The 72,089-nt window shown below is 38.3% G+C and overlaps 1 long non-coding RNA gene across 1 annotated transcript; it reads right to left on the bottom strand.

Annotated features, from left to right (window-relative positions):
* Nucleotides 1–13,436: 13,436 nt before the first annotated feature.
* On the bottom strand, nt 13,437–23,401 carry LOC138830100 (uncharacterized). The gene is made up of 3 exons (XR_011372871.1): nt 23,132–23,401; nt 21,387–21,459; nt 13,437–14,032 (listed from the first exon to the last, which is right to left on the bottom strand). It is a non-coding gene; the product is annotated as an uncharacterized lncRNA (long non-coding RNA).
* Nucleotides 23,402–72,089: the final 48,688 nt, after the last annotated feature.

Raw genomic sequence — 72,089 nt, 5'->3', positions numbered from 1 at the left:
TGTTTGTTCTAGCCTTGGGAAATTAGGAGAAAGCCTTTTACCACCCACATAACCAGTAGCTTAGTTATATATCCCTAGAAGGTAACAACACATGTCTCAAACATGCTTCACTCATTAGGCAGAAAACACTATGGGGAAAAACATACTTTGTAAAAAGTTGTTTAAGACTAGGTGACCAGTGATGAGTACATGAAACAGACTTGTGTCAAGGGCATAAAAAGGAGTACATAGAAATCATATTAGTGCTGGGCGCCAGTGGCTCATACCTGTAATCCTATCTACTCGGGAGGCTGGGATCTGAGGATCACGCTTCAAAGCCCCTCCCCCCAGGCAGGGCTCTATCTCAGGTCCCGGGATGGACCTAACTCTCTATTGGCTCACAGGCTGATGTACTCACCATGACCCATTCATCACTTTGGTTTGCTAGGCCTTGAGTTCAAATCCCAGCACTGTCAAAAGATGAACACTGATGTGAGAAGCCAAGTGAACCTCCTCTTTTCCTGTGCTGTGAAAGTCCTGATTCTCAGCTAGGAATGGAAGATGCTATATAGGCAACTCTATAGCCATGGAAACAGCTTGACATCCATGTCAGCACAGTTATACCTGCCACCATACTCAGTAAAATACACAATACCTCCATGAATTAGACACAAATTACGGAGAAGTGCACCGAACGCAAGATGCTATTCACACATGTATATCAATAGAGGTCCTATGTTTAAATTATGAATTTATGCCCATCCTGGCCCTCTCTGGTGCTCAATGTCAGGTCCTGGAAATGTTGTAGCTCCTCAGTTGCTCACAGGCCAGTGCCCTCACCTTTACCCTTTCACAAATTGGGCCTGCTAGGTTCTGAGTTCAAATCACAACACTGTCAAAACATGAATCCTGATGTGAGCAGTACATCAGTTCACCTGCTTTCCTGTCCTGTGAAAGTCCTGGGTCTCGTCTAGGATGGACAAGGCATAGGAAACTCTATAGACATGGGAATAGGTTGTCATGAATATCAGCACATTTATATCTGTCATCATACTCAATAAAATACAAAATGCATCTCTGACTAAGACACACAATAAAATAAATAACTAAACTGAAAGCATGATGCATTCCACACATGTATGTAAATAGAGATCCTATGTGTAAAATAGGTGGGCTTAGGATTTTTGCCGGTGTTGGGCTTCAATTCAGACACTGGGAGCAGGCCAATGTAGTCTTCAAGGATGATGATCTTCCCCTTCTCCCACAGTGCAACAGAGTTACCCAGACCTGAGTTCAAATCCCAGCTCTGGCAGTAAAATGGGGCAAATACGGAACTAGGGTGTTTCCTTCATAATTTTTTTTAACAGAGTCAGAAGTTGAACTCAAGTCGTGGCAACTCTGCTTCAGTTCCGATCATCTTAGGCTGAAGCCTCTGGACCTACAACACATCATTGGATCCTAGGACCCCAGGGCTTGCAGGAACAAAAAAAATAGCAGCGAAGGGAAAAGAAAAGTTGCAGGAAGTTCCACCTGGCACTTTTATGTTCATTTTCCTTTGCATGGTGATCATGCTGGGTCCGAACTCAGCGGCCTGCAGAGTGAAGGTGACCTGGAGTGGCTGAAGGTCTGCTGGCTCTCGCGGAAGCCCAAGGGTGTCAGGATATCGCAGACCTCAAGGTCAAATCCAGGTCAGCCCCCCTCCATTGAGGGAATGGCGGGAGATTCTGAGATACTCTTTTCCAGCACTTGGAAGGGTCGTGGAATTCGATCAATCTCATCTTTGAATGAGTACTTTCTGCAGGATGCACGTAGGAAATAATAGGCAAGACTCATTGTGTATCGATTATTTTCAATGAAGAGTTGATGAAGCTTGACCATAATCATCACAGTCATGAAATGGAAGCATCAGGAAAGATAAAAAAATCGGTAGTCATGGGGTATATTGGATTCCATCACAGGTCGCCATCTCTCCTACTGTATACAAATATGCATACTACCTTCAGCTTATGAAGGGATGAGTATTGTGCTCTCCCCCTCCCACTCCCGGGCTCAATCTCAGGTGCTGGGAACAGCTTAGTTCCTTATTAGCTCTCAGCATGGTATCCTCACCTTGACCCTTTCTACTGTTGGGTTTGCTAAGCTGTAAGTTCCAACCTCAACACTGCCAAAAGCGGAATGCAGATGTGAGAATCCAATACGTCCACTTGTTTTCCTGCCCTGTGAAAATTCTCGGTCTCAGCTAGGATGGAGAAGGCTTAAGCAATGTTATAGACATGGGAATTAGTTCTCATCCCTGCCAGCACACTTATGTCTCTCATCATAATCAATACAATACAAAATTCATCCCTGACTAAGACACACAATAAAAAGAATAACTACATTGAACACATGATACATTCCACACATGTATTTAAATAGAGATCCTAGGTGGGCATATGATTTTTGCCAGTGAGGGGGGCTTCAATTCAGGCCCTGGGAGCAGACCTGACCATGTAGTCTTCCAGGATGGTGATCTTCCCCTTCACCCACAGTGCTATAGTGTTACCCAGATCTGAGTTGGAATCCCAGCTGTGGCAGAAAAAATGGTGTGAATTCTGAGCAAAAGTGGTTTATTATTTTTTATTTTATTATATTTTTTTTCCAACCAAGCAATTTGAACTCAGTTCATGGCAACTCTGCCTCAGCTTCCATCACTTTAGGCTGATGGGCTGCCATGGACACATAGCCGATCCTGTGATCCTAGGTCCTGAAGCCTTGCAGGAGAAAAAAATACCCTCACTAAAAATAGCCGCAGGATGGATTTTTTTACATTTTATTCCTTTGCATGGTGACCAACCTGGGTCTGAATGACAAGGCTACAAGTTTACTTCACTTTGCATTGGCCAAGGCTAGCAGGCTATCGTGGAAGCCACAGGCCCATATGTCATCGAAGGCCCTGATATTGAATCCTGGTCCTGACACATATCAGTGGGGAGACTTCCCAAGAGACTTGTTCCTATGCACGGGAATAACGATGGAATGTTTGGAAACTCATGATTGAAAAAGTTTCCGCGGGCATCGGTCTAATCTAAAATGGGATGCAATGATCCTAGGACGTTGATTGATCTTAATGAATGGTTTATTAAGCATGAAAACAATACTATTCCTTCAATGGCAGCATAATAAATACCTAAGAGTTGGTAGAAATGTAGTTGATGTAATTGAATCCTAAGTAGATGTCTCTGGAATTCGATACAAATATATATTTATTGGTATACTGCCACCTGCCTATCCATGTATGGTTATTTTGTTCACCTCTGTGGCTCAATCTCAGGGTCTGGGAACTGCCTGGTACCTTTCTTGGCTAGAGGTTGCCGTGTTGACACATTCATTCATGAATTGTGTCTGCTAGGCCCTGAGTTCAGATCCCAGCACTGCAAACAATTGGATTTTGGAATAAGAAGCCAACTGTGACACCTGTTTTCCTTTTCTCTGAGTGTCCTGGCTGTCAGACATGATGGACAACATGTCTACAAATTTAGATACTATGTGATGGGATGTCATCAGTATAATAAATTTAATGCATATCATCACAGTCAATTAACGGTAAATAATTGAATAAAACAAAAATACAATCAATAACCACAACAAACAGGATATGGACTGAACATCTATAGGTAAATAAAAATTCTATCTTTACAATGAATATAAATAGTATGTTTTCCAGGGCTGGGCTGGAATTCAGGCGTAAGGACCAGGCGGGACTTTCTTGTCTTCAAGCATGGTGAGCTTCCCCTTCGTCCACAGTGCTACAGAGTTACCCAGACCCTGATTTCAAATCCAATGCCTGGTAATAAAAAACAGCGTGAATTGCAAGCCAGGGATCTATTTTTTTTTTTTTTTTGCAAAGCAAGGTCTTGAACTCAGGTCATGGCAACTCTGCCTCAGCTTCCATCATCCTAGGCTGGGGTGCAGCCACTGGAGCCACAGACGATCCTGGGATCCTAGATATCCAAACCTTGCAAATGGGAAAAATATGCACATAAAAAAAGTGTCAGAGCCGGGTGCCGGTGGCTCACAACTGTAATCCAAGCTACACTGGAGGCTGAGATCTGAAGATCGCAGTTGAAAGCCAGCCCGGGCAGGAAAGTCCATGAGAATCTTATCTCCAATAAACCACTAGAAACCCGGAAGTACTGCTGTGACTCTAGCAGTAGAGTGCTCGCCTTGAGCTGAAGAGAACAGGGACAGTACCCAGGCCCAGAGTTCAAGCCCTATGACCGACAAAAAAAAAAAGTTGCATTATTGCATTTCTTCCTTTGTACCATGACCATCTGGGTCTGAATGACAGGGCTCTAAAGGGTACTTCATCTTGCATTGCTGAAGGCTGGCGGGCTATTGGGGAAGACATAGTCCTGCACAGGAACATAGGTCTAGAGTTCAAATCCAAATCATGACACTTCCAGATAGTGGAAGATCCTAAGAGACTCGTTCCCATCCATAGGAATAACGATGGAATGTTATCAATGTCACAGTTGAATGAGCTAATCATGAATGCTACTCGTATAAAATTAGTTATCATAATTTCAGTAGACAGATTTTATTTAATATGAATCATTAAATGAATACTCTGTCTTACAGGGATACAATAATTTCAGGACCTTGATTTACTTTATAGTTTATTAAGGATTAAAACAATAACATTAATTACATAGAGGCATAATAAATACCCAAGAATTGGTAGAAATGTACTCTATATAACTGAATAATGTGTAGACATCTCTGGCACTCTATAAAGATATATATTTATTAGCATAATGTCATCTACATGTCAATCTGTTCTTATTTTGTCAACCCTAGAGACTTGATCTCAGATCCTGGAAACTGCCTGTCAGCTCAATTTGCCCCTGGATGGGTGCTGACACTTACCCATTCATGAATTTGGCCTTGTAGGCTTTGAGTTCAGACACCAGCACTCCCAAACAATGAATAATGGAGTAAGAAGCTGATGGTGACAGGTTTTCTTTTTCTGTGAAATCCTGGGTAGAATACATATGCAGTGGAATACATATGCAGACCTATATCCTATGTAATCAATGTAATAAATGTTCTATGTGCCATAATAGTCAATAAAATAAATGGCTAATACTTGAATAAAACAAAAAATAAAATGAATAACTACACTAAATGCAATAGTCAATATATGTGTCTAAATATAAATAATTTATATAAAATATACATTACAAAGATGTTTTCTAGTGCTGGGGATCGATTTCAGGCCTAAGGAACAGACTTGAATTTCTTAACTTCACGGAGGTGAGCTTCCCCTTCCCACACAGTGCAACAGAGTTACCCAGACCATGAGTTCCAATCCCAGTCCTGGCAGAAAAAATGGCACCTTCATACTATGTGACACCAAATTCGTAGATATTTCATTATGCCTCCATTTAATTAATATAATTGTTTAAATGATTCATAAAGTGTTAGTTAAAATCAATCAGATTCCTAGGATATAATTGTGTATAATTTTATGCTAGAATCGTTCAAGAAGTCCCCATTCAATCATGACATACATCACATTCCATTGGAATTCATATGGATAAGAATGAATTTCTTAGGATCTCCTGCCATTTGGAAGTGGCAGGAACAGGATTCAAACTGTGGGCTCCAGCTTCAATCAATTAATCCCCAGAATAGGGAACACAAAGGTCTGTCCAAGAACATCAGCAAGACCAATGATTAGGCAGGCACCCGTGGCTCTCAGCAGTCCTCCTTAATGCTTACAAGTCTGTGATAGGAGGATCATGGTCAAAGTCACCCTAGACAGGAAAGTCCTTGAGACCCCAATCCAACTTCAGTGCCAACAAAGCCAGAAGTAGAGCCGTGTGACTCCAGAGGGTGAGGGCTAGCCTTGATCAAAAGCAACTCATGGACTGTGCCCAGATCCTGAGTTAAAGGTCCGGGACTGGCAACAAACAGACTTACAGAACAACCTGTGCAGCCATCCAGCTAAAGCAGGTCACCTTCTTGTCCCCACTGGATTGGACAGAGTTTCCTGGGAGAGCGGCTGCTCTCATCTTGACTCTGCCCATTCTGCCTGCATCACAGTATTCTGGTCACACCCCCATTATTTCATGATTTTTTCTGACCAATGGGATACAAGAATGGCGGCCACAGCCACATTCCACGCTGCCCTGAAGAACCGGGATTCCCTCTGATGGTTGACACCACTACCAGCAGTTGAGGAAGGTAGAGGTGGCTAAGTGGTGAGCAAGAGACTCCAGGCGACTTTGGAGTAGAATACGAAATTGACCTCCTAATCAGTGAGTGGGAGAAGAGAGGATTTCCCAGAGCCTAGGAACGTGGCCAGCCTATCTTTCCCAACTCAGTGCTCAGATGTCTGAAACAACAAGACTCCATGAGAAAACTATGGGGGGCATGAAACTGTGGCCAGAACACCAGTAGAAGAATCCTCCTGACAGACCTGCAACATTCAAGAAAACAAAGAACATGAAAAAGGGAAGGATCCCCAAGGCAAACACCACTGGAGAGCATGATTCAATGGAGGGTCCAGGCCAAAGGTGATGCCCACCACGGGCTTCCCCTGTTTTTGGACACAGTCACAGCCACGAGGTTCCAGAGTGTTAATCCTCCTGATACCACCAAGGATCTGCAGAGGTGCTACCGACATCTGGTGCCCACCCTGGACCCCAGCAAAAGAAGAAACCAGGCACTCTATGCCGAGATCCAATCACTGAAGCAGGAAAAGACAGACCTTCAGGATCAATGGGAAAAAGAGAGGGAGAAGATAGCCCAGGTGCCTGCAGCACCTAAAATAGAGCTATAGATCCACAAGGCACCCATACAGAGTTTGGTTTCGGCAGAAAGCAATTTACAATCCCGCGTGTGTGCAGCAGGCTACTGATGAACAGAAAGGGAGCACGAAGCTCTCACCAGCTGCCTGCAGGCTGCAGAGCAGTGCATGGCCGAGCTGGAGATGTTGGCTTCTGTGGTCAATGATCACAGAATGAGACTGAAATGTTCTACAGCTGCATGATGTGACCCTTCTGCTCAAGGAAAAGGCCAGAAGCTTCAATGACTTGAAGCAAGTGAACTCAAAGTTATAGGAGAAGCTGGAAGTGCTCTGGACAACAGGAAGAAAGGAATCCGCAAGTTCCAACAAGCACTGGTGGAGCATGAGGTACTGAAGAGACTACTGGACAATGTGAGCTGACTAGTGAGCACAGCGAATCTAGAGAGAGACACCTTCACAGAAGACCTGAGCATTGAGAGGTCCACGTGGAAGGAGGAGGCCCGGCAGCTGACCCATCAGGTGAACCAACTGACAGAGGAGAAGGAGCGAGGGGCGAGGCAGGTGTTCTTCTTAGAGAACAGGCTGGAGGAACCATGGCCCATCTCAGGCCGAGTGGCAGTAGCAAGCCCACGCCTACTGCACGCAGATGGAGTTGAAAAACCGGGAGGAATAACTTCACATCCAGGTCCAGGAAAACCAGAGGCTCCATCTCCAGAACCCGGAGCAGCAGGAGCAATGGTGGAGACTGGAGGAGAAGGCCAAGGATTGGCAGGAGATCCCTGAGACCCCATGACGCGCAAATGTGTGTGACGGACAGCTGGAGGAGCAGCTGGCCCTGCTGTGGGACGCTCTCCACAGGGTGAGCGGTGAGAAGGAGCTCGACAGCATCCTGGAAACAGAGCAGGTGGTGAAGAAACACCTGGGGGAACACCTGGTTCACACAGAGGAGAAGATAGAGGAATGGAAAGAAGTGGCTGAGAGAGAAAGAAAGCCAAGCATCTCATGACCAGCAGGAGCAGTCCCTGGCCCAGCTGCAGGAGCTCAGAACCACCTGTGAGCAGCACACACCTCCAATTAGCAGCTGAGCTCCAAGAAGGATGCCCTGCTGCAGCACCTTAAAGAGGCAGACCCAACTCCTGTAGCAGCTGAAGAAAGTGCATGGCACGAACAACTGGGGAGACCATGTGGTTCCCCCAAAGTGACAGGACACTCTGAAGTGCCTGAAAGCAATCAGACCACAGGAAGAGCGACTGCAGGCCCAGCTGAGCTTCTTCCCTTCCCTGGGGAAGGGGAATTCAAAAACCCTGGAGAAGCAATAGGTGAGGAGTCGAATCCCCCCATAAACATGACCATTGCAGAGGATGGAGACAATCCCCAAACCGAGTGGGATGTGAATTTGTGAGTACTCTTAGTGGCTGAAATCCACAGGGGGAAACTCCTGTAGCAGGAGTGGCAGGCCTGCTGCGGTCACCCGGTTCACCTGGCAGCTCAGTTGCAGAGAAAGCTTGAGCCACAGACCCTCCATCCCATGAGCTGGCACCACAGCCTGTGTGGGGATGGGGAGCGGGACACATGGTCGTCCAAGAAGAAAATCTACTTTGTCCACGACCTTTCTGATGAAATGGACTTCCAGAGTCCAGCGGGTGATCTTCAACATAGATGCAGCCAACTGTCGGCACACATCGCACTGTTGAGGAGTCCCTCATGGCATGTAAAGAGCAGATGTTCATTCGGGCTGAGCTGTGTCAGAAGAAACCTGAGCATGTGTACCAGCTGTCCTAGGAGAAGATGGATAAAAGGAGAGAGCTGCGGGAGCCGCTGTCACTCCTCACAGGGGAAGACATGGATAATGGGCTCCAGATGCCAGCACAGGCTGAGCCTCCTCTCACTGCCACTGCATTGGATGCCTCCAGGCTCCAGGGTGGGCGAAATGAAGGAGGAGCAGAAAGGTTTTGAAGAATTGCCACTTCAACGCAGTGTGGAAACTGCCAGAGGAGAGATCGAGGTTCCCAACCCCATAGAGGACTCCCCCACAAAGCACATCCTGATGCAGCTGCCCCACATCCAGAGCCACCCACAGCTCACAGACTCAGGTGAGGAGCGCTCCCTCCCTTTCTTCGGTAGACTGATGCAGATGATGACTATGTGACATAATGACTCTCCAAAGCCTCAGCAGCCACTATAAGTAGGTGCCAGGTAGCCTTCTCTCAGGCCTCCATCTGCTGGGTCATGGGAAGGGTAAACTGCGGGTCGGGTAGGGCAAAGGCTGCCGGGAGGTTGCCCATATTCAAGGGACATCTTATGGCCTATTGGTGGCCAGGGAAGAGGGCCATGTTATGCTTATCACAAAGAATAAATTGTTTTCAAAGGGAAAACAAGCCTCCAATGAAGATTTGTTGTTCCAGTCCTGGGGATTGAACTCAGGTCTTGGTCACTGTCCCTGAGCTCTTTCTCTCATGGCTAGCACTCTACCACTTGAGCCACAGGGCCGCTTCTTGTTTTCTGATGGTTCATCGATGATAAGAGTCTCACACACATTCCTGCCCAGGCTAGCTTTGAACCGTGATCTTCTAGATCTCAGCTTCCAGAGTAGCTAGGATGACAAGAATGAGCCACCAGTGCCCAGCATTTGAAACCTTTTAAAGGTGTCTTGGCGAGTCTGTAAAAGGATACACAAAGGGCATGGATAGACTTTGACACAATCAAGGAGTTGGGATGGGGAAGGCTGACCTTCTAGCCATTCTGTTCCTCCCCAAAATTAAAGATTCCAGGTGGTGTTGGATGCATCAAACACCTAGGCCAACAGCCACCAGACTCAGTGGGGAAAAGGTAGAGAATACTCAAAGATTGCAGTGTAGAAATCTTTGATTTTCCATGCATGTCCTGTGTGTGTATGTGTGTGTGTGTGTGTGTGTGTGTGTGTGTGTGTGTGTGTGTGTGTGTGTGTGAATTCAGGGCCTAGGCTCTATCCCTGAGTTTTCTTGCTCAAGGCTAGTGCTCTGCCACTTGAGCCACAGCCCCACTTGCATTTCGATGGTTAATTTTAGGTAAGTCTCAAGGACTTTCCTGTCCAGGGTGGCTTCAAAGCATGATGGGGGCCCAGGGAAACAGGAGTAAACACAATCCCTATGGTGGGCAACTCCTGCCTACTCGTGGCCACACGTGGAACATGCATCCTGTGCTATCGTGGGGGACTATCCTCCGCTAGAGTTCAAATTGGGGAAGTGACCAGGGCCAACCTGACTTTCAATCACCCTGAGTGCTGATTCCAGAGCAGATCTGTTCCACCCTAGGCCAAGAGAGCTCCAGGAGGCCCTGCTCCCAGGGGCACAAGAAAGTGAGAAGTCAGCTCCAGGCCCAGCTAAGAGCCTTTGCCCATGGGCACCCCAACTTGGCCTTCCTGATTACCATAAGGCCTGTCAAAGAACAACCTAAAAAAAACAAACCAAAATTGGAGCTGTGAATCAAAGTGGTAGAGCTCTAGCATTGAACCAAAGAGCTCAGGGACAGGGACCCAAGCTTTGAGTTCAAGACCCCCAGCTCACCTTCCTCCATAAAACACACATTAGCTAAATGAGAACTAGTAGAATTTGTGAAGTGTTTCTGAAGAATGGTGATACTGAAGAAAGCACCCTAATTCTAATGACAGCTGAACTTGTGACATACAGGTATGTGCTGAATCATTCACAGGTTACTGTTTTCTGGGTCCTTCCCACATAGCATGTTTTTTCTGAGTCTTCAAACACCATGCTGTGTACTGAGTCATCCCAAAGGGTGCTATGTTCTGAGTCCTTGAGAAGAGTGGGCTGTGCTGGGTTTTTCAAAGGGTGCTGTGTGCTTAGTCCATTACACAATGTACTTTATGCTGAGTCCTTCAAAAGTGCTGTGTGCTAATTCATCCCAAATGGTGCTATGTGCTGACCCCATGAGAAGGGAGGGACTGGTGAGTTTTTCAATGGGTGCTGTGGCCCAGTCCTTTACACAGGGTACTTTTGCTGAGGGCTTCAAAGAAGGCTGTGTGCTGAGTTGTCCCAATGGGTGCAATATGCTGCATCCTTGAGAAGAGAAGAATGAGGAGAGTGCTGTCTGCCGAGTCCTGTAGACTGTTTGCTCTGTACTGTCTTTCAAATGGTGCTGTGCTGAGTTCTTCCACAAGGTGTTATGTGCTGAGTCCTTCAAAATTGTGCTATGTGCTGAATTTTTCAAAGGGTGCTGTGCACTGAGTGTTTTACACAGGGTGCTACATACTCAGCCCTTCAAAGTGTGGTGTGTATGGAGTCTTAACCCAGGGTGCTATGTGCTGAGTCCTGGGAAAGAGTGCTACGTGTTGAGTTTTTCAAAGCGTGCCATGCACTGAGAACTATACACTGCGTGCTATGGACTCCTTCCTTCAAAGGGTTCTGTGTGCTCAGTCATCCCAAAGGCTATTATATGCTAAGTCCTTCAAAGGGCACATTGTGCTGAGTCTTTTACTCAGGGTGCTTTGTGCTGTTTTTTGAAGTATGCTGTGTGTTGAGTCATCCCAAAGGGTGCTATGTTCTGAGTCCTTTAGAGGTAGTTTTCCCCAATAATCTCTCTCAGTCTTTCAGTCTCTGTCTCTGTCTCTGTCTCTGTCTCTCTGTCTCTCTCTCTCTCACTCACTGGGTCACTGTGCATGTTCTTGATATGTGTAGTGGAGAGGCTTGGAGGAGAGTCACCTCTAGTGGTGGGGCTGAGGGGAGATTCGATCCCCTGAGCAAGTGCTAGGGTTGGTGGGGAGTGCTGAGCTGATGTGAGGCTGTAATTCCCATGGCCTAGAAGCCTTAGGGCCCACTCAGGGCTGCTCTTGTGGGAAAGGGTAGGGGGCAGAGCCAAGGGGAAGAGCGTTCTGGGCAGAGGGGAGGAGGAAGCAGGGCCCAGGGGCCACACTGTGGAAGCAGCAGTGGCCAGGGTCTCGCAGGGGTAGGTGCACCTTCGCAGAGGGTGTGAGGCATCCTGCGAAAGGAGTGGAGGTAGAGAGAGAGAGAGCAGAGAGGAGCGAGTACAGGCACGAGGGGAAGTGGCTTCATATGCTCCGTTTGTGGATCAGTAGAAAAATAGCCAAAATGAGAATAAAGGCAACAAATGTACAGCCAAGAAAAATAGAGTTTGAATAAAGGTAGAGTCAATAAAGGTGCAGCCAAGTGTATAGGACGCCTTGAACCAACACCCCCTTCCTGCAGGCATGCTTCCATGAAGCTTATGCTTTGTCTGGCACGATCTCTCACGCAGATTCAGCAGGAGGTGTCATGGCATTTCTTCTTTTTTAAAAATTTTTTTAATTGAAGCTCATGAATGTCTCCATGCACAGAAGAGACAAATCTAAAGATCATCCGGAAAATGACTGGAAATGTAAGAATAAGAATTGGGAGAATTGATCTGACAATGGCAATTATAACTATTACACTAATCCAATCCAGAGGATTGAGGGCCTCCTCGTTATGCTTAAATAATGCTTCCAAAGATTGTAAAATTTTTACATCTAAATGAGCTTTACTACCTGCTATAATTTTGTCCTGTAAAGATTCCATAACATGAGAGATATCTTTATCTCTCCAAACTCCTAACAAATGCTTTTTGGTGGCATTCCAATTAAAAGAAAAGTTATATTTTAGAGCAGTAACACAGATATATTTAAAACTAGCATGACATTTAACTGAGAGTTGTGTTTTTAAATTTTGAACTTCCTGACCTATAACCAGAACCACTTCCTCCAGAGCATTTATTTACATTTCTAACTTTTTATCTATAATTTGTTGTTCTGCTAGGGCTAATGAAACATTTTTGCTTAAATCAGTAACAAAACGAGCAGTGTTTACTTCATTTACGAAGGCTGCTGTAGAAATCGCTAGAGCTAATTATTGTTATTAGAGCACTAATTCCTAAAATCAAGGCCTCAACAAAGCGTTTTGGCTGCAACATAATATCCAGAATTTTCAGCATTTGTAAAGCAGAATTTTTAAACCAATTGTCATTTTATAGATCTACAGGTAACATTACATATGAAGGTCTTTTTAAAATAAAAATTACAGAATAAGTTTTATCTAGAGAAGAAGTAAGACAATTAGTAAAAATACAATCCTTACAGCTAATATAATAAGATTTTCGTGATTAATAATGATTAAATTATCTAGTTTTCCAGCTAAAATTCCCATAGGATATCCCACACATGCTCTTACCCCAATTGCAGTACTCTTAGTTTCTTTGTGCTTTTTCAGTAAAATCATGTTTGTTGCTGCAAAAAGTCTGAACAAATCCAGATGAATGCCCATTTTATTGTGAAAGGGAGAGTGACTCACCAAAATGGAAGCCACCCACCCTGGAGTGAGCCATCTTTTCAGGGGTTCCCCATGAGTATCAGGAGCATAGCCATTAAACTTTCCTGAATTATGTTTTAAGTAGGCAGCATAATCATAATCAGGGTTACCAATGGAAAAATCAAAAATACTATCTGGTGCCCCATAGGTTGTAAAAAACAGGCCTTTTGAAATCCACATTCCCACAATTATGGTGAGGTAATTAATACATCCCCAAACTGATCTTTGTCATGATATTTTTGTAGGCAGTTACCTAAATTTTTATTCCTCTTGGGAATGAAAAAGGATTCATTATAAGTATGAAAACCTAATATGTCAATTTCCCACATCAATCTTTTTTTGAACTTTTTATCATTGGATTGATCATCAGTCAAAAAAGTTCTATAGTTTATAGGCAAACACCCGGGGATATTTTCTCCTGATTGCGTTATGCAAATTGGAGTGGTATCTGTCATTCCTTCATAATTAATAGTTTGAGAAGTCATATGAGAATTAGAATAGTCCTCCAAACTCCCTAGCAGATCACTATTATTTTTCATTACTTGTATTATATCCTCATCTCCCCCATCCCACGGGATGTAGAAGAGGAGGATTAGGAACATATGCCCAGTATTGTTCTCCTGAAACAGACACTGCCTGCACAGCAATAATGGCAAGTATAGCAAGAAACTTAATTTAAACAGTGATAGTCTTTCCTGTAGAAACAACAATCTCCTCCGCAGAATGAGTGAGCTTCTTAATTTGTTCCCAGGTTGGTGGTTGGGCTTCTTTTGTTGCCATGGCCTGTTGAGGAGAAAGGTGAAGACTTTTGAGCTTGTGCATCGCCTTCTTCATTTCTTGCTTCTGGGTTTTTATTCGCCTGGGTTTCTCTTATTTTTCTAGGGCACACGAGTCGGGTGAGATTCCAGATGGGTGACTCGGCATCCTGTGGAAACACACATGTATACCCTCTTCCCGAGGTGATTAATACATCTGGCCCTTTCCTGGTGCCTGTGAGCAAATCTTTCCTTTTAACTTTTGGCTGAACTTTAAATCCAATTTCGCTCCAATGTTTTTGCATAAGTGTAAGGTTTTGTTCATTAGTATTAAGGTGATTATTTACAAATATGGTTAAAGCTAAAATTACAGCAATAATTTCCGTCTGTTGCTCTGAAATGTCAGATGCCCTTTTAATAATAGGGAAGTGGTCTGGAATGTATACCACTGAAGTTCCATTTGATGACCCATCAGTAAAAACTGTTAGAGCTCCTTCTAAAGGTGTTGTTACCACTAATGGAAAAATGGTTTTTACCTCTTCCACAAAATTTAATAAAGGATATTGAGGAACATGAAATTTTATTTGTCCTGTATAATTTAATAATGCTAATCCCCAATTCTCATCATTCTGTAATAATATTTTAATTGTTTTTTATTATAAGGCATAATTATATTATTCATTTCTTTCTCAAATAACTCTCGGGACCTACTCCTTGCCTTGACAATGAGTTGGCTGCACAAATATACATAAGAAGCTATCATTCTTGTCTGACTGTGAGGCAAGTGAAGCCATTCCAGGACTCCATCTTGCCATAAACATCTTTTATGTGTATAAGATGTCTTTAACATTATAAAATCCCAGTCTTTATTATAGTCCAATTGGACCACTTTTGCTTGTAACTTTTCTTCCACCAATGAAATTTTTTCTAACATTATTGGAGTGAATTGTCTCTTAGATTTAGGATTAGAATCCCCTTTTAGGGCTTCAAACAATGGGTGTAATTCTCCTGTTGTAATTTTCAAGTAGGGTCTAACCCAATTTATGTTTCCTAGTAATTTTTAAAAATCATTTAATATTTTTAATTTATCTAGCTTGAAACTCATTTTTGTGACATGATGTATTATATTTCCTAAATAATTTAAAGGTGTATTATGTTGAATTTTATCTGGAACAATAAGCAAACCAAAGTTGGTTAATTGCTCAATGGTTAATTGTTAAAATTTGTTCTGTTAAATGTTTACTTTCAGCAGCTATTAAAATATCATCCATATAATGAATAATATAAGCATTAGAAAATTCTTCCCCAGTTTTTTGTAAAGATTTATCCACAAATTTTTGACACAATATAGGAGAATTTTTCATGCCTTGTGGCAAGACCTTCCACTGATATCTCTGCCAGGGCCTTTTCAAATTACATGAGGGCACATGAAATGCAAATCTTTGAAAATCATTAGGATCCAATTTTATTGAAAAAAATTCCTGAAAATCAATGATTATTGTATAATGTCCTTTAGGAATAGCAACAGGAGATGGAAGTCTTGGTTGAAGAGCCTCCATATCATGCATGGTGTTATTAATGGCTCTGAGGTCTTGTAACAACCTCCATTACCCAGATTTCTTTTTAATTACAAAAACTGGAATATTCCAAGGGCTATTGGATTCCTCTAAATGTCCTTTCTGTAATTGCTCATTTACCAATTGATCTACAGCCTGTATCTTCTCTTGAGTTAGGGACTACTGATCAACCCACACAGGCTGATGATTTTTCCATGATATTGCATCAGCAAACTTCTCATCAGCGGCCTCTTTGAAAAAATTTGTACACTAAAGGAATCTGCAGTAACTAATTTTAGTTCCATGTTTTGCATAATGTCTCTGCCCCATAATGTAAGGGCAAAGCAGATACAATATAATGTTGAAAGTTTCCAAATCTATTTTCACACTCCCACTTTAAAATTTTTGAACTTTGAGCAACATTGTTAGCCATACCCAATCACATTAATATAGATTCTGTCTTCATAATTGGCCAGGATGAGGGCCCATCTTTTCCTACAATACATGTTGGGTCTGGCCCTGTGTCCAAGAGACCTTTTATTGGCTTTCTATCCACTTTTATATTTTTTATGGGTCGGTCCTTAGAAATAGATTGTACCCAGGCCACAGTTTCTGTGGAACTGAAACCTCCTGTACCTCGATCTTCTTTTAGGATTTGATTTGGAAGATGGACATAATTTAAAATTAAGATTTGAGCTTTTTTTTGATCCATATGTATTTGCATATTTTCTTTTAAAGACCTTACCATTACTTTAATTTCCCCTTGATAATCTGCATCATCTACTCCTGGTAATACCTCAAAATTTTCTTATAATTTGAGCTTCTACCAACTATCAAGTCCACAGTTCCTTCAATTACAGGACCATAAACTTGAGTGTTTATTAGCTGAACACCATACATGATAGAGATAATGTAATCTCTTTTTCCTGCCAGATCTAACCCTGCACTTCCTGGAGTAATTCTTGGCAAATCCCATACTGTAAATGGGGAGACAAGGGATTTAATGGATCTGATCCCTTTGGGGATTTTTGTGTAACAGTAGGTGTTTCCCCTCTTTCGTTTACGGGGCTGAGGGAGCACACCTATTCTTGTTTTTTGTCTCCTTTTCTTCTGCTGTTAGGAAAATTCTATCCTTATGATATTTTGATCTACACTCATTTTTCCAATGATTTCGTTTCTTTCATTATGGACAAAGTCCAGGCGCTTTACCCTTTTTATTGTTACTAGGTTTATTTTGCTTTTGTTGACAATCTTTACTCATGTGTCCTGACTGGCCACATGAAAAACAGACCCCATTTCTGGCCTGAGGTCATTTCTTATGTAATATTTGTTCATAAGCACTGAATGGTTCTCCTTTCATTGCTGCAGCATATGCCATTCCTTGAATGACTGCTGGTGAGGCATCTATGCATGCTTTAACATTATCTTGCATTGATCCCGTCAGTAAATGTAAAGTACTTAATACATAACTTTTCATACTGGTTACCTCCTCCCTCATTTTTCTCACAGTTTTCCTTCTCCTCAATACCTCTCAGAAGTTGTTATGTACATTTCTCATATATTGTCTTGTGAGCATTGCTATTGCATTGGTTTGCCCTTTGTCTTTTTTCTCACTATTTTGTTTTTCCTCTTCCATTCCCTAATTAAGGTAAATGTATACACAAAATACAGGGTATCAAAATCAAATACAATAGAGGATAAACCATACGGAGAAAACCCAAAAGAAAATAGAAATCACATACTACATTAAAAACAGCAACCGCAAGCAAAAAGCCTCTGTTTCCATATCTTGGAGTTCATTTTGCTCTGCATCAGCTTATATGGTAATATATATGCATAACAAAGCCACTGGAAAAGAATAGTTGTATGGATACTATATCATGAAAACAACGTTAACTGTTTCTGATGGTAAAGGTGGAATTAGGATTGGTGAAATTGCGATTCTGATAAACTAATCTCAAAAGAGTTTTACAATTATGACAGGTAAATTTTAATTCTTCAAGATTTTTAACAACTTAGCCTATTAAGAAAATTTAAAATTGCCTGGGAAAGAGGCTTTCATGCAAAGAAATCCATGGAGACTTAGTGGAGAGAGAGCAATGTGGGTGAAGATGGCTCATTAAACTAAACTAAACAAACAAACAAACCAATAAACCTCAGAAAACTTGCTGGGAATCCTGTAGGTTCCCTTGAAAATGTCCTTACCCAGGAAATATACTTTCAGTTTGTAAAACAAGGTTGTAGTGGAATTTAAATTCAAAGTTCTTTAAAGAAAAAGACATGAAAATTTGTGATTTGACCTTTAATTACCAAACTGTAATTCTCTGAAAAATATATTTTGAGTCAAAATATTTAGAGAGAAAGTGCCCTGCACAATGAATGAATGTATTAGGTTTATATTATTCTGTTTGTAATTCTTTCCACACTGTCTTTGCACATGAAGCACTGAAACGCAGAAAAAAAAATCTAATAGGATAATTCAAACCAATGATTTCAAATTTCTAAGAAGCTCACAAAAAATAATATCCTTATTAAGATGAGATAGTGAACACTTCTCTTATTACATAAGCCACAAATTTTGGGATCAGAAAAGAATTGAGGAAATGGAAAAGGTAACAAAACTCTTCTTAGAAGCTCTAGCTAAACATATTGGCTTCAACAGTGGAGAGAGGACAAAACTTTATGATATAGATTCTCTTAATATTTTAGCTACCTAAAGTGATTTTACAGAGCCTATTTGGCTCACTACGATGCAGAACAGTTTGAATGAAGACATGAAAATAAATTCCACATCCGAATGAGGCAACTTAAAAGAGTTTTAAACGAGAAAACATGAACATGGAGCAATGGGGGAGGCCTTATAGTCCTTCAGCTTCCCTAAACTTGAAGCCAAGAAGCCGTGATTAATTGGAAATCAGGAAAGAGCTAAGAGGAGGACATAGAAGTAGGACATAGAAGCATTGTGCTTTGTAACAGACACTCATCCAAGGTATGGGTGATTTAACTCTATTCTCCTCGATACATCTTGTTGAACAAATGCAAGACCAAGAGAAAAATAATCAATTGAAATAATTTTGCAAAGAATAACTTCACTTTTCCTGATATTTTATCTAAGGAGAGACTTAAGAGAAAAGATAAAAAGTGGAGTATACTTTGGTTTCGTCAAAGCATCTTGTTACCAAAATATATTTTTGAGGTTAGAAACGATTGCACCAAAAAGTGGACTACTTATTTTTGTGGGCAATTTAGACACAAAAAGACTTTCAAGGTAAAAAAAAAAAACAAAAAAGTAAAAAAGTATAGCCAAATATTTGTGATCACGGCTTCTTGGACTGGTTTTTTGGAGACAAAGTTTACATTAGAGTTTTTCCTCATTAACATAGAAGTTGGGTATTCATGACAACCAAATTCAAGGGGGAAGTTTAATGGACTCGCTAGGAAAGTACATAGAAAATCCTAAAGTGGTGCTGTAGCTCAATAGGTAGAGTGCTTGCCTTGAGCTGAAGAGCACAGGGACAGCAGACAGGCCCAGAGTTCCAGTCCCACGACCAACAAAATTAGTAACAGAAACTGAGAAAATCTTGATCGTTCATCTTATATAATGGGTGGGAGTAGAAGGGTAAGAAGAAATCTAAATGGTTCTACATCTATGGCCAGGCAAATGTGTTAGTGATATTCTTGGTGATAAGGATTACAAGTGAAAATGATGGATTTAGGGAAAAAAACTCTCTGATAGTTCTAAAGTTTATATTAAACAGAGGCAAAGATTGATCTCTTTAGATATCATCAAAATATCCATGACCATGAATATGAAAAAGAATGATAAAATTGGGGGCATTATTAAAGGGAAGAGGAAAAGAAAAGTTATGACATAAGTGTAGCAATGTGAGCACCAATGTTGACAAGATTGGAAGAAAGAGATAAGGAAACAAGAAAGTAATAAAAACAGATTTACAGAAGTAAAAAAGGAAAGAATTCGCAGGAAGAAATGGTCAAAACTGTTACAAAGACATTGAAGGAAATATGCTATTTGGATTTGAAAACTAAAAGGACATAGACAAATTCAATAAGAACAATGTTTTGGTGAACTGGTAGAGATGTAAGTAGTATTGATGAAATTTTGAGATATGAATGTGAAGCCATAAAATTCTAGATCCATGAATTCAACAGATCTTTTTTTATTTTAAATGTTGGGAACAAATGCTTTTATCCTGACCTTAGGAGTATTATACAGATGTAACTGTCTGTGAATATTTTTGAAGACTATTTAACCAGGAGATTATGGATTGAACTATAGCACAGACAAACCTAATTTGCTCTACAGTTCCAATGAGTGACCCATGTATCTACATCACTTTGCGATTTTACTGAAATATCGTTAGATAGGTTTGGTCATCTTATCAGGCTATTCATTATAAATGTAAGACAAGTAATACCAAGTATAGGTTGAACATACAGTTTTACTGATGTTACTGAAGACTCCGCAATTGATTCTTCTTTAGAATAGAAAATGCCTCAATAGCCATTGATACGTCATAACTGCCATACACTCTATTTAAATATAATTCTTTTTAGGGATATCTCCATGCTGAAATAACCTTCTCAATGAAACTGCCACACATTCTTATATGTAGGAAGTGCTCTTATAAACTTCAAGCTTTTATTGGATGGAAGAGTTCAGACATTACCATCACCACAAGGATTAAATGTCTAAAAAGAAAAGACATTTTTAATGCCTTTCTTTCATTTTCTGATACACATATGCATGTAGGGAAGGATTCTGATATAACAATAATACAATGGTGACTTGTAATAACACAACATCTAGGATCTAGTGTTAATTCAGTTACTTACTAATTAGCTCCAAACTGTGTGGATATTTATATTTCTCCTGGGTAAACTAATGAGCTCCAAGAAAATGTCCCTAAGAGCCTTTCAATTCAAATATCACTGTTTGTCTCAAAATGCCTTAAATTCTACATCTTCAAATGTTGGCATACAGTTATATTGTGGAACTTTTCTCCTCAGAGAGTAAGTACTACCCTATTGCTTAACATGGACAAAGTACCTTCATAAATAGACTGTGTGTTTGCAAACAAGAAGTGGTAGCTGAACAATATTTTTAGCAGTTTGTACAGATGAAATGGAAATAGAGCAATCAAAAGGAACATTCAAAAAAGACAAAGGCACAAAATAGAATATGCCAATTAAATGCTGACGTACAATTTCAAATAATGTGCTCAGGTGTGAGGGTGTGTTCAAAGTACACCGTCAGACAATATAGTTGGATATCTTGAGAAAAAACTACATTAAACTATCATGGAATTATCATACAAGTAGAAACCTGTTACGCTGACTCTCTAATCAGTTACAGCATCAGCAATTTAGGGAGTATTTTCCAAGAGCATACTGAGAAAAAGAGGGCTCATCACAACTAGTGTTCAGGTTGAACTAACAACAATCACATAACGTTTCTTATAAGTCTTCATTTATTTTAGAGCATTAAAGTGGGAAAAAGCCAAATAAATATTTTGCATGTATCTAAATTAAGTGGGACGTATTATATTGGTCTCTCTTTAACTTGGAAGTTATAGGTTATGTCTTTCTATACTCTAAGTTGGGACAATGATCTGCTTTCAGTTATTTTCTTCTCTTCCCCTTCTTTTGCCCTTCCACTTAAAGAGACATACTTGAGCTTGCATTTCTAATTTCAAAATTATCTGAATTTCTCCATACTTCTCGCAGCCTCCTATATCTTTCTCAAGGGAATATCTTCTTACTGCCATTTTTTATCCCATATGATAATGGATATGTTCTTGTCTAATTCAGTGCAAGATACACATTAGACTCATCCAGATATCTCAACACTTGTAGCACCATAAAATCTTATCTTACTTAGAAATCAAGATTTTAGTATGTCTGGGGAGCTGACATCTGTCATTTTTGAATGACCATAATTAATACTTACATGCAAGCAGGTTTTATACCAATATGCCTCTCAGTAGATCAATGAATCGGCATGTCCATTGAGGCGCTGTGGGCTGTGGCAGGGACAAGGAAGAAAAATGGTTGGCTACCCTCGGTTATTAATCCTTGGCCCCGGGGCTGGCAGGATAGAGAGTTTCCCTGCATAGGATAAGCATTTTTATAGGAATTCCTTTATTGTCTATTTTTAATCTACACACTCTTGCACAGTGCTTTCCTTTTTACATTTATGGCAAATTCCTGGTCCTCTCTTGTTAACATCAGTAGCCTTTTTACAATTCTTCTTTACATGTCCCGTTTGACCACATCCAAAACATTTTAGATTAGATGGTTTGTAATGCATGCCAGGTAGTGAGCACAGTTTCAGCAAACCACTGAATACGCCGGGATTCGGATGTAATTTCTTTACATGCCCTTATATGTAGTTACATCCCCAGATTCTTTAATAGGCAATAGGGCTCGTCTACAGTCCTCATTAGCATTCTCATAAGCCAACATGCCCAGTAGTTGTTGCAGTACAGCCTTGCCCACAACAGTATGTTCCAAGGTCAGTGTCAATCATGATAAAAATTTAACATAGGGTTTATTAGGTTTTTGAATTACTTTAGTCCAGGAGCCATAATGCTCTCCTGCCAGCTGAATCCTCCCCCATGCCTCAATACCAATGTCTCGTAACTGCTCATGGATCTCTTCAGGAGAGTTCACTTGCATATGAGCATCTGCATATTGTTCTGTCCCACTCAACATGGGACAGGTTATGACCTGCAGGTGTGGATTATTGCTCTGTGCATTTTGTCTAGTCCTTTCTGTATATAACTCAGTAAACCAGATTTGCCATTGTAGGTATTCAGGTTCCGTAAGCAAGGCTCTACAAAGCATCTTCCAATCCTCGGGAACAAAATTATTATAATGTCGCTGATGCGCATTAAGCAATTCCTTAACATAATGAGACTGAGGACCATACATCACTGCCTTCTTTAGTTTACCAATATCATCGACAGCAACACCGTCATATCTGGCTGGTTGAGCAATACCATTCATAGGAGGTGGTCAAATTACAGGATAAGAAAAAATAGGCATTTCATCATCAAATTCACTGTCTGAGCCTTCTGTTTTGTGAGGGAGTGACGCGGTAAAAATTACTTCAGCAAGCAGAGGAGCCGAAGGCTGTTTTACTTTCACTTTCTCAGATTCTCCTTTCACTCTGCTAATTTCTAACTCCATATGTTGTAATCTTGATAAAATCAACTCCATTTGCTCAGACATTCTATTTATGCTTTCAGTTTGTTCCTTTTCAGCTTTCTTTACCTCTGTTTTTTTCTCTGTTAATTGTGATGCAGCCTTATCTATTGTGTCCTTGACTTCAGAGTCCAATATAAAATCTACAATAGAAGGCGTGGCCTCTTTCTTTAAGTCCACTATTAATCTTTTCTCATTTAAAGCTTTAAAAATGCTATTTAAAATAGCCCAAATGGACAGAAATCTATCAGGAATCCTTTCCCCTTCTCGAACAGCTCTTTCTACATTATACTTTACTCATTTCTAATTATCAACATCTAACGTCCCTTTGTCGGGGAATCAAGGATTCCATTCCCTAACTACATTAATACACATTTCTATGTCAAAAGAAGAAATAGTTACACCATAAGCAGCAAGTAAATATTTTAGCATATGTAAGTATGGAGTAGACTTAACTTGTCCCATCACCATGTAATTAAAAGTACTTACCTGAATATCCCTTCCTGTATTCATCACTGCAGGGTTCCTGTTTGGGTGCCAATTGTCAACGTCTCAGGCATTGGGGTCCCTGGGTAAGGGTCGCAAAATCACCAGGACACAGGGGTTGCAGAGTGCAAATAGCAATTGCCACTGCATGCTGTGTTTTATTGCTAGTGGGTATTTAAGGACAAGCAAGTATTATCTTTGCCAAGATTTAGTCAGGAGACATTCACACAAAGAATTTCAACAGATACAATTTTGCTTAAACTATGTGATAAGTCTTTGTACATTTTTATCTAAACTATTTTAGAGAAAGCTCAAACCACTTCCCCATACTCAGGAAAATGCTTGACTAGCTGTTCGTCTATGCTTAAGTAAGCAGAAGAGCTACTTCCTCAGCTCCCAAGAGTCTGACAAGAGCTTTGAGATAGAGAGAACATGTTCCCTCTATCGCCTGGCATGCCAAGAGCTTTCCACATACACAAACACAGTCCTCAGATAATCCTGAGGCCGGAGCCTACATCATTCTGCCCCTCCAACACAGACCATGAGGCTTCACACAGATTGTCTCACCTACTCTTCTATTACTTTAAGCAAAAACAAAGCAAAGCAAAGCAAACAAAATAGACTTTATGGTTAATTATGCTGCTATTAAAGATTCCAGGCAGAATTATACTGTTAAATGATGATAGTAAATATGTTTTGTAGATACTCATCTCACATGTGTCACAAAAATATCCATGCATTCATAACTAGAAACTTTGAAGTTAAAGTTTATTAATGAGGTGAGTTTCATTAGGTAGCCAATAAAGATAACACCACACAGTATTCAGTCAGGTAAAGAAGTTTATTTACTGAACTGCTGCCCATGCCATACATGGTGGAAATGCATGTTAAAAAAATGGAGCGACCCAACCTCGGGCAAGGATGTATCTATGTGAAAGACCAGATGAGGTGTGGCAGTTTGGGGGAAACTCTGGCCACACTCGATCTGGATGTGACTTCAATTTCCGGGACTCAACTCTGGTCAGATGGAAAGTGCGACCAGAGGCTGACCAGGTTGTGACTTAACAGGATCTGGAGGTGGCTGCCTCCAGGTGTGCCAGACACTAGGCAACACATAAAGGTTTCAAACTTAGCCAAGAATTGGGAAGGTGATTGTATAGGGTCTGCATGACCTGAGGCAGACCTAACAACAAACAAAGGTAGTACCTCTGACATATGACTCCTGACTCCAAACAATTCGTTCTGTCATTTTCTTTCTTTCTTTTTCTTTCTTTCTTTCTTTCTTTCTTTCTTTCTTTCTTTCTTTCTTTCTTCCTTCCTTCCTTCCCTTCTTTTATCCCTCCCCCTCTCTCTCTTTTGTTTTTTTAGTTGGTCGTGGGGCTTGAACTCTGGGCTTGGGCACTTTCCCTCAGCTTTTGAGCTCAAATCGATCGTTCTACTGCTTGAGCCAGAGTGCCACTTCTGGTTTTTGAGTGGTTTATTGGAGATAAGGTTTTCACGGACTTTTCTGCCCAGGCTGGCTTTGAACTGCAATCCTCAGATCTCAGCCTCCTGAATAGCTAGGATTACAGGTGTGGTCCACCAGTGCACAGGTCTCTCTCTATCTCTCCTTTCTTTCACTCACCCTCCCACCCTCCCCTAAGTAGGTATTCTCAACTCTCAAATAATGAACACTTGCTGAGTTGAACACACAAGCTGGGAGAGCAGCTCAATTGGCACATGTGAAATTTATTTAATGCTTTCTTATACCTCTACCACAGGTCACTGGAATGAAATAATGAACACTAAGCAGCATGGCATCTCAAGCCATGTGTAGGAGGAAAGCAAGCACGCTCACTGCATTCTGTGAGGTCCACCCTGGGAAGGTGGGGAAGACTTCTCCCTCCTCTTACTAAATCTCAGCCCAGTTTCTGCATTAGTAGAGGTGACTGCCTCCAAGAGTCCTAGTTACTCAAGTGACACAGGTACTAGACAGAGACTTAGCCTCTTGTGGTGCTGAGATTAATGGCATGATTAACATGATCCACTAGTTTGTTGAGATTGGAACTTCTTACATTTTTGGTTAGGCTATGTTCAAATTGTGATCTATTCATTTCTGATTGCTAACCATGATTATAGATGTGAACCAGCACATCAGACCATTCAAAGTTCTTTATCCCACATGGAAGACATGAAGTTTATTTTTACCAAATGACATACAAGTTGACAGACAGAGAAAGTAAGTCCTTAATTCTGGTCAAGATGTGTTATTAATGAAAAACAAAATTACTTAGCAAAATATCTCACTACTGTGATTATACTTTCAAACTTAACCTACACTTTAATATCAAATCACCTATATTAGCCAATGATTCACTCAAATTACCTGTAATCATTTATGTCTGTCCTATCTTCTAGAAGTAGGGAGAACTGGAGCTCACACAATTAACTAAAGAGGTAGAATTTGAGGGGATCACAGTTCTGAATCAGTCTAGGAAGTAAAGTATCACCCACATCAACCTACTAGGTAGGGATATTGGAATGCAATCATGAACCCTGCTTTTTGGACTGGGTGCAAAAATTGCTACTCTATGATTAAAGTAACTTAAACAAGAAAGGATTGGTGGAGTTACTCCAGTGGTGGAATACTTGTCTGGCAAACACAACATCAAAACTCAAATCAACTTCCTAAAGTTAAAATAAGAGAAGGAAAGAAAGAACAACTCATACTGAGCATGTGATCAATGTAACGATTTACACTAAATTATTGTAGTTATAAATGCCATCATTCATTTCTAGGAGCACACACATTTTGTATTAAGACTAGATGAAAAAATAACAACATGTATATAAATCTTTGGTTAAACACAGGTCTAGTTTACACTTAAATTCGCATGTGCCGTGGTGCTGCAGGATTGTAAATGTTTATGGAAGTCCATCTTTTTTATTAACTTGACATGATGAAATTACCTAACCATACATCACCTAACAGTTAACTGGAGAGATACTGCTGATACATGCATACATATATATATATATATATATATATATATATATATATATATATATATATATATATATATATATATATATATATATATATATATATATATATATGTGTATATATATGTATATATACATCACATGTATGCATTTATATATTAAATAACATGTAAATAAAAATTAAAAAATTGTAATGAATAAATTAATTGCACAGATAAATTTCCTAAACTATTACTTTACATGAACCAGTTTATGTCTTAAAGTCCCTAATGCTATATCACATTTACATGGTTGCTGATCCCCTTCAGCTTTTTTATGATATTGTTTTTCAGGTGAGAAGCCTGCCAATATATATACTTTTATGACATTCCTTTCTTTAGAAAATGAATAGTACATTATGTGATCTGGCTCTTTATGTATCATCAAAATATTTTTTTTATAATTTCAAGTACATATTGTCTTAGATCTTACTCATTCTCTTCAAATAGTACCTATGGGAAGGAGAAAATGAAGGGTAATTCTGTTACTTTGAGAGTTTCTGTTATTAATAACTGCAAAGAATATGAAAATTAAACTTTGAAATTATTTAGAGAGGTAACTTGAATTTTACCCTTCTACACACTCATGTTACTCCCTCAACTAAATCACAGAACCTAAAATAAGTAACATTTTCAGCTGGAGGCCAGTGGCTCATGCCTGTAATCCTAGCTACTCAGGAGCTGAGATCTGAGGATAGTAGTTAAAAGTTAGTCCTGGAAGGAAATCCATGACACTCTTCCTTCCAATTAACCACCAGAAAACCAGAAGTGGCAATGTGTCTCAAGTGGTAATGTGCTAGCCTTGATCTGAAGAGCCTAGGGACAGCACCCAGACCGAAAATTGAAGCCCCTTGACCAAGAAAATCAAAAAGGAAAAAAAGGGGGGAAAAAGTAATATTTTAAAGCTAATTTGCATATATACACAAAATTTGTCTTGAAATAAAGCTATAACAGCCCCTGGACTGGCAAAGAAAGAGATTAACGTGAAATTGCCTTCAGTAATCATTTAGACGATCTATACTGAGGACAGACTACTAGAACTCACATTACTAATTGAAGAGGTAGAATTTGAGAGGATCAAAGATCAGAACCCGTTTTCAAGGAAAGTGATAAGAGTCTCATATCATCCTAAAGGTTCGCATGTTGGAATGCATTTGTGATCACCTCTGCTTGGCAGACACAGCTGAGGAACTTAGCCTGTGTTCAGCCCTCAGCAAAATGGATAACCTATGAACAAAGTAAATAAATCGAAAAAGGATTATTCTAATTGTAGAATACTTGTTCAGCAAACAAGATATGTAAATTTATACTTATTTCTTAAAAGAGGAAAAAAAGGAAGAAAGAAAGAAAGAAAGAAAGAAAGAAAGAAAGAAAGAAAGAAAGAAAGAAAGAAAGAAAGAAAGAAAGAAAGATAGAAAAGAAAGAGAGGACGGAGTTCCGGGAAGATGGCGGAGGAGAAGCTGGAATCTGAACAAGCTCTCGCATAGAAAGTAGTTTTAGAGTTCCAGTAAACAGTCCTAAGCCAGAGAATCACACCAAGTGTGCCATCACAGGACAGAGAGTTAGACAAGACAGGGGAAGCCAAGGAAACGCATCAGCTGCCGCTCCGGCGGCGGGGTCGCGGCGGCAACCACCGCCGCGGAGTCATACCTGAGACACAGAGAGCCGGGGACGAAGGAGCCAGAAGCAGTGGACGAGCGGATTCTACTCAACACCAACAAGAACCGACAAGGAGCGAACATCTTCATCCTGCAGTTTGCAGACCAGAGACGACCCAGGATCCAAGACTCGGCGTGAGTACAAGCCCGAAGTCCTCACTCCTCAGGGAGCAGAGGAGGGAAGGCCAACCCTCCCCCCCCAGCACCGGTGATCTCCATCTTGGATACCGACAAAGCTCGGAGGAGCTGCTAGCTCCAGCTCAGGCCTTGGAATAAAATGAGTCATTTAGCAGGTCACAAGAACTTAACGGCGAAGTGACCTGCCAGACTCAGCTCCATCCAGGGAAAAGTCACCCAGCTCAGGCGCCAGCCATCGGAGTGCCTTGCCTCACTGGGTAACCAGAGCCAGAGGCTGCCCCTCCCTCTAGCAGCCACCACAATCAATTGAAAAACAGAAACTCTGAGAATGGCTCCAGGCTGGGCGCTGTGAGCTTTATCACAAAATAGCCCCAGGGAAAAGCTACTGTTTGTTGAAAGGCCTCAACTCTACCCAGAACCTAGCCTCATCACCACATCCCCCTCTTTTGTGACTCTCAAAGCAAACCACCCTCCCAGAAAACTAACCTGGGAGGGGGATCTCAAAATCTTGGGTAAAGCAGAGCATTTTTCTGCCTCTTCCAACCAACCGACTTAAGAAACCAATCAAGCCACAGGACCTCAAGCTGACCAGAGACTCCAACAAGAGACTGGTTGCAGACAAAAGGGAGATACAGGATTCTTCCCACTCCTCCCCCCCCCCAAAAAAAGATCAAAAGACTTTTTTTTTTTCTTTTTTTTTTCTTCTTCTTCTTGTTTTCTTTTTTTTGCTTGTTTTTTGTTTTTTGTTACCTTATATATATATACATATATATATATATATATGTATATATATATATATATAAATTTTTTCCCTTCTAAAACTTTTATTAATCTTTAATTTTTGCCTCTTCTGAAAAAATAATTGTTTTCCAGTAACTTTTATTTTCTCATCTTATAATTTTTATTTTAGGAATACGTGAATGTGAGCTTTCATTTCTTTTCTTGTCTTCTTTCTCTTTTTCTTTCTTTCTTAATTATCTTTTTGTTTTTTATCTAGCTCTACTGAACTTTTGATCTTTTCTTCTCCCTTTCCCATCCTTAAAGCTTTTCACATCTCCTCTATGTCCCTCCCCTTCTCTGAACATATTCACATTCCTCTCTAAATAGACGGTCTTTTAACCTCTAAAATAACATTAATTTTTACGTTTCTATTCTTTTTCTGGTCTCTCTTTATTCCCCATTCCGTCTCTTCTTTTTCTCTCTCTCTCTACTTGCATCCTACCCAACCCATTTCTTGCACTGTGATTAGGACATAGTTAACTCTCCCTGTGCCTCCCCACACCAATCTATTCCTATTTTTTACCCACATCTCTCCCTAATCCTAATAATTTCTGGTTTGCCAAATTCTTTTCTGCGGTTCGAAGTCCTTTAACATATAGTCATTTGATCTTCAATAGATGTATCTGTTGAACTAGATTGTATCTGTAGACTATTGACTGTACAAATGCAAACTTTGGTTGATGGTTGCCTTAAGATAGTGTTCTAGCACAAAACTGGTGCAATCTTTATCTCAAATGGGCCGAGTAAGCCGGAAAAACACAAGAAAAATGGCAAATTCGGGTATCTCAATTTCCCAACCTGGATAATCAGGGATTAGAACAGATAAAGAATAATCCAGAGGAGAGTTCCCAAATAGCTCTACAAACACTAATAGCAAACATGATAAATGAGAAGTTTGACAATGTACAAAGGACTCTGTATGAGTGTGATAGGGAGAGAGAGGAGGCATCCCAGAAGTTTATACAGGAATATCATAAGCGTGAGGAAGCTTCTCAAAAACTGATACAGGATTTGCGTGAACAAATTGAGAATACTCAAAGAGAAAGGGAGGAATGGCGTGAGCAGGCAGAGAACACTCAAAGAGAACTGCAGGAATCCAACAGAAGGGAGGAAACTAATCAAAGAGTAATTCACGAATTAAGAGACCAGGTAGAGAATACACAAAGATCACTAAAGGCATTCATGGAATCCATTAACAAAGAGCTGAAGGAAGTCAGGGAGACCACAAAGGGAATGCTGAATGGAACCCAACAGAAGGAATGGCAGTCCAAAGAAACCATAACCAATCAACTAAGTGATTTGAGAACAAACACTGAACACCAAATTAAGGAAGTGAAGAAATTCATACAAGACCTAAAACAGAGCTTCAACAAAGAACTTGAAGCCATCAAAGCTGACCAATTAGAAGGAAAAGAGATAAAAAACAAAGTAGAGAGTCTTGATAGCAGGTTAGACCATGCAGAAGATCGAATCTCAGGGATTGAAGACAGCATAGATATTATAGAGAAAGAACATACAACCATCCAAGACAAGTCCAAGAAATATGATAGGTCTATCCAACACCTGGAAGACACCATCAGAAGGCCCAATCTAAGGATAATGGGTGTAGAGGAGCACCTAGAAACAGAAGTTAATGGTCTAGGAAATTTGTTTAACAGGATCCTAGCAGAGAACTGCCCAAACATACAAAAAGATAGGCCTATTCAGATACAAGAAGCTTTTAGAACTCCAAATAGACCAGACCAGAATAGGACATCCCACAGTCACATTATAATCCACACAGGATCAACCCAGACCAAGGAAAAGATCCTTAAAGCTGTCAAGGAGAAAAGGTTAATCACCTATAAAGGGAAACCAATTAGAATTACCTCAGTTTCTCACCAGAGACAATCAAAGCAATTAGAGCCTGGAATGACGTATGCCATGCCCTAAAAACAAACAACTATCAACCAAGAATACTGTACCCAGCTAAACTCTCCTCCATAACTGAAGGCCAAATAAAAACCTTCCATAGCAAAGAAAAATTGAAACAATACATCTCCACCAAACCAGCCCTACAAAAGATTCTTAAAGATGTCCTACACATAGAAAACCACAAGAACGCAACAAAGGCCAAGAAACTGCACCCAAACTGAGAATCCAAGAACCTTAGGAAGAACCCAGTTTTCACAGCCCCCAAGAAGGTGGATAACATGGCAGGAACTCCCAAATACCTCTCAGTCCTATCTCTTAAGGTTAACGGACTGAACTCTCCAAATAAGCGAAATAGACTGTCTAGTTGGATTAAAAAACAAGACCCTTCTATCTGCTGCCTGCAGGAGTCACATCTTGCCCCTAAAAACAAACATATTTTCAAGGTTAAAGGCTGGAACAAAATCTACCAAGAAAACGGCCCTCATAAACAGGTGGGAGTTGCAATCCTAATATCAGATAAAATAGACTTCAAATTAAAATTCGTGAGAAGAGATAAAGAAGGTCGCTACATACTAATTAAAGAATCTCTCCTTCAGGAGGATATTACAATTTTAAATATCTATTCGCCAAACAATGGAACACCCAAATTTATCAAAGAAACACTACTTTCCCTCAAATCCCATATAGATCCAAAGACATTAATTGTTGGGGATTTTAACACACCACTCTCCCCACTAGATAGATCAACTCGGCAAAAACTCAACAGAGAAACCGCAGATCTAAACAGCTGCATAGATTAACTAGACTTAACAGACATTTAACGAACATTTCACCCAGCAGCATCAGAATACACGTTCTTCTCTGCAACACATGGAACGTTTTCTAAAATAGACCACATTTTAGGCCACAAAGCAAACTTGTCTAAATTCAGAAACATTGAAGTTATACCTTGCATTCTCTCTGACCACAAGGGAATAAAATTAGAACTCAACACCAAAAGCTACCAAAGAAAGCCCGGTATAACATGGAGGCTAAACAACACACTGCTGAATAATGAGTGGGTCATGGAAGAGATTAGAAAGGAAATTCAAATGTTCATGCTATTCAACAAAAATGAACACACAAATTACCAGCTCCTCTGGGACACAGCAAAGGCAGTACTCAGAGGCAAGTTTATAGCTCTGAGCTCCTACATCAACAAATTGGAGAGATCTGAAACTAACAATTTAATGACACATGTAAACCTCCTTGAAAAAGAGCAGCAAGATAAACCCCAATCCAGTAGACGGAAAGAAATAATCAAAATTAAATCAGAATTAAATGAATTAGAATCCAAAAAAACTATAGAAAGAATCAACAAAACAAAGAGTTGGTTCTTCGAAAAACTTAACAAAATTGACAGACCCTTAGCAAACCTTATCAGAAAAAGGAGAGAACACACCCAAATTAATAAACTCAGAGATGAGAATGGAAACATCACCACGGAAAAAACCAAGATTCAGAACATTATAAGGGAATATTTCTCAAAACTTTATGCTAATAAGTTTGAGAACTTGACAGAAATGGACCTTTTCCTAGCAAATATTGACATGCCAAAACTAAACCAAGATGAGTTAAACCAGCTTAACAGGCCCATATCAAGCATTGAAATAGAAACAGCAATAAGAGACCTCCCAGCTAAGAAAAGTCCAGGACCAGAGTTTTACAGCAGAATTTTACAAGGCCTTCAAAGCAGAGTTCACACCAATACTCCTCCAACTCTTCAATGAAATTGAAAGAGAAAGTTCACTACCGAACACATTCTATGAAGCCATCATAACCCTCATCCCAAAACCAGGCAGGGACTCATCAAAGAAAGAGAACTATAGACCCATTTCTTTGATGAACATTGATGCAAAACTTCTCAACAAAATTTTGGCCAATTGACTTCAACAAATCATCCAAAAAATCATACACCATGATCAAACAGGATTCATTTCAGGGATGCAAAGGTGGTTCAATATACGCAAATCAATTAATATTATTCATCACATCAAACGGAGCAAGAATAAGAACCACATGGTTATCACAATAGATGCAGAAAAAGCATTTGACAAGATCCAACACCCCTTTATGATGAAGGTTCTGGAAAAATTAGGAATCCATGGAACATTCCTCAATACAATAAAGGCTGTATATGACAAACCTACAGCCAGCATTATACTCAATGGTGAAAAATTAAAGCCATTTCCTCTTAACTCAGGAACAAGACAAGGATGCCCACTCTCTCCACTTCTCTTCAATCTAGTATTAGAATGCCTAGCTACAGAAATAAAACAAGATGCAGACATAAAGGGGATCCAAATAGGGAAAGAAGAAATAAAACTCTCCCTCTTTGCAGATGACATGATCTTGTATTTAAAGAATCCCATAGACTCCACTCCCAAATTACTCAAGCTGATTCAAAACTTTGGCAAAGTAGCAGGTTATAAAATTAACCCCCCAAAATCAATGGCTTTTCTATATGCCAACAATGAGAAAAGTGTGGCTGAAATTAGGAAAGCAACTCCATTTGTAATAGCCCCACAAAAAATAAAATACCTAGGAATTAACTTAACCAAAGAAGTGAAGGACCTCTATGATGAAAACTTTAAAATCTTGAAAAAGGAAATCAACACAGAACTTAAAAAATGGCAAAACCTCCCATGCTCCTGGTTTGCAAGATTAACATCGTGAAAATGGCAATACTTCCCAAGGCTATCTACAAATTCAATGCGATACCTATCAAAATTCCACCCTCATTCTTCAAGGAAATAGAAGAGGCAATCCAAAAATTCATATGGAACAATAAAAGACCCCGAATAGCAAAAACGCTCCTCAACGGAAAGAACACTGCTGGAGGAATATCAATACCAAATTTCAAACTCTACTATAAAGCCATAGTAATCAAAACAGCTTGGTATTGGCGTAAGAACAGACCTCAGGACCAATGGAATAGAATTGAAAACCCAGAAATGAACCTACAGACCTATAGCCATCTAATCTTCGATAAGGAAGCTAAAACAATAGAATGGAAGAAAGACAGCCTCTTCAGTAAATGGTGCTGGCAAATTTGGTTAACTACATGTAGAAAACTAAAGCTACATCCTTATATATCACCCTGCACCAGAATCAACTCCAAATGGATCAAAGACCTTGAACTCAAAGCAGACACTCTGAAAACATTACAGGATGGAATAGGAGAAACCCAAGGCCTCCTTGGCTCAGGTCGAAATTTTCTGAATAGAGACCCGGAAGCACAACAAATCAAAGAAAGGTTGGACAAATGGGATTGCATAAGATTGCAGAGCTTCTGCAGGGCAAATGACATAGCTGGCAAGATCAATAGAAAGCCCACCGATTGGGAGAAGATCTTTACTAGCCCTACAACGGACAAGGGTCTCATATCTAAAATATACTTGGAACTCAAAAAATTAAACCACCCAACAACAAATCCTCAAAGAAACAACTGCCCAATAAATAAGTGGGCGAAAGACTTAAAGAGAAGCTTCTCTGAAGAAGAAAGAAGGATGGCCAATAGACACATGAAGAAATGTTCAACATCCCTAGCCATAAAAGAAATGCAAATCAAAACAACATTGAGATATCACCTCACTCCAGTTAGAACAGCAAAAATCAAGAACTCTAACAACAACAGATGCTGGAGGGGATGTGGACAGAAAGGAACCTTACTTCATTGTTGGTGGGAATGTAAACTTGTTCAACCACTTTGGAAAGCAGTATGGAGGTTCCTCAAAAGACTTCACATAGATCTCCCCTATGATCCAGCAATGCCACTTTTGGGCATTTACCCAAATGTTTACAAACAAGACCACACTAAAGCTACCAGCACAACTATGTTTATTGCAGCATTATTTACCATAGGTAAGATATGGAACCAACCCAGATGCCCCTCAGTAGATGAATGGATCAAGAAAATGTGGTATATATACACAATGGAATTCTATGCCTCCATCAGAAAGAATGACATTTCCCCATTTGTTAGGAAACGGAAAGGTTTGGAAAAAATTATATTAAGTGAAGTAAGCCAGGCCCAAAGAAGCATAGGTCCCATGGTTTCCCTTATTTGCAATATCTAGTATAGGTATGAGTCAAGCGGAAAAGGTCAGATAATGTGATGTTAGGAAAATGAACCCTTAAATATGTATTTTAATGTTTTCGTTTCTTTCATGCATGTGTTTCTAACGCATTTATAAGATTATTTCTTTGTTGCTTTGTATGTCCCTCCCCCACAGTGTAACCCCTGCTTTCACTATATTTGATGTCAGTATAACATGTGGAGGAGATGGGGACAAACAAGTCGTTTAAGGATTCAGGTGGACCTGTTGCAACAATGAGAAGTACAAAATGTCATGTCAAAACCAGCTTTACAATGTCGGTGTGGGGGGGGAGGGGGGTATAATTGGGTGGGGAGAGGGGGTAAAGTTGGGTGGGGGGAGGGGGGAGGCGGGGAAGGGAAGTGAAGGGTAAACAAAGGAGGAGGCTGCAATGCTTGGTAAGAAATGTATGCATTATCCTGCCCATGTAATTGTAGCCCCTCTGTTCAGTATGTTCTCAAATAAAATAAAATACAATTAAAAAAAAAACGAAAAGAAAGAGAAAGAAAGAAGAAAGAAAGGAAAAGTAAAGAAAGAAAGGGTGGAAGAAAGAAAGGGAAATGTATAGGTATAAATAAAAACCTCAGCATGCCTTAGATGTTAACAATGACACTAAATCATTTGAGCTATAAATGCCATCATTTAATTCTGGGCAGGGATATTTTGTATCAAGCCTGAAAAAACCATAGCATACCACATACAAACCTTGGGTTAAATACAGGTCTGCCTTACACAAGTGGACCAATAGGAATGAATGTCTAGTGCTGTTGCAGGTATGTTAAGGTGTGTGGGAGTTTATCCTCCTGATGATCTTGCAATGATTAAATTGTCTAACTACACAACTACTTTGGCAGATCCCTGCTGAAACCTTTATTAAGTCACAGGTTAACAAAGAACAATATATACAATGAAATATATTGAACAACCAGGCATTGTGACCAAAATTATTTTTACCTGATTCAGTGTATTTTTACATTCTATATCACATGTACAAGTTCATCATTCCCTTCTGTCTCATTATGTTGTCTTTCCTTGGTTTTGTTTTGTTTTCAGAACCATGGTATAAGAGAGTATTTCTTATATTTTTGTCTTCTAGTCTTCAGAAAATCTGCAGTTAAATATGCTTAAGTTCCTTTCATTAGAAAATTTAAACCACAGTGGGTAGGGTCTTCATCATGATTTTGTTATGATCTCAAATACGTTTATATTTCTGGCATTCTACCTGTATAATCTCACTTTAATCTGTTCCAATGGGCACTTTAATGGAAGGAGGAAATTCAAAGTGGATTGTGGTAGAGAATTTCTGTTACTAAAAACTCTGGTACATAGTAAAGTAAGCAAATCCAAAATTATTCATTAGAAAGATGTTTTGAAAGTCATTTTATTACATCTTAATACTCTTTCCTCAACCAAACCAAAGGATTTAAAATAACTAAAATTTTTAAGTTAATGGACACAAATGTGCACAAAAATTCTAGAAATATTAAAAATGATCACTCATGAAACCTTACGGATACTTCACAGAATGTTTTCCAGTTAGAGGAATCATCTTCACACATTTTCACACAATTTGCATCTGCCTGGTAACAGAACCCCAAACTAGACTAAGGCATCTAATAGCTATCTAATTTTTGTTGTCTATTGGCAATACTGCTTCTTATCATATTGATTAGTATGAATCCTGTGACCATTATAAAATCACATTCGTAATAAAAGTTCCTAGGTGGAACTTCAAGGATGAGGTGGTGTGGGGTTTCTGGTGGTGCCCTGTCTATTTCAATGGAGGAGTTGCTATTGGCACAGCCTCTGTGGTAGAGCTGGGTGGGGCTTTGTGTGTGAAAGCCAGTCTGTGTAGGGCTTTGAGACAGCAGGGAGGGGAGAGGAAAGACTTGGCTTGTTAGGAGCAGGGTCTCTTGTGGACTAGGTGGGACTTTAGGATGGAGACTGGCAGGTGGATGGGGTTTCAGTGGAAGAAGGCAGGGTCACTGGGGAGGAGCCTGTTTGGGGCAGAGCTTTGAAAAGGAAGTACAAGGCTACAAAGGAGGAGGTTACTTAGAGGAGGGTTGTGGTGTAGCACTCTGAAATCTGGTGGGATATGTAGGGTGAGGTTTCCCATAAGGCAGGGAAGAGAATGAAGGCAAGAGGCTGACAAAAGATGGGGATTCTGGTGCAGGAATGCAGAGCTATGAGGGAGAGGCTTTTCAGGGTCTGTGAGAGGGCATAGCGGTGCTGGGAAGAAGTGGGCAAGGAACGGGCGTGGTTTCTGGTGGAGAATGGCAGGCCTTTGGGAAGTGTGTTAGGGTGGAGGTGGGGTTTCTGGCAGAGCAGGATGTAATAACAATGTATGGAGGAATTTTTCAGGACCAGAGCTTTGTGAGAAAAGGGATAGGATCCAGTGGACTAGACTAGTTAGGACAGGGTTTCTGGTGTAGCCAGTCACCACTTCAAAAAGAGTAGTAAGGTTGGGTGGAGATTTCAGTGTTGCAAGGTAGGACATTAGACTTTGGACAGGGTTTCCAGTGGGGCAAGGCAACCTTCAAAAAGGGAGTATGAAGGGACAGGGATTTACAGTTGAGCCTGGTGAGGCTTCCAGAGGGAAGCCAACAGATGCAGTGGTTTGAAGTGGAACAATGTGGGTGTCGAGAGATGGGATAGTGTGGTTGGGGTTGTCTAGTGGGGGTTTTCTAGAGCAGGTCAGGGCTTGGAGCCATGGGGTTAATTGGAAGAGAGACTTTGAAAAGTAGTGGAAGGTCTACAAAGGTGTAGGGTAATTATGGACAGGGTAATTGGTTGAGTAGGATGTGGATCTGTGGGAGGATCCAATAAGGGGAGGATTCATCTCGGGAACAATGCAGCCACCATTGAGTGAGTCCATATGGGAGGTAGAGAAGCCTGTGGTGGAGCAGGGATGGCTTTCCAGGCAGGAGATGGGCTGTGTGAGAAGCTTCTGGTCAACTAAGACGGGCTACAAGGGCAGTTATAGAGAGGTGGAGTATTTTTAGTTTAGCATGAAGGGCTTTGTGGGAAGAGGTGTGTTCAGGGCTGGGTTTGAGACATTAGGCCACTAAGAAGTAGACTAATTATGGATGAAACAAGGAGGGGTCGAGGGAGAAGTCTGGTTGGGAGTGGGGTATGAAAGGGACAAGAGGAGATTGGAAGTAATAGAATATGTGAGCAATGGGACTATGAGTGAATAGAATAGTTAGGGACGGGGTATCTGGTGGATGAAGTTAAGATTAGAGGGAGGAGCCCCATGTAAGCGGGATTCTTGGTGCAGCAAGGCAGATCATAGGAGGAGATATGGATGTGGCCTGGTTTCTGGTGGTGCAGAGCAGGGATTCCAGGAAGGGGTGGAGTGGAAGAAGGCTTTCCCTATAGCAGGAGTAGGACTTCCAGGAAGGATTCTGGTTGCAGTCAGTCCTTTGAAAGTTTATAGCAGGACTACCAGGGGGTAGGTTAGTTAAGGTTGGGTTCTTTATGAACGAGGCTGACTGGAAGTGCGTTTCCAGTGGATCCAGTCAAGTTTTATGGGAAGGGGAGATAAGAAAGGGACAAGACTTAGTGAAGAGTGGGGCTACAAAAAATAAGCAATTACTCTAATAGGAACACCATCTTCAGTCAGTGTAGAATTATATTACTTTCATGTTTGTGAGAGATATTGGTGAAAGTAAGCAATTAATAATTCCTTTCTAGTGAAATATTTCTTTATTCCAGTTGAGTGAAAATAAAACCACAGGTCACATCAGGCTCATAGGCTGCCAGTAGACTAAGATACATGAAACACAGCACTTGATTCCCCAGCACAACCTTTAAGGACTACACATAAAATTTTTAAAATATCTCACTTGGTCATAATGGACCCTCTATTATCTTAAAATTGTGAATGAATAGAATTTTTACTCTGACTGTTTTAGAAATCCTAAAACTAAGTAAGTGATAATGTTTTAACTTTATATGATATTGGGAAATATACTAAAATAATTAGGAAAATATAAAATTATACACAGAATGTTTGTTGTCCAGCATCAATTTTAATCTAAAGAATTCAAAACCAGAAAATTGCCATATAGTGAGATTGCAGCATGGTTTCTTTTCAGTCAACAAAATGGTGACTTAAGGAATGTGCCTTCATCATTGATGCATCGATGTTAAAACATATCTAAAAATGTGAAGCACTACACAGACACTGAAGAAGATCAGAAGGATCTGTGAAATGAAGTTAGAATAAAATTAATGACTAATTGAAGTAGGAATTGATCTTCACTAGGCCCATAAATATTTTCCAGAAGAAAGGACTACATTGAAAAATAAACAAAACAGTGAAAAGTAAGCAGGCAGGCAGACCTTGAAGTAAACATTATCCAATGAACAACATCTATTGAAGCATGATTGCAATAATCTTTTACCTAAGTTACAGTACTGATCTATGTTCTTCCCTTATGCCACATAACAAAGCCATGAAGATGCAGTAATAATTTTCAAAACACTAGACTTTACAGAAGGAATTCAATGAATGTATTTCTAGGAAGTAAAGATAGATGTCTGAGATAAAGAGTAAAGCAAATATCCCCAATTTTTAGCCCTTCGAGGTGAGAGGGGTACAAGCCGAAGCACAAGGAGAATGAACAGAAGTACAGTAATGCATACCAGGAGTTCCCAAGATGCAATGATGAATGTAACAGGGGAGGAAATCAACATGAGCGTCACAGGACTTAGCACTGGAGAGTAGAGAGAAGAACAGTGAAAATCCATGAAAAATTACAAAGGATGCCCTTGCATATTTGGCAGAAGTGTGCATTGCATGGCATTGAGGTCTAAAATATGAGGAGGTATTATAGGAAAATATTTGTGCCCATATGGTGCCTCAAGAAATGGTAAACTTATGATTTACAGGACATTGAATAATTATAAAGGTCCTGCTTCAGTATTGCAGAGTTAAACCTTGATAAATTCTGTTTTTAAACACGTAACACCCTATAACATCAAGACAAGAAGATTCAAATTATATATAAGTGACTTGACTGCAACAATAGAGTTCGAAACATCAAATCCATAATGTGCATGCAAAAGGATTACATTATTAAGGTAATCTTTAAACAACACACATTTTATGTGAATAGTCCTGATTATAAATGATTTGTTTTCCATACAGATTTTGGATGCAAAAAAGCAACAAAAACAAAACAAAACAAAGCAAATGACACTTGGCAATAGAGCTAGATGCCAGTATCTCATCTCATGAGGCTGAGATTGGAAGATCATGGTTCACAGATGGCTGGGGTAGCAATCCACGAGACATTTATGCTCAATTGTTCATTCAAACACAGAATGAAACCTTAGTTAAAATAGTACAGATTCAGCCAGTCATGAGTGAAAAAAAAAACAAGCAAGATTTTTAGGCTCTGAGTCAAGTTTCATTACTGCACACACACACACACACACACACACACACACACACACACACACACACACACACACACACACACACAAGGAAGGGAATGGGAGAGGAGGATGGAGAGAAAAAAGCGAACATGAAGAGTGTAAAAAATGAACCTATCTGCCAGGACTATACTAAGCATATATTAATTAATAAAAATGAGGGAAACCTCATTTTCTTTGAGTCTGGCTTCCTTCACATAATGATTTTTTTTCCAAGTATTTCCATTTTCTTAAAAAAGGGGCTGTGTCATTCCTTTTGATAGAACCATGAAATTCCACTGTGTATATATAGGACATTTTCCTGATCCATTCATCTATTGAGGGGCATGTGGATTGGTTCCATATCTTAGATATGGTAATAATGCTGCAAAAACATACTTGTGCTGGTAGTTTTAGTGTTTTATTTGTGGAGTCCGGTCGTGGGGCATGAACTCTGGGCATGGGCGCTGTCCCTCAGCTTGTCATCTCAAGTTTAGTGCTCTACCATTTGAGCCACAGTGCCACTTCTGGCTTTTTTCTTTTTGCTTAAGAATTATTTTTACTTAACAATTGAACCCAGTGCCTCTTGCATGCAAAGCAAACACTACCACTTAGCCACCTTCCCAGCACGAGAGAGGATTTTTTAACTTATTTTCTACAAGTAAATTAATATTAGGCAAAGCTAATGAAAATAATTACTTATTTACTCTTCAGAGAATGAGAATAATACTCCTGGATATCTTGGAGGAAAAGACTTCAGACTCATTACAACTGATGCCTTGCATTGAAATTACAGGCTAAACTTTCTTCTTCATGAAACAAAACCTTCAGTTCTTTCATATTAGAATTATAAAATCATAATACCTGCATGTTGATTTGTTTTCCTCTGCTATTTTCAATTCCATTCTTCATCCATTAGCAAACTAGAGACAATTTCGACAAATGCCCTTATCTCTTTCTTCCAATCTTGTCCACACTGGTGCTCACATTGCTACACTTATATCATAACTTTTCTTTTCCTCTTCCCTTTAATATTGCCCCTAATTTTATCATTCTTTTTCATATTCATGGTCATGGATATTTTGATGATACCTAAACAGATCAATCTTTGCATCTGTTTAATATAAACTTTAGAACTATCAGAGAGTTTTTTTTCCCTAAATCCATCATTTTCACCTGTAATCCTTATCACCACCAAGAATATCACTAACACATTTGCCGGGCCATAGATGTAGAATCCTTTAGATTTCTTCTTACCCTTCTACTCCCACCCATTATATAAGATGAATGATCAAGATGTTTTCAGTTTCTGTTACTAATTTGATTTCTTTTTTGTTTGTTTGTTTGTTTTTGTTGGTCGTGGGACTGGAACTCTGGGCCTTTGTGCTGTCCCTGTGCACTACAGGTCCAGGCGAGCACTCTACCTCTTGAGCTACAGCACCAATTTCGGGTTTTCTAGTGGTTTTCATTGGAGATCAGAGTCTCATGTACTTTTCTGCCCGGGCTGGCTTTGAACTGTGATCCTCAGATCTCAGCCTCCTTTGTAGATAGGATTACAGGCATGAGCCACTGGCGCCCAGCACTAATATGATTTCTATGTACTCCTTTTTATGCCCCTGACACAAGTCTGTTTCAGGTAGTCTTAAACAACTTTTTATAAAATATGTTGTTCCCCATAGTCTTTTCATATTGGTACTCTCAATCAACAAATTACTGCTCCTTGTGATAGGGAGAGAGAGGAGGCATCCCAGAAGTTTATACAGGAATATCATAAGCGTGAGGAAACTTCTCAAAAACTGATACAGGATTTGCATGAACAACTTGAGAATACTCAAAGAGAAAGGGAGGAATGGCGTGAGCAGGCAGAGAACACTCAAAGAGAACTGCAGGAATCCCACAGAAGGGAGGAAACTAATCAAAGAGTAATTCACGAATTAAGAGACCAGGTAGAGAATACACAAAGATCACTAAAGACATTCATGGAATCCATTAACAAAGAGCTGAAGGAAGTCAGGGAGACCACAAAGGGAATGTTGAATGGAACCCAACAGAAGGAATGGGAGTCCAAAGAAACCATAACCAATCAACTAAGTGATTTGAGAACAAACACTGAACACCAAATTAAGGAAGTAAAGAAATTCATACAAGACCTAAAACAGAGCTTCAACAAAGAACTTGAAGCCATCAAAGCTGACCAATTAGAAGGAAAAGAGATAAAAAACAAAGTAGAGAGTCTTGACAGCAGGTTAGACCATGCAGAAGATCGAATCTCAGGGATTGAAGACAGCCTAGATATTATAGAGAAAGAACATACAACCATCCAAGACAAGTCCAAGAAATATGATAGGTCTATCCAACACCTGGAGGACACCATCAGAAGGCCCAACTTAAGGATAATGGGTGTAGAGGAGCACCTAGAAACAGAAGTTAATGGTCTAGGAAATTTGTTTAACAGGATCCTAGCAGAGAACTTCCCAAACATACAAAAAGATAGGCCTATTCAGATACAAGAAGCTTTTAGAACCCCAAATAGACCAGACCAGAATAGGACATCCCACCGTCACATTATAATCCACACAGGATCAACCCAGACCAAGGAAAAGATCCTTAAAGCTGTCAAGGAGAAAAGATTAATCACCTATAAAGGGAAACCAATTAGAATTACCTCAGATTTCTCAGCAGAGACAATCAAAGCAAGAAGAGCCTGGAATGACGTATGCCATGCCCTAAAAACAAACAACTATCAACCAAGAATACTGTACCCAGCTAAACTCTCCTTCATAACTGAAGGCCAAATAAAAACCTTCCATAGCAAAGAAAAATTGAAACAATACATCTCCACCAAACCAGCCCTAGAAAAGATTCTTAAAGATGTCCTACACATAGAAAACCAACAAGAACGCAACAAAGGCCAAGAAACTGCACACAAACTGAGAATCCAAGAACCTTAGGAAGAACCCAGTTTTCACAGCCCCCAAGAAGGTGGATAACATGGCAGGAACTCCCAAATACCTCTCAGTCCTATCTCTTAACGTTAACGGACTGAACTCTCCAATTAAGCGACATAGACTGTCTAGTTGGATTAAAAAACAAGACCCTTCTATCTGCTGCCTGCAGGAGTCACATCTTGCCCGTAAAAACAAACATATTTTCAAGGTTAAAGGCTGGAACAAAATCTACCAAGCAAACGGCCCTCATAAACAGGCGGGAGTTGCAATCCTAATATCAGATAAAATAGACTTCAAATTAAAATTCGTGAGAAGAGATAAAGAAGGTCGCTACATACTAATTAAAGGATCTCTCCTTCAGGAGGATATTACAATTCTAAATATCTATTCGCCAAACAATGGAGCACCCAAATTTATCAAAGAAACACTACTTTCCCTCAAATCCCAGATAGATCCAAAGACATTAATCGTTGGGGATTTTAACACACCACTCTCCCCACTAGATAGATCAACTCGGCAAAAACTCAACAGAGAAACCGCAGATCTAAACAGCTGCATAGATCAACTAGACTTAACAGACATTTACCGAACATTTCACCCAGCAGCATCAGAATACACGTTTTTCTCAGCAGCACATGGAACGTTTTCTAAAATAGACCACATTTTAGGCCACAAAGCAAACTTGTCTAAATTCAGAAACATTGAAGTTATACCTTGCATTCTCTCTGACCACAAGGGAATAAAATTAGAACTCAACACCAAAAGCCACCAAAGAAAGTCCGGTATCACATGGAGGCTGAACAACACACTGCTGAATCATGAGTGGGTCATGGAAGAGATTAGAAAGGAAATTCAAATGTTCATGCTATTCAACAAAAATGAACACACAAATTACCAGCTCCTCTGGGACACAGCAAAGGCAGTACTCAGAGGAAAGTTTATAGCTCTGAGCTCCTACATCAACAAATTGGAGAGATCGGAAACTAACAATTTAATGACACATCTAAACCTCCTTGAAAAAGAGCAGCAAGATAAACCCCAATCCAGTAGACGGAAAGAAATAATCAAAATTAAATCAGAATTAAATGAATTAGAATCCAAAAAAACTATAGAAAGAATCAACAAAACAAAGAGTTGGTTCTTCGAAAAACTTAACAAAATTGACAGACCCTTAGCAAACCTTATCAGAAAAAGGAGAGAGCACACCCAAATTAATATACTCAGAGATGAGAATGGAAACATCACCACGGAAAAAACCAAGATTCAGAACATTATAAGGGAATACTTCTCAAAACTTTATGCTAATAAGTTTGAGAACTTGACAGAAATGGACCTTTTCCTAGCAAATATTGACATGCCAAAACTAAACCAAGATGAGTTAAACCAGCTTAACAGGCCCATATCAAGCATTGAAATAGAAACAGCAATAAGAGACCTCCCAGCTAAGAAAAGTCCAGGACCAGATGGTTTTACAGCGGAATTTTACAAGGCCTTCAAAGCAGAGCTCACACCAATACTCCTCCAACTCTTCAATGAAATTGAAAGAGAAAGCTCACTACCGAACACATTCTATGAAGCCATCATAACCCTCATCCCAAAACCAGGCAGGGACTCATCAAAGAAAGAAAACTATAGACCCATTTCTTTGATGAACATTGATGCAAAACTTCTCAACAAAATTTTGGCCAATCGACTTCAACAATTCATCCAAAAAATCATACACCATGATCAAACAGGATTCATTTCAGGGATGCAAAGCTGGTTCAATATACGCAAATCAATTAATATTATTCATCACATCAACAGGAGCAAGAATAAGAACCACATGGTTATCTCAATAGATGCAGAAAAAGCATTTGACAAGATCCAACACCCCTTTATGATGAAGGTTCTGGAAAAATTAGGAATCCATGGAACATTCCTCAATACAATAAAGGCTGTATATGACAAACCTACAGCCAGCATTATACTCAATGGTGAAAAACTAAAGCCATTTCCTCTTAACTCAGGAACAAGACAAGGATGCCCACTCTCTCCACTTCTCTTCAATCTAGTATTAGAATGCCTAGCTACAGCAATAAGGCAAGATTCAGACATAAAGGGGATCCAAATAGGGAAAGAAGAAATAAAACTTTCCCTCTTTGCAGATGACATGATCTTGTATTTAAAGAATCCCATAGACTCCACTCCCAAATTACTCAAGCTGATTCAAAACTTTGGCAAAGTAGCAGGTTATAAAATTAACCCCCAAAAATCAATGGCTTTTCTATATGCCAACAATGAGAAAAGTGTGGCTGAAATTAGGAAAGCAACTCCATTTGTAATAGCCCCACAAAAAATAAAATACCTAGGAATTAACTTAACCAAAGAAGTGAAGGACCTCTATGATGAAAACTTTAAAATCTTGAAAAAGGAAATCAACACAGAACTTAAAAAATGGCAAAACCTCCCATGCTCCTGGATTGGCAAGATTAACATCGTGAAAATGGCAATACTTCCCAAGGCTATCTACAAATTCAACGCGATACCTATCAAAATTCCACCCTCATTCTTCAAGGAAATAGAGGAGGCAATCCAAAAATTCATATGGAACAATAAAAGACCCCGAATAGCAAAAACGCTCCTCAACGGAAAGAACACTGCTGGAGGAATATCAATACCAAATTTCAAACTCTACTATAAAGCCATAGTAATCAAAACAGCTTGGTATTGGCATAAGAACAGACCTCAGGACCAATGGAATAGAATTGAAAACCCAGAAATGAACCTACAGACCTATAGCCATATAATCTTCGATAAGGAAGCTAAAACAATAGAATGGAAGAAAGACAGCCTCTTCAGTAAATGGTGCTGGCAAAATTGGTTAACTACATGTAGAAAACTAAAGCTAGATCCTTATATATCACCCTGCACCAGAATCAACTCCAAATGGATCAAAGACCTTGAACTCAAAGCAGACAATCTGAAAACATTACAGGATGGAATAGGAGAAACCCTAGGTCTCCTTGGCTCAGGTCGAAATTTTCTGAATAGAGACCCGGAAGCACAACAAATCAAAGAAAGGTTGGACAAATGGGATTGCATAAGATTGCAGAGCTTCTGCAGGGCAAATGACATAGCTGGCAAGATCAATAGAAAGCCCACCGATTGGGAGAAGATCTTTACTAGCCATACAACGGACAAAGGTCTCATATCTAAAATATACTTGGAACTCAAAAAATTAAACCACCCAACAACAAATCCTCAAAGAAACAACTGCCCAATAAATAAGTGGGCAAAAGACTTAAAGAGAAGCTTCTCTGAAGAAGAAAGAAGGATGGCCAATAGACACATGAAGAAATGTTCAACATCCCTAGCCATAAAAGAAATGCAAATCAAAACAACATTGAGATATCACCTCACTCCAGTTAGAACAGCAAAAATCAAGAACTCTAATAACAACAGATGCTGGAGGGGATGTGGACAGAAAGGAACCTTACTTCATTGTTGGTGGGAATGTAAACTTGTTCAACCACTTTGGAAAGCAGTATGGAGGTTCCTCAAAAGACTTCACATAGATCTCCCCTATGATCCAGCAATCCCACTTTTGGGCATTTACCCAAATGTTTACAGACAAGACCACACTAAAGCTACCAGCACAACTATGTTTATTGCAGCATTATTTACCATAGCTAAGATATGGAACCAACCCAGATGCCCCTCAGTAGATGAATGGATCAAGAAAATGTGGTATATATACACAATGGAATTCTATGCCTCCATCAGAAAGAATGACATTTCCCCATTTGTTAGGAAATGGAAAGGTTTGGAAAAAATTATATTAAGTGAAGTAAGCCAGGCCCAAAGAAGCATAGGTCCCATGGTTTCCCTTATTTGAAATATCTAGTATAGGTATGAGTCAAGCGGAAAAGGCCAGATAATGTGATGTTAGGAAAATGAACCCTTAAATATGTATTTTAATGTTTTCGTTTCTTTCATGCATGTATTTCTAATGCATTTATAAGATTATTTCTTTGTTGCTTTGTATGTCCCTCCCCCACAGTGTAACCCCCCTTTCACTATATTTGATGTCAGTATATCATGTGGAGGAGATGGGGACAAACAAATCGTTTAAGGATTCAGGTGGACCTGTTGCAACAATGAGAAGTACAAAATGTCATGTCAAAACCAGCTTTACAATTTCGGTGTGGGGGGGGGAGGGGGGTATAATTGGGTGGGGGGAGGGGGGTAAAATTGGGTGGGGGGAGGGGGGAGGCAGGGAAGGGAAGTGAAGGGTAAACAAAGGAGGAGGCTGCAATGCTTGGTAAGAAATGTATGCATTATCCTGCCCATGTAATTGTAGCCCCTCTGTACAGTATGTTCTCAAATAAAATAAAATACAATTTAAAAAAAAAAAAAAAAAAAAAAAAAAAAAAAACAAAAACAAATTACTGCTCCTTGTAAGTATGCAGAGGGAAGAGCTCAGACACAAATTCTAGTATCATTACTTACTCACTACATTAACTGTTGGCCTTACATTTCTCAGCTGTAAATGGATGTAATCTACCAGAAATATTGAAGAATACATTTGCTTACTCCTAGAGCAAGAAAAAAGAAAAGTGAAGAGTCCTTACATTTTCCACCTTAGCTCACAAATAAGGAAAGAGTCAAATTCAGTTTGTTAGTATAAAGTCACAAATTTTTTCATGCAGAAATAAAATAAAGTTTACCTCCTGGCTCTAAGGGTTGTGTCCTTTTAAGGCAACTACAGATATGTAAGTGGTATTATGTAAATTGGTTCATGTGTGTACATTTGTATTGAAGAACATACTCAACATATCATTGGAAAGCATTGGTTATTGAATAGTATCTATATGAGAATGTTACTTGAACTAATCACACTAAGTTGAAAATTAATCTTAGTCCATCGAAATTTTCTTATTGCTTTATGTGTTGTCAAGTGTTCTTCATAAATTTATACATAGATTTTCTTCAGTGAACTGGATAGAAACTAAAACTGACCAAGGATTTCTGCCTAATGAGTGAACCATGCGTGAGGCATGTGTTGTCACCTTCTAGGTATATATAACTAAGCCACTGGCTATGTGGGTGGTGAAAGGCTTTCTCATAAGTTCCCAAGGCTTGAACAAACGAGATCATTTGATAACAAAGCACTCAGCTTATTACATTTTATCTATGTGGGATAATAACCATGTGAAAATAAACCATTTTATTTATAAACAAACAATACCACCAAGAAAAGTGAGTATACATTAGAGAGACTGTAAGAATAACATTAGGGATTTACTGTCTCATCTGATTATCTGATTGTATTTCTTGATATTGAAACTCTCCTCTTGTTATTGTATATAATACAACACTGTTTATTATTATGTATTCAATGTGGGAAATCTAGCTTCAAAGATGACTAAAAATTTTTCCTTTTCAATCATAACATTGTCATTATCAGCGTCACTCTGGTCATCATCATCTTCAACAAAATTATTGTTAGTATCATAAGTGCTAATTATTGAAAGTCGGGTATGTGTCTATGATTTTGTATTATTTTTATTTCGATTAATACTTTAAATATTACCACTTTGCATGCATCCATGTTAAATTTTTGAATAAATAAATAAATAAACTAAACCATAACAAGTAGCTTGATTAGGTGATTATAACAAATTATTGAACAGATTTTGAAGCATTGCACATTTCTAACCAGTATGAATTAACTTCCTCTCTCCCTGTCATTACACACAAATATTTAAGGGTTTGAACAGAATTTTTTCAAGTAATATACTATAAATATTACTACAACATCATGTGTATATCTAAAATTACCTTGAAAATAATATATTCTACTTTCTATTGAAATATTAGTCATTTTAGTCTAGGAAACTTTTGGAAAAACAGACTATATATCATTGAAATGAAAAGGGTAAAAAATAGTAGCATAGAAGTTTTAGAGAGAGTGTATGTATTCAGAAATGTGTGTGTGTGTGTGTGTGTGTGTGTGTGTGAATAAATGTTATGTGTAGGAAGTCATACATTTTTAGAGGGAATTGGTCATCATATATATGTATTTATTTATTTATTTATGTATAGAATTATGTGCATTAAAGTGAAACAAACATCCTAAACATTATTAAAATTTAAAATTTCATCGAACCAGGTGCCGGTAATTCACGCCTATAATTCTAGCTCCTCTGGCAGCTGAGATCTAACAATTGATTTTACATGTAGCCCCGACAGAATAGTACATGTTAGATTCTTATCTCCAATTAACCATTCAAAACCAGAAATTAGCCCTGTGCTTCAAGTTGTGCAGTGCTGGCTTTGAGGGCAAAATGCTTAGGGACAATTCCCAGGACTTGCAAACAACAACAACAACAACAACAACAACAACAACATGTCTCACAATTTCACAAAAGCATTTTTAACTGCTGTGAACATTTCTTACAAACATGAATATATGCCCTTGAAAATTTTACGTAAAAAGGATAGAATATTTATGTCTATGTTAAAGACATGACTATTTAGATTATTTAATGTATTTAGGTAATGATTAGGAATTAAGAATTATCCTAGGTAGGTAATAATTGGGACTGGTCTTTTATTCTGTTGTATGATAGTTATAAAATGATACTTGTAATGATTATATAAAATTACTCTTGCTTGGTATTTGAATTATAATAAGTGATAAACATTTTTGAAGTTGTTTTGTGAAAATACTGTACCAAGGGGTTATGATTACATGGGCAAGGTAATGAGTATATTTCTTTATAAACATTGTTGCTTCCTTCTTTGTTTCCTATTCCCATTCCTTTCACCTCCCCCCACACTGATCCCTACTGCCTCCCTCCCACATACCCCGGCCAAAGTTGTAAAGTTCATTTTTCGACATAACAAAAAAAAAACTTCAGATTTCATTGTATTTGTTGTTGGTATAATTTGTAGAGGGGAATGGAAAAAACAAATTGTTTAAATACGAATACAGGTGGAACCATTGCAGCTGTGAAATGTACGAGTCGTTACGTTGAAAAATGAACTTTACAACTTTGGTGGGGGGAAGAGAATTGGGTAAGGGGAGTCTAGGAAGTGATGGGATGGGTAAACAAAGGAGGAGGCAACAATGTTTGATAAGAAATGTACTCATTATCTTGTCCATGTAATTGTAAACAATCTGTATGGCATTTTCACAATAAAAAAAATACCTCCAAGTCCTATTTGTCAACATTACCGGATTTAACTCTCCAATTAAAGACATAGACTGTCTAGTTGTATTAAAAAGCAAAATCCTTCTATCTGCTGCCTTCAGGAGTCACACCCTGCCCATAAAAACAAACACATTTTGAAAGTGAAAGACTGGAACAAAATCTACCAAGCAAATGACACCCGTAAACAGGTGGGATTTGTAATCCTAATATCAGATAAAATAGACTTCAAATTAAAATTAGTGAGAAGAGAAAAAGAGGGTCGCTACATACTAATTAAAGGATTGCTCATTCAGGAGGATATTACAATTCTAAATATCTATTTACCAAACAATGGAGCATGTAAATTTATCCAAGAAACACTACTTTCCCTCAAAGCTCACATAGATCAAAAGACATTAATTGTTGGGAATTTTAACACATCACTATGCCTACTAGATAGATCAACTCGGCAAAAACTCAATAAACTGCACATCTAAACAACTGCAAGGATCAACTAGATTTAACAGGTATCTAACGAATATTTCACCCAGCAGTATCAAAATACACGTTTGTCTCAGCAGCACATAGAACATTTTCAAAAACTGACCACATTTTAGGTCACAAAACAAAAGTCCAAATTCAGAAACATTGAAGTTATACCTTGCATTCTCTCAGACCACAGGAAATAAAATTAGATTCCAATGCCAAAAGCCAAAGTCCTGTAACACATGAAGGCTGAACAACATACTGTTGAATCACGAGTAAGTCATGTAAGAGATTAGAAAGGAAATTCAATTGTTCATGATATTCAACAAAAACGAACACACAAATTACCAGCTCCTCTGGGACACAGAAAAGGAAGTACTCAGAGGCAAGTTGGAGATACATGAAACCAACAATTTAATGACACATCTGAACCTCCTTGAAAAAGAGCAGCAAGATAAACACCAATCCAGTAGATGGAAAGAAATAATTAAAATTAAATAAGAATTAAATGAATTAGATTCCCCCCCCAAAAAAAAAAAAAACGTAGAAAGAATCAACAAAGCAAAGAGTTGGTTCTTCGAAAACATTAAAAAAATTGACAGACCCTTAACAAATCTTATCAGAAAAAGAAGAAAACTCACCCAAATAAATAAACTCAGAGTTGAGAATGAACATCACCAAAGAATCAACCAAGATTCAGAACATTATAAGGGAATACTTCTCAAAACTATGCTAATACGTTTGAGAACTTGGCAGAAATGGACCTTTTTATAGCAAATATCAACATGCAGAAATTATTCCAAGATGAGTTAAACTATTATAACAGGCCCTTATCAAGCATTAAGATAGAAACTGCAATAAGAGAAGTCCTATCTAAAAAAAAAAAATCCCAAGACCAGACAGATTTACATCAGAATTCTACAAGGCCTTCAAAGCAGAGCTCACACCAATACTACTCCAACTCTTCAATGAAATTGAAAGAGAAAGTTCACTACAGAACTTATTCAATGAGGCCATCAAAACCCTCATCCCCAAACCAGGCAGGAACTTATCAAAAAAGAGAAGTTTAAACACATTTCTTTGATGAACATTGATGCAAAACTTCTAAACAAAATTTTGGTCAATTGACTTCAACAATTCATCCAAAAATTAATACACCACGATCAAACAGGATTCATTTCAGGGATGCAAAGTTGGGTCAATATATGCAAATCAATTAATATAATACATCGCAACAACAAGAGCAAGGATAAGAACCATATGGTTATCTCAATTTTTTGAGAAAAAGCATTTGACAACATCCAACAAACCCTTTATGATGAAGGCTCTGGAAAAATTAGGAAACCAGGGAACATTCCTCAATAGAATAAAGGCTGTATATGACATAACTACAGCCAACATTAAACTTAATGGTGAAAAACTAAAGCCATTTTCTCTTAAATCAAGAAGGGGACAACGGATTTCTGGGTCATTGGGAAGCTCTATGTCGAGTCTTTGAGGAACCTCCATATTACTTTCCAAAGTGGTTGAACAAATTTACACTCCCAACAACAATGCAGTAATGTTCCCTTCTCTCCACATCCCCTCATGCATCTGTTGTTATTAGAGTTCTTGATTTTAGCCATTCTAACTAGAGTGAGGTGATATCTCAATGTTGTTTTGATTTGCATTTTTTTATTGCAACGGAGGCATTTTTGATGTGTGTATTGGCCATCCTTCTTTCCTCTTCAGAGAAGTTTCTCTTTAAAGCTTTAGCCCACTTATTTATTGGGCAGTTGTTTCTTTGAAGATTTGTGGTTGGGGGATTTAATTTTTTGAGTTCCAGGTATATTTTAGATTTGAGACCCTTTTCCGTTGTATGGCTAGGGAAGGTCTTCTCCCAATCCGTGGGCTTTCTATTGATCTTGCTAGCTATGACCTTTGCCATGCAGAAGCTCTGCATTTTCATGCAATCCCATTTTTCCAACCTTTCTTTGATTTGTTGTGTTTCTGTGTCTCTATTAAGAAAATTTCAGCCTATGCGCTATTTACCCAAATGTTCACAAACAAGACCACACTAAAGCTACCAGCATGTATATGTTTATTGTAGCATTATTTACTATAGGTAAGATATGGAACTGACCAGATGCCCCTCAGTAGATGAATGGGTCAAGAAAATGTGGTATATATAAACTAAGGAATTCTATGCCTCCATCACAATGAATGACATTGCCCAGTTTGTTAGGAAATGGAATGGCTTGGAAAAGATTATATTAAGTGAAGTAAGTCAGGCCCAAAGAAACATAGGTCATATGGTTTCCCTTATTACCAATATCTAGGTATATGTCAAGCAGAAAAGGTCAGATAATTTGATATTAAGGAAATGAACCCTAAGATATGTATACAAATGTATTTTTTCTTTCATGCGATTGTTTCTAACACATTTGCAAGATTATTTCTTTGTTGCTTTGTTCCCTCCCCCACAGTATATCCCCTCCTTTCACTGTATTTGATATCAGTAAAATTGTGGAAGGGGAAAAACAGATCATTTAAGTAGGGATACAGGTGGAGCCTTTGCAACAATGAGATTAATGTCGTGATGTCAAAAATGAACTTTACAACTTTGATGCGGGGCGGGGGGGGGGCGAGAATTGGGTGGGGGTGGGGGAGAATGAGAAGGGATGGGAAGGGGAAATAAAGGAGGAGACTACAATGCTTGATAAGAAATGTATTCATTATCTTGCCCATGTAATTGTAACCCCTTTGTATAATAAAAGAAGGGGACAAGGATGTCCACTCTCTCCAGTTTTTTTTCAATTTAGTATTAGAATGCCAAGCTACAACATTAAAACAAGGTGCAAACATACAATCCACTCCCAAATTACTCATAGTGATTCGAAACTTAGGCAAAATAGCCAGTTATAAAATTAACCCTGAAAGACTATGGCTTTTCTCTAATCCAACAATGAGAAAAGTGTGGCGGAAACCAGGAAAACAATTCCATCTATAATAGCCCCGCCAAAATAAATTACCTAGGAATTAACCAAAAAGTGACGGACTTTTATGATGGAAACTTTTTTGATTTTGTCAGCCATGGGTCTTGAACTCTGGGCCTGGGTGCTCTCCCACAGGTCTTCAGCTCAAGGGGAGAGCTCTATCACTTGAGCACAGAACCACTTCTGGTTTTCTAGTGGTTTATTGGAGATAAGAATCTCACGGTCTTTCCTCCCTGGCTAGCTTTGAACCATGATCCTCAGATCTCAGCCTCCTGAGTAGCTAGGATTACAGGCGTGAGACATCAGTGCCCAGCTGATGAAAACTTTAATAACCTGAAACAGAAAATCAAAACACTACTTAGAAAGTGGAAAAATCTCCCATGCTCCTGGATTGGAAGGATCCACATCGTGAAAATGGCAATACTTGCCAAGGCTGTCTACAAATTCAATGTTATACCTATCAATATTCCAACCTCATTCTTCAAGGAAATAGAAGAGGCAATCCAAAAATTCATATGGAACAATAAAAGACCCCGAATAGCAAAAATGATCAAAAACAGAAAGAAAAGTGATAGAAGAATATCAATACCAAATTTCAAACTCTACTACACCACCATTGTAATCAAAACAGCTTGATACTGACACAAGAACAGACTTCAGGACCAATGGAATATAATTGAAAATCCAGAAATGAACCTACAGCCCTATAGCCATCTAATCTTCGATAAGGGAACTAAAAATTGGAATGGAAGAAAGACAGCCTCTTCAGTAAATGGTGCTGGCAAAATTGGTTAATCACTTGTAGAAATCTAAAACTAGATCCTTATATATCACCATGCAAAAGAATCAACTCCAAAAGATCAAAGATCTGGAGTCAAAGCAGACACTCTGAAAATATTACAGGATGGAATTGGAGAAACTATAAGGCTCCTTGTTACAGGCCGAAATTTTCTTAAAAGAGACCCAGAAACACAACAAATCAAAGAAAGGTTGGACAAATGGGATTGCATGAAAATGCAGTTTCTTCATGGCAAAGGATGAAGCTAGCAAGAACAATAGAAAGCCCACGGATTGGGAGAAGATCTTCACTAGCCATAGAACAGACAAGGTTCTCATATCTAAAATATACCTGGAACGCAAAAAATTAAATCCCCTACCAACAAATCTTCACAGAAACAACTGCCCAATAAATAAGTGGGCTAAAACCTTAAAGAGAAACTTCTCTAAAAAGGAAAGAAGGATGGCCAGTAGACACATGAAGTAATGCTCAACCTCCCTAGCTATAAAATAAATGCAAATCAAAACAACATTCAGATTACACTTCACCCCAATTATGTCTATAATCAAGAACTCTAACAACAGATTCTGGATGGTATGTGGACAGAAGGGAACCCTACTGCATTGTTGTTGGGCATGTAAAGTTGTTCAACCACTTTGGAAAGTAGTATGGAGATTCCTCAAAAGACTCCACATAGAACTTCCCTATTTCCCAGCAATCACACTTCTGAACATTTATCCAAATGATACAAACATGATTACTTTAAAGCTACCAGCACGACTGTGTTTATTGCAACATTATTTACCATAGGTAAGATATGAAACCAACCCAGATGCCCCTCAGTAGATGAATGGATCAAGAAAATGTGGTATATATACAAAATGTAATTCTATGCCTCTATCAGAAAGAATGACATTGCTCCATTTCTTAGGAAATTGAACGACTTGGAAAAAATTTAATTAAGTGAGGTAAGCCAGGCCCAATTAAACATAGGTCCCATGGTTTCCCTTATTTGCAATAACGTATATTTGTGAGACAAGCAGAAACCGTCAGATAAGTTGATATTAGGTGAAATGAACCCCAATATAAGTATTCAAATGTTTTTTTCTTTCTTGTGATTGTTTCTAACATTTATAAGATGATTTCTTTGTTAATTTGTATGTCCCTCCCCCACAGTATAACCCCTGTTTTCACGGTATTTAATGTTGGTATAATTTGTGGAGGGGAAGGGAAAAAAACAAATCGTTTAAATAGGGATACGGATGGACCCATTGCAACAATGAGCTATACAAGTCATTATGTTGAAAAATGAACTTTACAACTTTGGCCGGGGGGGGGGCGGGGTAGGGGAACACGTGGTGGGGGGATGAGAATGGATGTGAAAGGGTAACTGTAGAGGAGGCAACAATGCTTGATAAGAAATGTACTCGTTACTTTGCTCATGTACTTGTAAAACCTCTGTACAGTATTTTCACAATTGAAAAAATGTGCTATTCAGAAAAAAATATACAGAATTAGGGGCTAGGAAGGTGGCTTAATTGCAGAGCACTTCCCTTGCATTCTTGAGGCCCTGTGTTCGATTCCTTGGCACCACATAAGCAAAAAGAAAAAATTAGCCAATGTCACTGTGGCTCAAGTGGTAGAGCACTAGCCTTGAGCTAAAGAGCTGAGAGACAGCTCCCAGGCCCAGAGTTCAAGCCCAATGGCTGGACTCTCAAAGTAATATATAGAGATAATTATAAGATATAAAAATACTTAAGACTCAGGATCATTGTAGCATTAACAAATGTGTGCCCTCTATCTGTTGGATATATTTTCACTTCTGTTATAGTGTCCTTTGAATTATGAAAGGTTATCATTTGATGTTATCCGATTCATTCCTGCTTTACTTTAGCCACAAATGAGCATCCTGAGCATCTAGGATAACAGGCATGACATATTGGTGCATGTTTGTCTTTCAATATTTTAAGGGGTTTCCTCTTTCCTTTGAATTCAAACATTGTCCTGTCAGTAATTCTGCACATTTTCAGACTGTTGTTCTCAAAGATGATAAGCATCTGTTTGATGGGTAATTGTCCTGTTCATTGTGTTTAACATAGTTTTCATTGTTTCTATTGATTTGCCCTTCCTAATTATTTCATATGATGATTAGAATATTTAATATATAGTCTTCAGGTTTGCCTCTATGGAAATTGTAGAAGTCATGTCAAATGAATGTTTTAAAAGATTCTTATAGAGACAGCATTGAGAACTTTATACATAAAAACAATTTTTAGTTGGACAAACAACTCTTGAATCCATTTTGACATCAAAGTCAGGCAATTGACGTGGAAAATACCATGGAATCCATGAATTTTTAAATTAAGATATTGCTGTTATTTTGTATAATGAAAATATTTTGTAGGGACACAAAGGATGGACTGGCACTTTTGAAATGTAAGAAACTTAACCAAACCATTACTACGTAGGAGAACAAATAGTACAGCCTTCCATAACTTCAAAGAGGTAGTGATTCATACTTATCCTTTTGGCAATATCAAATGCAGTTTCTTCCAACTTGTTCCTCAGACCCGGTTTGATACAATGGTTCAACAGTAGGAGATACAGCATATCTTGCCTATTTCTATTCCCAGCAGCAACATACAAGGTGGGGTCAAGAGGCCTTTAGTTTGGGGATTGTTATCTGCATCATGATGAAGTAAGAAAGCATCCATTCTGGTATTATTCAACATATAAGCACTGTGCAGGAGTGCCAAGCCATTCAAAGTTATTGCATGAATATCTGCCTTGAGCTACCAACGCATGGACAATGTCTAAATGTCCACTCTAGGCTTCCCAATGAAGAGGGGTATACTTACCTCATCCTAGTATACATATGCGGCCTTTTTGCAAAGTAGTCTAAGCACTGTAGTAAACCGATTAATTTTGGCATCCCAAAGAATAAATTTGCATGGAAACTTCTCCATTATTTTCTTGCAATTGATACCATTCCTCACGTTTTCATCTTGTTCCTTGTCTTTATCAGAATTGCCTAACCAGAGATTTTGAATACCAGTGGGAATGAGATGTCCATGTATTTCCCCAATAATTCACATTGGTTGAAATGGTCAGAAAAATCCGGTGAATTTTCTGCATATGTTTTTTCACCATGATTTATTTTCTCTTTTTCCATTTTTACTATTTTAAATTATCTAACTGGAGAGTAGTGAATTGATAGAGAGCAGAGGAAAGATTTTCCTCCGTATTCAAATGCACAGACTGAAAATGAGGACCAGTTGTGTCTTCATGTGTAGCTTATTCTAGGTATGAGAAAATAGAAACATTGCCTTCTACCTAAATGATTTGGGAAATACCATGATATAGTATAAGAGAACTTACTATTCAATATATGAGCTTTAAGAGCTTTCTAATAGATCCATTATTTATTGGTACCGAACATTAGAAAAAATGTATAATGCAGTAGTAAAATAGAAGTCCTTTGCGTGACTACTTTAATTCCTTGTTTTTTTAAAGACACTTGTTTTCATCTAAAAAAGTAGGCCTATCTATTGTCTTCAGGTGATTTTGATGATTGAAGATGCTTAATGAGAAGTCAACATGTATTAGTAGTCCTTTGATATCAATTAAATTTCATTTTTTCTTCTTGGATAATATAATGATCAAAGCAATAGTTCAGAATCAGCAAACAATAGTTCAGCATCATAATTCCAATGCAGTGGATCACCAGTAAGTAATCCTCGATACTATTTTCCACAAAGTTTTGTCACAGATAAAATCTGCCTGCCTTTTCTAGCTGCTTTCCTAGCCTGGACCTTTTCTTTCACTGTGCAGGAAAAGTGTGATTCAAATGATTTCAGTCAGATCTGTTCCTAGAATTAACAAGGAATTAGATTCATTTTTTAAAAATTAGTTGTGGGGTCTGGACTCTGGGCTGAGGCACAGTCCTAGAGCTCTTCAAATCAAGGCAAACGCTCTACCACTTGAGACACAAAATCACTTCTATGGTTCTGTTTATGTGGTGCTGATTTGGGAAATGGCAGAGCAGATAGTGAAATGATGCAACCAAAAATATAAAAGGAAAATAAATTAGGATAATTATGGAGCAACCATATAGTCTATGAGAATCATGAAAGAGAGAGAGGAAGAGAGAGACACAGATGTGCAATCACCTAGCTAGCCACAAAATTCATGCTTCTGATCAATTTACAAAGCAAACAATTTTATTTTTTATTTGTTAAAAAAGATGGAAGTAGAATTTATGTATTTACTGGAATTAAGTAAATATATTTTTAGTAGCCTACATAAAGAGACATAGCTTTGACCAAATTACAGACAAGAATCTTAATCCTTGGGTTGGGAAGGTGGCTCAGTGGTAGAGTGCTTTTCTTGCAGTTTACTACAGTGCGGAGACAACTTTCCAAACAGGCCCCTCATATGAATAGTAGGGATGAGCTTGAGTATACCCTTCTTCATTGGGAAGCCTAGAGTGGACACTTAGACATTGTCTATGAGTTGGTAGCTCAAGGCAGATATTCACACGATTACTGTGAATGTCTGGACACCCCTGCACAGTGCTTACATGTGAAACATATTACAACAACACACACACACACACACACACACACACACACATCATATTTCTAATTAAGTATTTTTTGTGTATGGTCTTAAGAAGAAATTTACATTAGTAACTTAATTTCTGACAGAAAAATATAATCACTATATATCTTGCTTTTATACTTTCAATATTAAAATTGCTATCTAAGTATGTGCAATAAATAAGTATAGGAAAAAGTAAGAGCCACACTGGTGGCTCATGTCTTTATTCCTAGCTAATCAGAAAGACGAAATCTGATGATTGTGATTTGAAACCAGAGCAAGAAAAAAAGTCCATTAGATTCTGGTTTGAAAGTAACCAGCAAAAGCTAGAAATGGAGCTGTGGTGCAAGCAGTAACATGCTAGCCTTGAGAAAACTAAAACAAAAAAATAACAAATTCTGGGACAGAGCTAGGCCCTGAGTTCACGCTCTAGTATTAGTATTAAACTAATGAAGGAATGAATTAGTTAATCAATTACCTAAAATAAATTAAGTGGTCACATGTGGAGGGGCAGGTAAAATGTAACAACCATGGTGACTGGATTATGTATTATTTTGTAATGGGGCAAATTATCATTTGTCCTAATCACTAATATTTTATTTGAACTTTTTTGTACAATAAACCCTGAATTTGGCATGCGTGTATATGTGTGTACATTTGCACACATGTGTGTTTATGTGTGTGTGTGTGTGTGTGTGCTGTTGCAATGTTGCTTGCCAATATGAACAGGTTGAGGCTGAAAAGAGGTGTGTTGCAATGTTTTTTATTTATCAGTGTTGTGTTCTGTCATTTCAGTGGAAACACCCTTCTGTACATTTTATTTGTTTATAACATCATCATAATCAAAGCATTTAAAACATTATGTTAGATAAAAGAGATCATTTTCAGCACTTAGTATATGTTAGGTAAAAGATACACATATAATTAGGCAATAAGTTATTGCTGTAAGCTGACTATCAGTACAAAATATTTATTTGACCTCTTAAATTGGTTATATATTTTTTATTTTATTTTATTTTATTTGACAACATACTGTACAGAGGGATTACAATTACATGGGCAGGATAATGCATACATTTCTTACCAAGCATTGCAGCCTCCTCCTTGTTTACCCTTCAGCTCCCTTCACAGCCTCCCCCTTCCCCCCCCCACACCAACATTGTAAATCTGGTTTTGACATGACATTTTGTACTTCTCATTGTTGCAACAAGTCCACCTGAATCCTTAAACGATTTGTTTGTCCCCAACTCCTCCACATGTTATACTGACATCAAATATAGTGAAAGGGGGGGTTACACTGTGGGGGAGGGACATACAAAGGAACAAAGAAATAATCTTATAAATGCGTTAGAAACACATGCATGAAAGAAATGAAAACATTAAAATACATATTTAAGTGTTCGTTTTCCTAACATCACATTATCTGTCCTTTTCCGCTTGACTCAGACATATACTAGATATTGAAAATAAGGGAAACCATGGGACCTATGTTTATTTGAGCTTGGCTTACTTCACTTAATTTAAATTTTTCCAAGCCTTTCCATTTCCTAACAAATGTGGAAATGTCATTCTTTCTGATGGAGGCATAGAATTCCATTGTGTATATATACCACATTTTCTTGATCCATTCATCTACTGAGGGGCATCTGGGTTGGTTCCAGATGTTAGCTATAGTAAATAATACTGCAATAAACATAGTTGTGCTGGTAGCTTTAGTGTGTTCTTTTTTGTAAACATTAGGGTAAATGCCCAAAAGTTTGATTGCTGGGTCATAGGGGAATTCTATGTGAAGTCTTTTGAGGAACCTCCATACTGCTTTCCAAAGTGGTTGAACAAGTTTACATTCTATCCAACAATGAAGTAAGGTTCCTTACTGTCCACATCCCATCCAGCATCAGTTGTTGTTAGAGTTCTTGATTTTTGCTGTTCTAAATGGAGTGAGGTGATATCTCAATGTTGTTTTGAGTTGCATTTCTTTTATGGCTAGGGATGTTGAACATTTCTTCATGTGTCTATTGGCCATCCTTCTTTCTCCTTCAGAGAAGCTTCTCTTTAAGTCTTTCGCCCACTTATTTATTGGGCAGTTGTTTCTTTGAGGATTTGTTGTTGGGTGGTTTAATTTTTTGACTTCCAAGTATATTTTGGATATGAGACCCTTGTCCGTTGTATGGCTAATAAAGATCTTCTTCCAATCCGTGGGCTTTCTATTGATCTTGCTAGCTAGGTCATTTGCCCTGCAGAAGCTCTGAAACCTAAGGCAATCCAATTTGTCCAACCTTTCTTTGATTTGTTGTGTTTCCGGGTCTCTATTGAAAAAATTTTGGCCTGAGCCAAGGAGGCCTAGGGTTTCTCCTATTCCATCCTGTAATGTTTTCAGAGTGTCTGCTTTGAGTTCAAGGTCTTTGATCCATTTGGAGTTGATTCTGGTGCAGGGTGATATATAAGGATCTAACTTAAGTTTTGTACATGTAGTTAACCAATTTTGCCAGCACCATTTACTGAAGAGGCTGTCTTTCTTCCATTCTATTGTTTTAGCTTCCTTATCGAAGATTAGATGGCTATGGGTCTGTAGGTTCATTTCTGGGTTTTCAATTCTATTCCATTGGTCCTGAGGTCTGTTCTTATCCCAATACCAAGCTGTTTTGATTATTATGGCTTTATAGTAGAGTTTGAAATTTGGTATTGATATTCCTCCAGCAGTGTTCTTTCCGTTGAGGAGCGTTTTTGCTATTCGGGGTCTTTTATTGTTCTATATGAATTTTTGGATTGCCTCCTCTATTTCCTTGAAGACTGAGGGTGGAATTTTGATAGGTATTGCGTTGAATTTGTAGATAGCCTTGGGAAGTATTGCCATTTTGACGATGTTAATCTTGCCAGTCCAGGTGCATGGAAGGTTTTGCCATTTGTTAAGTTCTGTGTTGATTTCCTTTTTAAGATTTTAATGTTTTCATCATAGAGGTCCTTCACTTCTTTAGTTAAGTTAATTCCTAGGTATTTTATTTTTTGTGGGGTTATTACAAATGGAGTTGCTTTCCTAATTTCAGCCACACTTTTCTCATTGTTGGCATACAGAAAAGCCATTGATTTTTGAGGTTTAATTTTATACCCTGCTATTTTGCCAAAGTTTTGAATCAGCTTCAGTAATTTGGGAGTGGAGTTTATGGGATTCTTTAAATACAAGGTCATGTCATCTGCAAAGAGGGAGTGTTTTATTTCTTCTTTCCCTATTTGGATCCCCTTTATGTCTGCATCTTGTCTTCTTGCTGTAGCTAGGTATTCTAATACTAAATTGAAGAGAAGTGGAGAGAGTGGGCATCCTTGTCTTGTTCCTGATTCAAGAGGAAATGGCTTTAGTTTTTCACCATTGAGTATAATGCTGGCTGTAGGTTTGTCATTTACAGCGATTATTGTATCGAGGAATGTTCCATGGATTACTAATTTTTCCAAAACCTTCATTATAAAGGGGTTTTGGATTTTGTCGAATGCTTTTCCTGCATCTATTGAGATAACCATGTGGTTCTTATTCTTGCTCCTGTTAATGTGATGAAAAATGTTAATTGATTTGTGTATATTGAACCAGCTTTGCATCCCTTAAATGAATCCTGTTTGATAGTGGTGTATGATTTTTTGGATGATTTGTTGAAGTCGGTTGGCCAATATTTTGTTGAGAAGTTTTGCATCAAGGTTCATCAAAGAAATGGGTCTATAGTTCTCTTTCTTTGATGAGTCCCTGCTTGGTTTTGGGATGAGGGTTATGATGGCTTCATAGAATGAGTACGGTAGTGAGCTTTCTCTTTCAATTTCCTTGAAGAGTTGGAGGAGACTTGGTTTGAGCTCTGCTTTGAAGGCCTTGTAAAATTCCGCTGTAAAACCATCTGGTCCTGGACTTTTCTTAGCTAGGAGGTCTCTTATTGCAGTTTCTATTTCAATGCTTGATATGGGCCTGTTAAGATAGTTTAACTCATCTTGGTTTAGTGTTGGCATGTCAATATTTGCTAAGAAGACGTCCATTTCTATCAAGTTGTCAAACTTATTAGCATAAAGTTTTGAGAAATATTCCCTTATAATGTTCTGAATCTTGGTTGTTTTCGTGATGATGTTTCCATTCTCATCTCTGAGTTTATTAATTTGGGTGTGTTCTCTTCTTTTTCTGATAAGATTTGATAAGGGTCTGTCAATTTTGTTAATTATTTTGAAAAACCAACTCTTTGTTTTGTTGATTCTTTCTATAGTTTTTTTTTGGATTCTAATTCATTTAATTCTGATTTAATTTTAATTATTTCTTTCCGTCTACTGGATTGGGGTTTATCTTGCTGCTCTTTTTCAAGGAGGTTTACATGTGTCATTAAATTGTTAGTTTCAGATCTCTCCAATTTGTTGATGTAGGAGCTCAGAGCTATAAACTTGCCTCTGAGTACTGCCTTTGCTGTGTCCCAGAGGAGCTGGTAATTTGTGTGTTCATTTTTGTTGAATAGCATGAACATTTGAATTTCCTTTCTAATCTCTTCCATGACCCATTTCTGATTCAGCAGTGTGTTGTTCAGCCTCCATGTGATACCAGACTTTCTTTGGTGGCTTTTGGTGTTGAGTTCTAATTTTATTCCCTTGTGGTCAGAGAGAATGCAAGGTATAATTTCATTGTTTTTGAATTTAGACAAGTTTGCTTTGTGGATTAAAATGTGGTCTATTTTAGCAAACGTTCCATGTGCTGCTGAGGAGAACGTGTATTCTGATGCTGCTGGATGAAATGTTCGGTTGATATCTGTTAAGTCTAGTTGATCTATGCAGCTGTTTAGATCTGTGGTTTCTCTCTTGAGTTTTTGCCGAGTTGATCTCTCTAGTGGGGAGAGTGATGTGTTAAAATCCCCAACAATTAATGTCTTTGGATCTATATGGGATTTGAGGGAAAGTAGTGTTTCTTTGATAAATTTGGGTGCTCCATTGTTTCGCAAGTAGATATTTAGAATTGTAATATCCTCCTGAAGGAGAGATACTTTAATTAGTATGTAGCGACCTTCTTTATCTCTTCTCACGAATTTTAATTTGAAGTCTATTTTATCTGATATTAGGATTGCAACTCCTGCCAGTTTATGAGGGCCGTTTGCTTGGTAGATTTTATTCCAGCCTTTAACATCGAAAATGTGTTTGTTTTTATAGGCAAGATGTGACTCCTGCAGGCAGCAGATAGAACGGTCTTGTTTTTTAATCCAACTAGACAGTCTATGTCGCTTAATTGGAGAGTTCAGTCCGTTAACCTTAAGAGATAGGACTGAGAGGTATTTGGGAGTTCCTGACATGTTATCTACCTTCTTGGGGGCTGCGAAAACTGGGTTCTTCTTATGGTTCTTGGATTCTCAAGTTGGGTGCTGTTTCTTGGTCTTTGTTGTGGTCTTGTTCATTTTCTATGTGTAGGACATCTTTTAGAATCTTTTGTAGGGCTGGTTTGGTGGAGATGTATTGTTTCAATTTTTCTTTGCTGTGGAAGGTTTTTATTTGGCCTTCTGTTATGAAGGAGAGTTTTGCTGGGTATAGAATTCTTGGTTGATATTTGTTTGTTTTTAGGGAATGGCATACATCATTCCAGGCTCTTCTTGCTTTGATTTTCTCTGCTGAGAAATCTGAGGTGATTCTAATAGGTTTCCCTTTGTAGGTGATTACCCTTTTCTCCTTGACAGCTTTAAGAATCTTTTCCTTGTTCTGAGTTGATCCTGTGTGGATTATAATGTGACAGTGGGATGTCCCATTTTGGTCTGGTCTTTTTGGGGTTCTAAAGGCTTCTTGTATCTGAATAGGCCTAACTTTTTGCATGTTTGGGAAGTTCTCTGCTAGGATCCTGTTAAACAAATTTCCTAGACCATTAACTTCTGTTTCTAGGTGCTCCTCTACACCCATTATCCTTAGATTAGGCCTTCTGATGGTGTCTTCCAGGTGTTGGATAGATCTATCATATTTCTTGGACTTGTTTTGGATGGTTGTATGTTCTTTCTCTATAATATCTAGGCTGTCTTCAGTCCCTGAGATTCGATCTTCTGCATGGTCTAACCTGATGTCAAGACTCTGTACTTTGTTTTTTATCTCTTTTCCTTCTTATTGGTCAGCTTTGATGGCTTCAAGTTCTTTGTTGAAGCTCTGTTTTAGGTCTTGTATGAATCTCTTTACTTCCTTAATTTGGTGTTCAGTGTTTGTCCTCAAATCACTTAGTTGATTGGTTATGGTTTCTTTGGACTCCCATTCCTTCTGTTGGGTTCCATTCAGCTTTCCCTTTGTGGTCTCCCTGACTTCCTTCAGCTTTTGTTAATGGATTCCATGAATACCTTTAGTGATCTTTGTGTGTTCTCTACCTGGTCTCTCAATTCCTGTATTATTCTTTGATTAGCTTCCTCACGTTCGTGGGATTCCTGCAGTTCTCTTTGAATGTTCTCTGCCTGTCATGCCATTCCTCCCTTTCTCTTTGAGTATTCTCAATTTGTTCACGCAAATCCTGTATCAGTTTTTGAGTAGCTTCCTCACGCTTATGATATTCCTGTATAAACTTCTGGGATGCCTCCTCTCTCTCCCTATCACGCTCATACAGAGTCCTTTGTACGTTGTCAAAATTCTCATTTATCATGTTTGCCAGTAGTGTTTGTAGAGCTATTTGGGAACTCTCCTCTGGATTATTCATTATCTGTTCTAATTCCTGATTATCAAGATTGGGAATTGAGATACACGAATTTGCCATTTTTTTTGTGTTTTTCCGGCTTACTCTGCCCATTTGAGATGAAGATAGCACCAGTTTTCTGCTGGAACACTATCTTAAGGCAACCATCAACCAAAGTTTGCATTTGTACAGTCAATATTCTACAGATACAATCTAGTTCAACAGATACATCTATTCAATATCAAACAAATATAGGTTAATGGACTTCGAACCGCAGAAAAGAATAATGAAAACCAGAAATTATTAGGGTTAGGGAGAGATGTGGGTAAAAAATAGGAATAGATTGGTGTGGGGAGGCACAGGGAGTTTAATTGGTTATATTTTTAAGAAATACTCATGGAGTAATTTTGACCGACTTGACCAAATAGTTATTACTCTTTGATTATTTCTGGGAAACTCAAGGTGGATAAACTCTTTCCGGATTTCTGTTGAAAACAACTTTCTTTGTAAGATCGTATCTATTCACACTAAGATAATAAACCCCGTATTTTTAAGGTTTGAATATGGCATCCTATTGACTGAAAATCAGTATTGTGGTTTTGCTTGTTAGATATATATATTTTAAATAAAACCAAAAACATGTGTCACCTCCAGATTGTGGATGCATTTGAAGTTGTTTTGTCCATACATAGATTTCTTCATTAATAGTTCTTTTATGGGAGTAACTATCACAACTTTAACAAATAAGGCTTTTTGAATATCTTTTCCAATATAAATAACATCCCAGAGTGAGTCTTGCAATTTCTGAAAACCATTTAACTATTCTAGTATTATTTTATTTCATTGACTATACAACTAAAGACATCTCTGAAATAAATATTGTTAAGATCTGGAAATGTAAGTGGGTATATAGGCTTTTGATGCATCATTTTATGAAAAGCCAGTTTTTATGAAACTAAAAGAAATAGAATAAAAGAATGTAAGTGAATTGGGTAACCTAATTATTAGTATAATTTTGCTTTCTATTAGCACAGTCCTTTGAATGTAGATGATGCAGTTAAATTATTTTTTGTGTCACTGTGCTTTATTTATTGTAAGAATCTTTGTAGTTATAAAAGTGAATTTGTAGTATAAATAAAGGCATTTTAAAATGATTAGGATTAATCTTGTGTTTTGTGTTCTACTTCCATGAAAATGAGTTATTTTCAAGTGTTAATAGTTTATAATTGAATCTTCAGTATCATAAGAAATTTTGAAATAATTTGGTAGTATTGATGTCTTTTTTTAGGGGGCAGGGTCCAGTTGTGGTGCCTGAACTCTGGGTGCTGTCCCTCAGCTCTTCAGCTCAAGTCTAGCGCTCTATCACTTGAGCCAGAGCGTCACTTCCAGCTTTTTTCTTTTTTCTTGGGTGGTGCTGAGGAATTGAACCAAGGGCCTCATGCATGCAAGGCAAGCGCTTTACCACTAAACCACCTTCCCAGACCTTCATGTCTTTTTATACCAATAGTAGTTCACAAGTTGGAGAGTCTTTAATTCATACTTAGATCTTGGTGTCTATGATTTTTAACCTCTCATTCCTAACATTAATGATAGGTCAGAGTGCATTTTTGGGTATAGGAAAAGTAAAATATTTATCTAGGGTTAAAAGTGATTTTTATATCAGTCTTGCTTTAATAACATTTCTCTCAAAATCTTGGGTATAAAAAGAAATCAAAATACTTCTTATGGTAAACAACTTAGTTGAGCTACAATGTGGAAATGATTGGTCCATAAGACCTGCAGAATGTTTCCATCAGGAATTGGGGAGGTCATTCTTTCAGTAAGACAGTGTTAAACAGAGATAGGTTCCCCAGGCCGTGCACTGTTGAGTGACCAGATATAATATGATTTCTACTATTTTTAGCTAGATATCAAGAATGTTATACTATAGCAGTTCCTTTCACCAGGGAGGTATGCATTGATTATGAATTTTGAGTTTTCATATTACAGTTCCCTATTTTCTAACAAAGATAAAGTGAAATATTATGAGTGTACACAATAATTATGGGAAATTTTCCTAGAATTAGTAGACTAAGTGCTGGTATTTTAGTCATAAAATAGTATGAGGTTAATTGATACAGTGGGAGATGAACCACAGGCTAACACTTACCATGTGTGCAATGTTGTACTGGTAATTCTAACTCTGAAGACTTCAATATTATCATCTGAGAATTAAAAATGTATAGAGCTCCACTTTATGCAATTATTGTGAGGATTAAATTATATACAATAGGTAAAGTACTTGGAAAAACAATCAATAAGCATTTGGCAAATTCTACCGCTTGTTTTATCATGTGACGAATTCTAACATTTTTACTGTGATTTTATATGTGCAATGTTATGTATTGATATTCATTGTATTGATCACTTTTCTGTCACTATGAGGAAAATACCTTCAAAGAAAATTTCTGAGGACGAAACTATTATATTGACTCATGGTTTAAGAGAATACAGTTTAAGATCAAATACCTCCATTATTTTCAATTATATTTTTATTATCTTAACTAGTTGTAAATGGATATTTCCATTGAAAAAGTGAGTTTTTTAAGTATAATGGATCTTTATATAACTTTTCCCTACCCTTGCAAACCTCACCGAATTTTTATTTTTTCTAGTTTCATATTATTTGCATTGAATATAATGTCTTCACTCTTACTCCATAACTCTCTTTATTCTTTCCCTTTGACTTCCCCTCACATCTTCCAAGTGATAGTTTTCTTGTATTCATTTTGTTGGATTAAAAGTTCAATTTTGTAAGAAATTACACCTTTTAAATACTGCTGTGAAAAATGAAAGCTTTGGTTAATACTGTTGTTTAACTTGCATAAAATTCTGGCTTCCAAGTACAAGACAGAACATGGTCCTTTCTGTGTCTGGCTCTGACTTCGTTTACTTAACATGTTTTTAGATCTATCCATTGCTTTGCAAATAATGTAACAGTCCTCATAATGGATAGGTGCAATCCAATTGTGTATATATGACACACTTTCTCCAACCATCCCTTCGCCAAAGGGCATCTTGGCTGTTTCCATAACTTGGCTCTGGTGAATAGTGCAGTAATGAACATGGTTGTGAAAGTTATTTTACTGTAACTTTTTGGAAGAATTCATCACTATCTTTCTGGGAGCAATCCTCTAGCCAGTTTTCCAGAATAAACACATCCTTCCCTTTATCTCCATCACAACGTATTGCAAGTCCTCAAAAACACACTAACCCATACAGTTCTCAATAAGCTAAGACCACACTGTGCCCATATTCTTTCAATACATTTTTAATAATTACATAAATTTAGTGAGAACCTTCTATGTACTTTCCTAATGTGGGAATGAGAGACATAACAACAGAGGAAAAAGTAAGAAATATGCATTTTAATAAGCTATTATCATATTTAAAATCTTTTTCAGCTCTAACTCATAGACTTACTTACTATTATTTTATTCTTTATTTGATTACTTCATCTATCCCCTAAATTATAAGAGACGAGTTAAATACAGACAAAAAGTGTGGTTTGATTTTGACACTCATGTGTGAGGATGCACAACATGGGCAAATAGATGGATTGGAATTAATAGCAATTACGCATTTTGTTAAAATAGAGATGGTTTTCCCAAACGGATTCATATTTCATTCAACAAAAAACCTGTAACAATTCCCTTTGTTTTGTTCCTCATTTACTTTTGTTTCCATTTTCTTTTATAATGAAAGATTATTTCATATATGTACTGTAGATACAAAAATATGTTAAACTATTTCAATCCGTATGTATTGATATATACATACATACATATATTACACAGGTTACAATGATAATTTATAACTTCTGTAACTATACAATTTACTAAATTATTAAAAACATCGACGGCTCATGCCTGGAATTCTGGTTACTCGGGAGGCTGAGATCTGATGAACATGGTGTAAAGCCATCCTGGGCAGGAAAGTCCATGAGCCTCTTATCTCCACACAACCAACAGAAAATGAGAATTGGAACTGTGGCTCAAAGTAATAGACGGGAAGCCTTGAGAAAAAAAGCTCAGGGACATCACCTAGCCTCTTAGTTAAAGACCTACAATCTACCCAAAAAATCTATTTAATTTACACCTTTGTAAGTAGAGTATTTCCATCACCCAAGTGCACATCCATGCTCATTTGCAAGGTAACTCTGTTTTGTCTGAAGTACCACTAAAGAATATCACTTAAGTACAAAGCATTGGAACGTGGGTTCATTCTATATCTTTCATGGATTTTTCTCAACTCAAATACTCAATTGTTATAATTATTCCAATTATTTAAAATCATAGCTTTTTTTCTTTAATACCCCTAATATTACAGTTTGAATTCAGTGTCTTGTGCCCCCTAAATGGGTGTTCTTACCACTTTTTCATGTGCCAGCCCTAAACTGTCCTGATTATTTAAACTGGCTTCCTACTGTGTATGATTTTGGCCCCCGTCCATTTGATGTTATTCTTCCTTGAATTTAGAATAATAAGTACATGGTATTATGTACAGATCTTTCTGTCTAGTCTGGGCTTTAGCCACTGTTCTCACAACAGTGCACTTCCATGTCGTCAGGATTTTCATAAGCTTGTCATAGCTGATTATTTTTAAATCTTTGCATTTCCTGCAGGTTTTTGAGTACTGAATTAATTTGTGTTTTCTTGTCTTGTTTTGTTTCATTTGAATGTATGTGTTGAGTTGTTCCTGAATTTTCCTTTTGTTTCTTTCCCTCAAGTTCTTACCTAAAGTGCTGAGAAACCAATTCTTCTTTCTCAAGATAGTCAGGAGGAACCTTATTTATTCCAAACAATTTCAGTGACATTTAAACACCTTCATATCCATGAATGATATAAAAATGCTAAGCGCTGAGAAGGGTGTTTTTACTTTCATGGTAGTCTTTGTCATACAAAGATCTTGAAATATATGAAGATAATATAAGTTCAGATGCATGTCAGGAGGAGAAGAACCTATTATTAATTGTTTGACAGAGGCTTCCCTTCTAGTGAAAGAAATATATTGCTTGATGCAGGATTTCACAAAATCACATTGCTAGGAAGAACCTAAGCAATCACCTAATACTATGGACTTAAGAGTGATGAATTGACATCCTGAATAATTTACTTTGGGGTGAAATAAAAGCAGGCTTCCAAAAAGAGAGTAGATTTTAGAGAAACATGTTGAATTTTATGTAAATAGGTCCTTAGCTGATTTTGTTAATTTGTGAACTAATACAGGGAAATAAAGTACAGCAAGGTAAAAAATTAAAGAACTTCACATTGAAATACTAATTTGTGTGTGTGTGTGTGTGTGTGTGTGTGTGTGTGTGTGTGTGTGTGTGTGTTCATGTGCATGCGAGTATGCAAACGCACATGTGCATGTGCTTATGCATGTATTCATCATTCTTGAGGCTTGATAGTCCCTGGCAACTATTCCTCAGCTTCTGTGCCCAAGGATAGTGGGCTACCACTTCAGCCACTTCTGTTTTTTTTTTTTTTTAAATAATCACTTGTATATTAATGATTGGATTAGCTTTGAACCCTGGTCATCAGATCTCAGATTCCTGAGTAGCTAGATAAGCTTATTCAGCCTCTGAGTAGCTAATCAAAATTCTGCCTGTCCTCTATGCTTCACTGCTCTTTTATTCATTTCCTGAGGTAATCACAAGCCTAAGTCTTATATATGTCTACTGTTACTGCTTCGCACCAGGGATTGCCCTTTATACTCTTAACTACTTAGGAGGCTTGAGAATAGAAGCCAGGACAAAAGTTTAGTGGAATTCCTTCTCAATCTATAGGTGGGTGCATTCGATCATTTCCACCATCCTTCACTATCTAGTTACTATGATTGGAAGGACTGGGGATCCAGGCCAGTCAAGGTTGCAGGCTAGACAAGTTGGTGTTCATCTCAGATGCCATTGATGGTGGGAAGGCTAAAAGGAGAGATCAGGTGCAAGTTCTTGCGGAAAGGAAACACCTATTCTAAAATTAGCCAATGATATGACTCCGGCCTAGCTAGAAAAATACACCCAGACTTGAAATACCCACAATTTCCCACAACCAAAATAAGTATATATGTGAACATTCAAAAACTTAGTACTTTAAAATACATATCTAAGTGTTCATTCTCTTAACATCACATTATCTGACCTTTTCCGCTGGACTCACACATATACTAGATATTGCAAATAAAGGAAACCATGGGACCTATGTTTCTTTGGGCCTAGCTTACTTCACTTAATATAATTTTTTCCAAGTTTTTCC

This window comes from Dipodomys merriami, unplaced genomic scaffold (assembly GCF_024711535.1).
Source record: "Dipodomys merriami isolate MVZ:Mamm:240054 unplaced genomic scaffold, mDipMer1.0.p SCAF_1834, whole genome shotgun sequence".
Lineage (NCBI taxonomy): Eukaryota > Metazoa > Chordata > Mammalia > Rodentia > Heteromyidae > Dipodomys > Dipodomys merriami.
The sequence above is the reverse complement of the archived record's forward strand: the minus strand, read 5'-3'. Positions and strand labels throughout refer to the sequence as shown.